This window comes from Rhinolophus sinicus, chromosome 1, assembly GCF_057876585.1.
Source record: "Rhinolophus sinicus isolate RSI-liver-muscle chromosome 1, RSI-T2T, whole genome shotgun sequence".
Taxonomy (NCBI): Eukaryota; Metazoa; Chordata; class Mammalia; order Chiroptera; family Rhinolophidae; genus Rhinolophus; species Rhinolophus sinicus.
The window spans coordinates 79,769,778-79,841,866 of NC_142501.1; the positions used below are offsets into that span (position 1 = coordinate 79,769,778).

At 33.6% G+C, this 72,089-nt stretch overlaps 1 protein-coding gene across 1 annotated transcript; it reads right to left on the minus strand.

Moving 5' to 3' along the window:
* Positions 1-6,537: 6,537 nt before the first annotated feature.
* On the minus strand, positions 6,538-52,059 carry SLC6A15 (solute carrier family 6 member 15). The gene is made up of 13 exons (XM_074325337.2): positions 51,759-52,059; positions 51,098-51,206; positions 34,905-35,369; positions 31,265-31,422; positions 30,769-30,895; positions 29,353-29,534; positions 22,276-22,386; positions 18,780-19,021; positions 18,485-18,677; positions 17,188-17,380; positions 13,668-13,827; positions 8,973-9,135; positions 6,538-7,946 (listed from the first exon to the last, which is right to left on the minus strand). The coding sequence occupies exons 3-13, from the start codon at positions 35,191-35,193 to the stop codon at positions 7,575-7,577; spliced, it is 2,190 nt and encodes a 729-aa protein (XP_074181438.1). The 5' UTR covers positions 35,194-35,369; positions 51,098-51,206; positions 51,759-52,059; the 3' UTR covers positions 6,538-7,574.
* Positions 52,060-72,089: the final 20,030 nt, after the last annotated feature.

The following is a 72,089-nucleotide window of genomic DNA, read 5'->3' on the forward strand; positions in this document are numbered from 1 at the left end:
CCAACTTAAGAACTGAAAAAAGTGATGCTGCTTCAGTTGAATAAAGAGGGGGGTGGAGTAGAGTAGAAGCCCTTTCACTGCCTCCCCCACAGGGCTCCAGGGATTACAGGTGAAACTGTCAAATGGTAGCTGCCTTTCACAGTGGAGCTAAAACCTAAATCTTTTATTAGTCATTTGCACCTTGACTAATGGATATGAATTAAGGAGAAATGGGCGGAAAAGAGCAGAATACTTGTCACGTGTGGCGTCCTGCGGAGTCTCAGCTCCCGCTCCCCACACAAGAACACAGGATATGGTGAGGCCAAAAAGGAACACCCACGGAGCCATAGGTAGGGGAGTCACACCACTATAGTCTCACTGGAGGCTGGATTCACATGACATGAGACCTGCTATCCGCTTTTCTGCCAACCGAACGACTCGACTCTCCTCGACTTGACTCCCCGGCAGTTATACTAGTGGCCAACGGCTCACTGGTTACAGCTGATGGCCAACTAGCCACAGCTGACAGCCATCTAATCACAATTAATGGCCATTTACTACCCGAGCCAGCAACTTTTCACGTGAGGCTGAGAGCCTGGAAACTGCACTCCTGGCTCTGTCCCCACAACACTGTTGCCTGAAAGTTGTCAAGGAGAGAGGAAAGAGTGAGGTAAGCCTAGTTAACTTTAAGATTAATACTACTCAGTTAAAACTTGTAAAGACTCAGCTTAAATGCTGTTAATAAGAATTAGGGAAGCAATAGCTGAATTCTCCATACTTAGTGGCCTGGGATTCGATATTAGAGTTCTTAACTGAAATGATTATGTTTCAAAAGTTTGGATTGTAATTTTCAGTAACTGAGTCTCTAGATTTTCAAATCCATATTAACTGAAACATACTGTGCTTCTTAAAACATGACTAACAAGTGAGAGCTATTTTTCTAGACTTTTCTAGCTTCTGCTCAGTAATAACACTCACGACTTGTTTCCTTGTGCTTTTTTTTTTTATTAGTTTCAGGTGTACAAAACAATGTAATAGTTGGACATTTACACCGCTCCCAATGTGACAACACTCCCCAATCTAGCACCCCTCTGACATCACGTACAGCCGCCACAGTTCCACTGACCCCATTCGCTGCTCTGCACTCCACATCCCGTGACTATATACATTTATATATAGGAAACCACAGTTGACACCCATCACTGTTCAGCCTCAGGTGCACACCACAGCAGCCAGGCACTTACACCGTCCATGAAGTGGTCTCCCCAATAAGACAAGTGTCCATCAGATACCCTACAAAATCTTTACAACATTACTGATTGTACTCCCCAAACTTCATATCACCGTGGCAATTTGTGGTTACTGATTGGGCCTTTTAATCCCCTCACCCTCTTTCCCATCTCTCCCCCGCTCCCATCTAACAACCCTCAGCTTTTTCTCTATATCTCTGAGACTGTTTCTGATTAGCCTGTTCATTTATTCTATTCTTTAGATTCCACATATAAGTAAGATCATATGGTATTTGTCTTTCTCCGTCTAACTTATTTCTCTTAGCATAATGTTCTCTAGGTCCATCCATATCATTATAAATGGTAAGATTTCATTCTTCTTTATGGCTGAGCAATACTCCATTGTCTAAATGTACCACAGTTTAAGATGGGGCTGCTGTTAGGGCTGGCTACATTCTAAGGTGACAGGTCCTAGTATTTCCTTTGTGTGAAACCAACTGGACAAATCTGAAACCTGGACAGCATAAGGCTCCTAGCTAATCAATAAGATAGCTAATCAATAAGAAGAGACAGTGTTGCCATTGCTGGCTGATCAGTGAAAGATATCACAGCATGGGAGAGGAGAGCAGTCAGTTCCTCTATCTAGTGCACAAAAGTAAGCTCTTTTACTGGAAACACCTCCCTATTTTCTCCAAATAGATTAGAACTAGTTTGTCTTTTGTTAATGATATTATACAGGCAATACTTATTTTCCTATTAAAAGACAAACACTCATTCATATATAAATTTATTTCCCCTCTGGTTACCTGAACATTGATGTAAAGATGACTATTTAAAGTTCCATTAGGACTATTGTCAAATAATCATCATTATGTTTATTCAGAAACAGCATCATTTCATGCCCAAAATATTTCCTCCCTATTAAAAAAAAAAAGTTCTTTAGGGCCTTGACATTACTTGATTGTAAAAAAAGAAATGCTTATGCTTTAATCATATACAACAATTGAATTTCTGTGAAACAAATTACTTGTGAAATTTCAGATAGTTTTTCATTTAGTCATGGCAAAATCAAGGAAAAATCTGTGAACTAGTGTTTGTCATCACTATATGCATTATAAAGTGTACTTTTGTGGTGAAAACACCCAAAAAAAGTGATATTTTTATCCACCATCCCTATTGTAGAGGTGTTTTGCTCACTCTGCCTTAAAATAGAAATGAGTTCTAGCAGTCTTATTTGAACAAGTTGGCAATTTGAAAAATTAAAATCTTTGAAAAATTCAAGTTTAGGATATGGACTACTGTATTTTTCTAAAAGAACACAAAAAGGTAAATTAACCACAAAGTGCTGGCAAAAAGTTTGTTGTTTCTACTATTGTAATTCATCTGTGAAATTCAGTAGGAAGGTAGCTTAACTACTTGTTTGAATTGGGATTTGTTTGAATATAAATATTTCATGAAGAGATGGGAAATAAATAGAAATGAAAAAGTTTTGGATGAGAAAATGCTCTGTATGCTTCATGGATATGAGTTATGATAATAAGTTGAAAAGTAAAAATAGGCAATAAATTCCATATTATGAGAATAAAGTATATATTACGTCAATAATTAGATTTATTCTGCTTGATCAAAATCCTAGAATCAGTTTGTTAGTAACTTTATTTGGCTAAAGAAATGGGGAGTAGATGTTCCTCTTCTGAAGGGCTCGTTGGTTTGCAGTTGTCTATGTCCACATTGCTTACTTTATGCAGAAACTCAGAAAAAAATCATTGAGATTATTAAATATCGTACAGAATTATTTGCAAAAAGGCTGAATTGAAATAATTCTACCCAAAAGTGTATTAAGAAAATATGCAATGCATAAACTTCTCTTTGATTTATTTCACTAAGAGATTGGGCCATCCAGATATCCTCTTGCTCAGAAAAGCTATCTTCATTGTGCAATTCTATCAGTTACTGATTTAACAGACTTCAAATCTCTCATTCTGATCCTTTTAATACTCAAAATAAAGCAAGCCTTAAATTGAAGAGGAAAAAACTCATATTCCTAACAAAAGAAAGTGTGTTCTAGAATGAGTACACTCCAGGCATCTGCACCTACGAACTTGATGGACCTTGTTAATAGTGTGGGTAAATGCTGGTAATGAGCAGATAAAATGAATGCCACGTTGCTACCATGCTTGCACATTTTAAGGTTGACTCAATCTTTTCACATTGGGGTAACACTGAGGAGTTCTGCTTTTTATAAAGTCTTTTAAAGAACAGTGAAATTACATATTTTGGCAAATCTTTTAATGGCTTTTCCTGGGAAAATTATATTCTCAGAAATATATCAATCTCTTCCAAAGAACCTTTATCTTCCTCACTATCCAAGTGAATACCTGAAAAGGCAATCAGTGGAAAAAGAATGGCAGCTGGGATATCACCATTAATCTACAGGGCATGGTTCCTTTTATTTACAGGGCACAACATATGGTATTGCATAGGCACCACATGGCACATTTCTTAACGTTCATATACATCAGGTGTTTTGTTTTTGTTGTTGTTTGTGGTGGTAGTATGGATATGTGTGTTTTGATGGTGGTACTAGGAATCACTGTGGTGTGTTAAAACAATAGTCAAATCTGAAAGACATCGAATTTAGGACAAGATAATGTCCCAGTCCGTTTTCTCTTTTTACTTCCACATGATAGGCATTCACAAGGTAATGTTTTAGATGGGAATGCATGTCAGGATAACTAGAAGATCAGCCAATTTTGGAGTCAGTCATTTGAGGCAAAATAACATATGGAACATTTTACTTCAGTCCTAAGTTATGAAGGTAAAAATATGCTACGCTCCATAATGGATAGCTTATGGAAAGTGTTATCTTTAATATTTCCAATAGTTTTCTAGAGTTTTATGGTTTTTCCATTTTTGTCACAACTTTATGGCTCAAAAATTTACAATGAAAATTTATGGAAAAATCCATGCGATTGCTATTGCTTTTATTCATACCCAATCAATATAAATACGAATCTCTTTGGGGAGTGTTCAGGAAACAGAGTAACCAGAAACAAATCAAAAGGAGAAAAATATTTTACTTTTAAAGAATTTTCTTATTACAAATTTCAGCTTCTAGCCACCAAATTATTTTCACCCCAGTCATCACTGTTATAGTACCTTCATTTTCATTCTCTTTGATTGATACAATTAGGATTCATATTTTACTTGTACTTTTTTAATCTTCTTTACACTCATAGTATCTAACTCAAAATGCACATTAGAATATGTTTTTTAAAATATATTCATGTCCTGTATCCAATCCCAACAGGATTCGGATTCAATATGCTGAAAATATGTCTTTAAAAGGGCACAAGTGACTTGAAAGCATAATTATAGTGAAGAAGCACTACTTCCTGATCTTAAACTTTCGGGGATCACAAACCCATTTGAAGATTTGACGAAAAAAGTAACTTCTGCCTAAAAATAAAATAAAATAAAATAAAATGCACATACACACAGACACATGCTGATGCAAATATACTTTCATGAAATTGCATCCTAAGAATTCGTTGCACCAATATATTAGACTCCCTCATTATGACTCAAACACCAAATAGTGAGTTTATTTTCTCTCCCTTCCTTTAATTTCACTCTGAATACTCTATCAGCCCTCCTGTCACACTCCCCAGCCTGCCTTCCATTTGAAGATACACAATACTTGGCTATGTTATGTCTAGGTGAAAGTTTAGACCAAGTCTTCAAACAGAAGAAGTTTAAAGTAATACAAAAACAAGTAGCCTCAAATTTTAGAGTGCAGAGAAGGATACTTCATACTATCACTCATTGATTAAATAGTACACTATCTGGGAAAGGACAGGGAAGGGCTCTCCCTGAGGAAGGGGAGAAAGTAGGGAAAAGATGAATAGTTTATACTCTACTTACATTGGTGCATTGTCTTACTAGTAAAAATAGGGTAGATTCTTGGTGAATAGCTGCTGAAAGAAAGGATGAGCACATGAATAAATGAATAGCCAAAGAACTGACTAAAAGAAAGCAGCAGGAAGGAGAGACCTTGTTTATTTCGCTTTAACCTCTATGACCTCGTTTTGTCATATGCCAAGTGAGAGCATTAGAAGTAGTTTAGATTCTCTTCCTTTTCAAAAGTAGAATCCCTACCTTCTTCACATGACTTTGTGAATAGAAAGGTGGGGACCTATTCCCTAGTCGAAGGCAGGTATCCAAATTGTAGATCAAGAGTTTTCATGGAAAGAGAAGGAGCAAAGAAAAATGGTACTGTTGGAGAATGTAAGCTACTGCCTTTTGCAGGTAAAATATTTAATACAAACTTTTAATATTGGGGTAGCTTATGAAAAAATATTTCTTCAACACAAAAATAAACAAAATTTGTATCACTTCAACTTCTGAAATAGTGAAGCAAATCTATGCCCCTTTATATGGAACACTGTCCAAAATAAATTATACATTGAAATAAGTAAAATTCAGAAGAAAGAATACTGAATGATGTCATTTATGTAATGCGTATACATAGAGCATCTTTCGAAGGATACAGAGAAACTGATAATGGTGGTCGCCTTCAAGGACGGGAAATGGGTGGCTAGGAGAAATTTTGAAGGGGAAACTTATTTTTCACTGAATTGTTAATTTTTTTGAGTTTTGTATAATGTACATATATTTCCAATCTATAAAATATTTTAAAAATATAAAAAATTATAAACTGTTTTAAAGAGATGCAAAATATATTGGTGAATATGCAAAAACAAAACAAAAGAAACAAAGTTTCAGTCACCAGTGGAATTATATTTCAAAAACTATGATGCAGTCTGTTAATAAGTCTATAGCAGACCAAAAATACTTGGCCAAAATAAATCAATGGATATGGTGTGTGCCATACCTCCCCTATTTTGCTACTTTAGCCATCATTGTTTTTTAAACTGTACATTTAAAAACTGTAACTGATATAGTGGTTATAAATAAAGGCTTTTAAAGAGATGGTACTCAGTGGAGTTCTGCTTCATCCAATTTTATATCTACAACAGCTTCACAATAATCATCGTAATTTTTTTTATACTTCAGAGACAATACTGACCCAGCAAGCTGTCAACTGTACATGTGGTTTCCTAGAAGTATTTTTTTCAAGAATTGTGAGGCTATATTAAAACACCATTTACCATAATACTCGATGTTGTCTTTGTCTCTAAGGTGGTGGTAACTCTGTTAATCAATCTATTAATCCCACTTGGAATGTGATGATTAATTACTAAGAAATGCCTAACTGCTGACTGAAATGCAAGAAAATCCAGTTAAGGTGATACAAGAAAACTCAATATGGAAAACAAATATCATTTTTTACTTTATTCATAGCTTAAAATGTAATGCCATACAATTTTAACAATCACTTAAAAAAGGATTTAGATTTGCATAAAACAAAAGCAAAAGAGAAAGATATGAAATAAAATGCCACCTTGCTTCAAGTTTTCAAATCAGTATTTGGAGTACTAATATACACCTATATACATTGCAAGTATATTATATAAATATACTATGAGTAATCTTGAATCCACAATAAATATCAAGGAGGTTTTTAGGCACACGGCATAGAAAAATGCAGAATCTGCATAATTCTTGAGAGTGCTGAGTGACTCACTCTTAGATCATTTTCACACATATATTTTACACAAAATATACAGCCATCACACACATGATCCCCAGTCACCTCGGAGTCTAACCTTTCATCCCAATATAAGTGCCTTCTTATTCTTTGATACTACTTCTCTATACAGCCATTACATAAGAAAATATTTTGCAGTTTTCTTCAACTAGTTGCCTAAGAAGGTATCAATGCTACCAAAATAAGTACAGTCTATATACACAATATAATCATGGAAATGTGTTGAGAGGCACCAACTTACAGAACTGTTAATTGTAATACTGGGAGTTACCCTGAAGGCAAACTTACTCATTTTAAAGTATACCATTTTTGAATTGCCAATAGTATTACATCCAGAAATTTTTAGAAACTGAGGTAACATCTGTTTGTTTGTGTGTGGTTTTTTTGTTGTTGTTGTTGTTGTTTTAGAGATAGAAATACTTGAAAAAACACCAAGACTATTTTTAAAAATTCTGACGACCATGAACCTCAGTCACTGTAAGCTTGTCTGCAACTCTTTCTGTGCAAATGTAAACTGAAGAACCCAAAGGAACACTCTAGCTGAATTTACATACACTGTTAGGGTTAAAGATCACAGCCATGGATAACCTGAGATCGCCCTCTGATAAAGGAAGCCTAATGCTTCTCTTCATTGAGCCAATGTTCATTGACAAAGATGAACCGAATAAAACCCACTGATTCCCCACCCCCGCCAGCTACAAATCAGATTCTGGCATATCTGGCATATCTGCCATCAAATACCCTATTCCATATCGTCCATTGGGAGCAGTATCCAGAGTTGGTGATCCACTCTGTTTCCGATAAATATTTTTACCAAAATTTGGAGAGGACATCTCGCTTGGTATCTTTCCATGAATGAGGCTTGCATCATCTCCCTCTAAGTTTACAGGCTCCTTCAGGACCCTTCCTCTCTTATAGGTCACAGAGGCTAAATTACCAGAGCTATCATCTAAAAGGTTGCAGCGACGAATGAGGAAGACAACCGGGACGGGGAGTATGGCTAGGACAACCAGAGAGACACAGACAACCATTCCCCAGGTTGGATAGCTCAGAAATTCTTCAGATGCCTGTTAAAGCCAAAAAAAAGTATTTATTAATATTCAGGGTTGTAATCAAAGAATCTGGGCTAGTCTTATGACTTGCTTTGTCCAGTAGACTGCTGTGGAAATGACATTCAGCAACTTTCAAGGCTAGGTTTTAAAGGCCGTGCAGTTTTGGCTTCTGTTACATAGAATGCTGCCCTGAATCCATATTGCTCGAAAGAAGCCAAGAATGAAAAATCAGAGAGTGACACTGACTCTCCAAGTTTAATCAGCTTCCATAGGACCCAAGAAAAAATAAATCATTACATTTTGGGGTAGTTCATTATTAAGCAATGGATACCTGTTACATAAGTCCTAAAATCTAAATTGTGAAGCGCATCTGGGCCAAAGGGGTTGGGTAAGGGATAACAGGCTTGTTCATGCCCCAGTCATAAATTTAGTTGTTATTATATAGAATTATTGACCATGGAATAAAGATCAGAGTTATCTCTGAAAAGTAAGCACTCTAATTTTATAACAGCTAATATATGTTTTATGATTGCATTATTATGTGGGTAATACAGCTTGAGAACAGAATTAAAATAGTGGTTGCTAATATAAAACAGCAATAACAAAATTTTACTTCAACAGTTACTTAAATTATGTCTACATGGCTAACACATATTTTCATTGTTATATAGTATCTGGGATACAATTTAATATATTCATACCATATATGAAAAATATTTCCGATGGTTTGAACAACATGTTTTCTAGTTAAAGGCCGGGTGATTATTGGTTCATCTATAGTGACATAAATAAAGCTACTAATGAGAACCAAGTTACTGTTTCTTGTGTATTAAAAAAGAAAATCTACAAAAAAAAATCTACAGTATACAAAAAAATCATACATGTTTGTGACCAAACAAAACATAAATCTCTAGATCCTTGCATAAAAGCAATACGATGCATTAAACAGCAAAATATGCTGTGAAGAAAGCAAAAGACAAAAACTTCTAAAATGGCATTTTACATATATTTTTTTCTACAAATTCTTATTTTGTAGTTTACCTTATCTTCAATCCATGCATTATAGCCAGGAGGACTTAATCCCATATTCACAACACTAGCTATTAGCAGTGATAATAGCATTAGAGGAGAAATATATTTCCACATATAGTAGTAATATCTGTTGGGAGCAAAACCCAGCATATCCCTTAGGTCTTCCATAAACCTAAATAAAAAGAAAGCAAGTTTTCCTCAAGCTTAATGTAATACCTTAAAAATGTGCATTCTATCAATGGTATGACGGGTTTAGACATGATACCCCATGCACCTTTTATACTGAATCAAACAGTCCTATTAGAAGATGACTTAAAAATTAAGAGCACATATACGGTAAAATGGAACCAGTTAATTACATGCTGTAATTTTTATTTAGTGAAAGCCCTCTTAAGCCAATCACTGAAAAGTTTCCTTCTACTGATGACTTTCTTGTCTATGAACACAGTATTTGCAATACATTAAAAATTCCTTGTCTTCTTGTCTTTATTTAGCAATAATTAATTAATATCATCCAATATACAATCCATGTTTATATTACCTATAGTCTCATTTCTTTTTATACTCTGGTCATTTGAATTGAAAGGTCAATACATTGCAACTACTTGATGTGTCTCTCAAGCCCATTCTTTCATTTTATTAAATGTATTAGGGTGACATTAGTTAATAAAATTAGATGGGTTTCAAGTGTACATTTCTGTAATACATCATCTATATGTTGCATTGTGTGCTCATCACCCAGAGTCAGTTCTCCTTCCATCCCTTTCACCCTCTTCTACCACCCCACCCCTTACCCTCCGGTAACCGCTAAACTGTTGTCTGTGTTTATGACTTTTTGCTTGTTTGTTTATCTTGTTCATTTGTTGCTTTCAGATTTATATCCCACATATGAGTGAAGTCGTATCTCTAGGTTCCTTCTACAAATCTCTTTTGTTTCTTCCAATTTTCTGCTGAATCAGCTGGGTCCTCTGTACTGCAGTTTGCCAGTCTGGCTTTTGCTGATTGCATCCCCACAGTGTTGCTTCACAAGTACATCTGATCCTCCTACTTCCTGTAAATTAGTACTTCGACCTAGTATTGATCAGACTTTCTTTTAAGTGAGCTTACTGAGGTATTATTTACATGAAATAAAATTCACCCTCTTTAGGTGGACGATGTTAACACTGTCAAAGCACATGGTTATTACACACTAGTTTATATCCCTTAATATTTATCTAGAGATAAATATTTACTGCCTACACACCAGTGCTGTACCGATATTTCTGTAGATTTTGGGGTGGTCTAAAGCTAGTTCTCGAGAAGATTCTTCAAACAGGGAACACAATAACTATATTCCCTAATTTCCTGCATGCTTGTAATTGTTTGTCTCTGGTCACTATATTTACATATCATTTTATCTGGATTTGAAATCTGTGGCTTACATTTTTTTCCGTGAGAATCATTAAGTATGTCTACATAATATTGTTCCAAAATGTTTGACTATCACATTTTTCTCTTACAAATAATTTTGCTTATTTTCTATTGTTTTTGCCTAGATTCCCCCTTTTTTTTTTCTTTGTTTGAAGTAATATCCTAGACTATGTCCTGCTGTTGGCCATGATGTCTATTTTTCCAAGCATATTGTTCCCCCTCTCAACACTCAAATTGTCATGTATTTCAGGTGAGTTTCCTGAATTATAGTTTTTAGTATTTTTTCTGGCCACTGTGCTGAGATCCTCATTGTACATATGGTGAATCACCTCTGCCTATCTCCTGTTTCTACCCCCTTTTTTTTTTATATCCTCCATTATTTCTCCTTGGTTCTAAAAGTATTCCTCCTTTCTAGCTTCTAATACTTGTGGAAATAGCCATTGTGTTTATTGTTTTTGTGATCTTTTTAATTTGATATTCATTTCTGAGCTGTTTTTCTTTTATTCAAAATTATTTCCTAAGTTATACCACCTCTGTTTTCAAATCTTCCTTTCCCTAATTATCATATTTAATGATTTTTAAGTAGCCGATACATGCTTTTCTTTTGTGGCTTCTATCGTTTATTTTTAAATCAATTTCAACTCATTTTGAAATATTGTTAGTTTTCCATTTATTTTGCTTGAGTGCTTTTGTTGTTTGCAGGCATATTGTTCTGCTCCTTTTCTCTCTCTCTTTAATAATTGTTCTTAAGATTTCACCACAATTAAATAACATACATTTTCCTGTATTTTTAGGAGACAGGGAGGGCATTTCCTGTTTCTGCAAAGTAATCGAAAATTCACCTCATAATTTCTCAGTTGTACCTCTTTTGCAGTCCTCCTTATATTTATCTGGACTTTCTTCTTCCATTGGCCCTACTGTCTCTCTCCTGCTCAATTCAGGTTTTGCTCCCATCACTTTCTCTTCAGTGCAGAGCTTTCCCTTTAAGAGAACTGTGTTTCTTATTTTCAAGAGTTTTTGGAGACCAGATTGTTCCAGCACTGATGATCTTGCTGCATTTTGATCCATCTGCATTCCTTCAAGTGAGGGCAAGGACCCTATAAAATTTCTCCCGTTTTAGGTCACTATCTTCAGATTAGCCTACCGTACTTTGCAGGGAGAATCTGGGGATGATTTGGGAACTGTCAGAAGTCCAGCTGCATATCCTCTGCCATCTCCCACACAGATGTCGTACCACACATGTCTTGTGGCTGTCAGTGGTTTGTCCCTTACCTCTCATATTTGAGGGTCCATGAGAATGTCTTCTTGCCATGCCCATGGGTATTTGTTTTTGCTCTGCTAGTCATTCTTTCTTTTTTTAAAAGGAGATTTTGGGAGATGCAAGAACCACACTGCCATTACTTACAGCTTCACAGGAAACGTCTCATTCTCTTTCATTCATATTTCTCCCTAATCCCTAAATTGCTGTGCTTCAATAGATAGTATTTTTCTGCATTTGAATTTGCTGTCTCAAAAGTTTAGGTTTGGTTGCCTTCTTTCTCACAACTCTGTCTCTGGAAACACAGGCACAAGTGACAGAGAACGGAGAGAAGAATCGAGCTCATGAAACTGTTGAAAGTATAAACAGGAAGAATCTAAGGTTGCTACAGAAATCTAAAAGAGGGGAATGTATTGAAATGAGAACATTTTAGACATGGGAATTCTAAACCTGCTCCTAAGCCAAAATATGAGCTTTGGAGACCAAAGGACCTGGTTTCAAATCACGGCTCTGTCACCTTTAATGTATATCTTAGTCCCTCTGAGATTCGTTTTGGGCATTTTCAAAAAAGACAATAGCTATCTTGGAAGGTTATTGTTAGGCTCCTAGACAACTGTGCAGAGCACACCACCTCACATGCAAGTAGGAATTTAATAGATGTATCTATGATTAGCATTATTCCTCCTTTTGGTTTAAGTATTATTATTTAGCAACACTACTAAAAGAGATATTCTTTACTATGCTTATTGTAAATGACCAAATGTTTAAATGGAAATCTAAATTATGACCTTATTGATCCACAGACTAGTCTAATAACAATATCAAATTCCAACACGGTGCAGGTTAGAAGTTGGAGGCAGATTACTAAAGTGTAGAGATAACTGGTTTTGAAATTATGGTCTAAATTAAACTCCTAGCTCTACAACTAACATACTGAGTCCTATATAAGTAGGGCCAATTTTCCATCTGTGATATGGGTGCTATTAGTTACCACAGAGCATTTTTATAAAGATTAAGGATTAATGCATGTCAGACAGCTATTACTACTATTGCTATCTAGTACATGATTACAAAATATAAGTTTTCCTACCCTTCATTGTCTGGACCTTTTGACAATGATAAAAACTTTCCTTAAGCTTTGCCACCAAGTTCAGTCAATACCAACAACGTTCTTTGTATCGTTTAAAAGGACTCTGGTTTTCATTCAACACACCTATTCCTACTTTAAACAGAACTCGAATAAGCTTGATGATCTTATTGCCTTAGTCCATATATGTTAATCACAGATAACAACTTTAAAAAAATATTGGACAAGGCCTCCAGAGACTTTTTCTTCTGTGATTACTCTAGTGTTTCATTTCACACCAAGTATATATACTTTTCACATTAAGTAGGTATATAATTCAGAGGTTTAGGCATCTAGTAAATTCAAGTAATAACTCCATATAAATTTGAAGTTTATATAAAGTAAATGCTATGTACATTTCAGAACAGGATGTATCATTTACCAAAATTGACCTGCCATATAAGGCCTGCTCTATGTAGCATAATAAAATAAAATCCCTCTCATAAAACAGGTTAGCAAGGTAATTAGGAGCATAGGTTTTAGAGTTAAGCAGAAAAGGCTATGAATCCCAGTCTGCCTCTGTCCAGGTGAGATGAGCAAGTCAATTGGTGTCTCACTAAGCCTGCGGTTTCTCATCTGTGAAATGCAGACAATAAAAACGCAAAACAAAAAGGTTCTTAAAACATAGCCAATACTCACTAGATCTTGGAAGTTACTATTTGATAACCAGAATTAAATCAAAACTCCAGAATATTAGCCGATATTATCAAATACACAATTCTATCCAGTTACCTAATAGAGGAATATACTTTATTAAAATTGTTGAATACAGAAGAACTTGTAAAAGATTTGAATTACTGGCATTTTTCCCTCTAGTCATTTCCCTCCTCTTCTAAATGAAATAGATATTGACAATTAGTGTTTCCAAAATAGAGATGAAAAATGAATGCATAAAAGTAAATATACTTACTTATCTATGCCATAGACAAAGGACACAGCAATATTCTCCAAAACGACTACAATTAGCAGAGGCAGTGTAGCAGAATAATCATCAAACATTGTAACAAAGTAATTTCCAGAGCGTTGCACAAATATCAGGCCAATACAAAATGCCAGAAGACAACAGATAACTGGACAAAAGGAATAAATGAAAAATTAAGCCTTTCTTCAGAATCAAGTCTTTTAAACATCATTATGAATTATTATACTGAAACAATAATTTTGTTTTCACTTTTATGACTGTCAATGAAATAAATAGGCAAGACCTTTCCTAATACTGTGGAATATCACATATTGGGAGGTAGTTACCTGAGTTAGCCCCGATTTAATATAAATTCATTGTAAGACAGTAACTCAACTCATTTCCCTGAGTCTATGGAAAATTACTTAGAAAGCACAAATAATAAATGAGGCAAAACTGAGAAGATTTTAAAAGTATAACTTTCCATGCCCTTTTGCCTTTATTAATAGCAAAGTGACGTTTTCAGGGGCCAAATTGTTCAGAGGTAATTTCTACTTTCAATAATGTTTTATAATTTTGGAAGCTATATTGAATTTTTGAATTAATAATGAGGCTAATACAGCACATAATGAGTGTGATGACATATTTTTATATTTGATTGAAATATGGTTGATTTTAAAGCATAACTGGAAAAAAAAATCCGATCAGGCGTAACCAAAGCACCAACACAAATCTATACCTTAATATTCCCGGAACAGATTACTTGGGAATACAATTATACAGGGTTGGGTAATCTGATTATCCAAGTAACTAAGAAGAACCATTTAAAAGGAGTTTCTGCAGTAGGATCTAAGAAAGATGCAGAAACTTCTGACCATTAATATAAAAACTTACATTGCTGAAATCCACATAATATTTCCATAGTTTTGTTAGACCCTTCATTCTCTCATGCATGTTAGTAGAGAAGCCCTCCAAAACAATATGACTGTGTTCTATTTTTCAACCACCTTTTAGCAAAGGTGAGTAAAAGTGAAAGAAGTAGAGCAGTTCAGGAGGAGAGAAAAACAGACATCCCTGTGTTCAAAGATGGGGTTTCCCTAACAATCTCAATAAGTAGGGGTTAAATTAAGCCATCACTGCCATCTCCTAAGCACTATGCCAGTGGTATGAGTTACATAAACAAATATTTTATATAAACCTAATTTAGAAAAGGAAAAGCAACATGTACTGTACTTGGAGTCTATACATATTGAAATATTTCAATGCTTGTCACAGTATATTGTCTCAGGATGGAAGTAGCAGAGCTTAAATATGAGTCATAGCCTATGTCTCCCAATTACACTATAGTATAAGGTAAATATGAAGAAAGTGCATTCTAGGTGGTACAGACAATAAGAGTTTCAGTGGAGATGTGAGAGGAAAAGATAATGTACTATCAGAGAAGACAAAAACACATCTGAAAAAGGTAACGGGGGGACATTTCATCAGGGTAAAATATAACTTAAAGTACAAGCATGATCCCAAAAATAGGCAATGGGAGAGGAGAGTACATTCCCCTTTGCTCTGACCAAACAGGTCTCTGGTGGGAGTCAGCTAATACTACCTTGTGTGTTTTTCCCTCCACACTGTTTTTTTTTTCCCCTTTAATTTGGCAAGTCCTGATACCTCAGGAGGGTTTGGTTATGGGGCAAATATGAGGAAAGAAGCAAAGATGACTGTTATTTAGACTGTACATTAGCAGGATATTGACAGCCTTAAATGAAATAGAAACTTCAAAGTAGAGACTGCCTTTTGGGAGAAGATAAAGAAGTTTCTCATTTATGTTTGGCTGAATTCAGGTTATTTACTATAAATATTTTTAAAAACTGCTGAAATTGTTTTACAAACACACACACATGCACACACTTAGCGAGCAGTGATAAAAGTATATATTTGAGAGTTATTTACACATAAATTATTACTAAATCTTTCAGAACTAAAAACAGAGGCTTGGGGAGCTTGTGCACCACTGCCCAGCACTCAAGATCACCTACATTTTTTGTTCCAATTTATTTTTGCCGGACTTAGAAACACTTCCTGCACTCTGGTCTGACTGGCTTCCTTATGGTTCCCTCTATCTCTGTTTATATATGCGTACTAAAGCTATCCTCGGGCCTCTGAGGCCAAGAAGACTCTTCCCCTTTCAAATTCAACTTCTATTTCATTTACAGTTCCATTATATATTTAGATGACCTTTTTTCTTCTTTTTTATTCTTTTAAGATGCAAAGTCTCCATTATGCTATCTATCAGTATATTACATGGTACAAGTCTTATCTATCCAGCTTGATTTTAATTATAAGTACTATTATTTTTGGAGAAGAGGTTCTCTCATATCTCTGTATTTCTGCTATAATTTCCATCCTTTATAACAAGAGGTATGACAATTAAGTTCTAGAACTTTTTGCAATGATGTTGCTAACCTATTTTTGATATCAGAGGGATTATTCATTATGAATTTGTACCAACTGGACAGTTAACCAAGTTTCCTATTTGGAAGTGCTGAAAAGGCTATGTGAAAAAGTTAGACCACCTGAACATTTCACCAACAATTCATGGCTCTTGCATCATGACAATGCACCAGCTCACACAACACTGTCTGTGAGGAAGTTTTTAGCTAGTAAACAAATAACTGTATTGGAACACCCTCCCTAGTCACCTGATCTGGCCCCCAATGACTTCTTTCTTTACCCAAAGATAAAGGAAAACATTTGGGTGACATTCAGGACATCAGGGGTAATACAACAACAGCTTTGATGGCCATTCCAGAAAAAGAGTTTCAAAATAGCTTTGAAGGGTGGACTAGGCACTGGCATTGGTGCATAGCTTCCCAAGGAGAGTACTTCAAAGGTGACTCTAGTGATATTCAGCAATGAGGTATGTAGCACTTTTTCTAGGATGAGTTCGCTAACTTAATTGTCTGATCTCGTAGTATATCCCTCAAGTACAAGATTCATACAGTAAAAAACTGGCATTATAAGAAATGCTCGCAGATGGGACTTATTAACAACCATTGATATTGATTAAATGTTTTATTGTCTTTCCACCTAGAGACATTAACTACTAGTAAAGCACAATAACTATTTTATATGAGAAGTAAATTTAGGTTTATCAATTTCAGCTATGGCCTCTTTGGAAAAGGAGTAATGGATCTGAACTACCTCGTTATAATTGTGTGATTTGTATACAAAATTATACATGAACATTCTATGACTTTATTCTAGTGCCAGTAATTCATGATAATAATATTACCTATTAATAAAGAGCAACATAATAAATAATGATTAATAAATACTATGAGCTATATTAAATCTATCATTTGCACATTATATAAATGTATAAGTAATATGACAAATAATAGCAATGCATATTAATAAATAGACATTAATAAAACCCAAAATATAACACTTTCCTATTTGCATTTCTGATCCTTCACCAAGAGTCAAGTAGCCTCGATCAATTCAACAAAACATCAAATATGTAAAAACTCACCAGCAAGAATTTCTTTCCTCACTTTGAAAGTGTCCACAATAGGTGTGATAATCCCTTCAATGGTTCCAAACATGCTGCCCAGCCCTAGATTTACCAGCATGAGAAAGAACATCACCGACCAGAAGGGAGATGCAGGGAAATGTGTCATTGCTTCTGTAAAGGCAATGAAAGCTAAACCAGTTCCCTGAACGGCCTGTAAAATATATAAAATAACAACATTAATACAGAACAATATTAAGTGATTGTGATATATATATGATATATACATATATTTATATATATGAGATATCTCATATATAAAAATATATATATCATATTTATATTTATATGTAAAATATATAAATATATGAGATAAATATAATATATTTAATATATTTAATACATATAATATAAATATAATATATATAAATATACGAGATAAAAATATATATGTATCATATATATGACATATGTATATATATATATATCAAAGGAGAGGGAAAATTCTGAGTTAATGCCTGGGAGTAACTGGAAATAAATATGCTATCATGTTGTCTCTTAAGAAATTGTGCCTTTAAACAAGTTTCAAATTGATGGTATTATCTCATAAAGGCAACAGATAGACCAGAATTAAAAAAAAAAAAAAAAATCTAAGGGCAAGTTAGTAATTAAATCTTTCCTCACAGAATTCAAGGTTTTTATAGTAATGATGGTTTCATCCATAATTTTCTGCACATGATGCTTTATGTTTAGTCTCAGTAATAGTTAGCTATCTGAAAGTGATTAATGGCCAATTTTTCTATTATATTTTCCCTTTTGGCAACACAGTAAGAAGGTGACAACCACTTACAGAATACGTATTAATGTTTATCTATTTTGTGTAATTAAAGTATATGACAGTAACTAAGAAAAAGAACTTAACCGTGACTTGTGGAATATAATTGTTGAAGTAGCCAAATATCATTCATGTGTCAAAACAATCATAATATAAAAATGATAGTCATTCAAATTTTGTATTAAATATACCAGGAAAGGTATAGGACTAAGTTCATTTTCTATGATGGAAATCAATTTACATTCATAGTTTAAATTACTGTGTCTTAATCAATGAAATTGTTTTTTTTTTTTTTTAAGCAAAGCAAACCTTTATGATTTAAGAAATTACGTTTTCTGAAATAATGTGAATTTTGAACCAGCACAACCTTCCACCAACATTTTAAAGGTCATTTTCCTTAAAAATAAAACAAAAAAATCTTCCAGAGAATGCATATTTTAACTAAATGATAATTATTTTATTGCTTAAACATAGCCTACTAACTTTGTTTAGCTCATCTCCAATTTGACAGGAATTGAGATGAAGAGCAGGAAACTCTTCTTCTTTCACTTTTTGAATGATGTCATAAACTAAATGATAATCCTCTGTAGTAATAGCTGAAAAGTTGATGTGATGGGGGATAATATCCTGACTAATGTTGCCCATTTTCAAAAATGTTATGATCATTTTCGAATTTCTGAAAAATAGAACAATATATTAATGAAGACTTACGGGTTTGGGGGGTATATTTTTTTATATAGTTATACCATCAAAAGCCAAAGGAAATTAATATCCATACTCTGCAACGCATTTCTCATTTATGACATTTGCTTTGAAGCCCAGAACTGCAAACACCACCAATGTTGCCAGGACAGAGGTAAAAAAATTGATGAAGGACACCAAGACAGCATCAAAGTGGCAGTTGTTGTCTCTCTTGTTGTAGCTTGAAAAGGCAATGACGCCACCAAATCCCAGACCTAAGGCAAAGAACACCTGAGTAGCAGCTTCTCTCCAGACCTTGGGCTCCAGCATGATTTCCAGCTGTTTAAAAGGAAACATGATAGAAGTCAGCAGCAAAATAATATGTCAGACTAATCTACATGGAATTACTTGTATTGTTTAAATATATCATAATACTTATGCACCCAAAGTTTATTGAAATTGGGGAGATAATCTGTTAAGTAGAAATAATGTTTTCATTTAAAAATGAAACAAAGAATATGAATAAGAATACTGTAGACTACAGACTATCAAGCCTTTAGATGGACATTTTATTTACATGGAGATTTTCTACTTATATGGGAATGTTTCACTATCTTTAAGACAAATCATCAAAGGACAATTTAAAAGAGAAATGAACTATCTTCAGTTATTTCCTATGTGTGTCTTTGTTTTCTTTCCCAAGCAAAATATATCTATTATCAATAAAAGTTAAATAATTACTTAACTAATACCCTAAGTTTTGTATTTTTTGGTGGAAGTCTAATAGTCAAAGCAGATAGTAATTACAAGCCTGAAAGAGTTGAACTATTTGTGCATTGCATATTCACATATATATTATCCATTCATTCAAAAAAGGCTTTCCTGAAAGCCTTCCTTTGAAAATTGGAGAAAATGCAACTATATCATCTCCAAGACCTTTTCAGATCCAAATTTCTAAAGTTCTGAATCTGTGCTGAACATGTATTTCAAGTAATACTGCTTTACTTCTTAGAAAATGATCGAACCTTTTAAATGGAACAGTTCATATTAGCCATATCCAACATAGACCACAAGAAACAGGTAAGTTTGATTTCAGTAACAGTAGTGTTTAAATTGGTATTTTACTTTTTTTTTTTTTTTTTTTTTTTTTTTTTTTTTACCACCATTGTGTTGAAATAGCCTTTACTGGGAGCAATGTCAAACATATAGGTAAGAACATGAGTTCCACAGACAGTTTCAGATCCTGATTCTGGCACATAATAATCTAAAAATAGTGCAACCTAAATTAAGTGGCCAGTTCTCTCTGAGTTTCAGCTTCCTCAACTGAAAGATGGGAGTAACAAGATGTACTATTTATTTATCTCATTGTCTACCACTCTCTAAGGGCTCAAAAACGGCTGATATATACGGGCTAGAATGGCAGGCACACTGATAAGCCCTTTATACATAGATTATCTCATTTAGTCTTCACAATGATCCATTGCTACTATTATCTAAATCTTAGAAAGGTTAAGTAACCTGCCTGAGGTTACACTGTTCTGGGGTGGAGATGAAATATGAACACAAGTAGATTACAAAATTCATGTGCTCTGAAATATTAGGATCTAATGTTCAATTAATATTAGTTATTATTATTGAAATGTCTACAATATTTTCATGAAACATAATAATTATATTTATAATTTTTGTACAATTAACTAAGACGCATATCGTCTGTTCACCATTGCTACCTTACTATTCTATGGTTAAAATGCTGATCTACTCAACTACAATCAACTGTCTATCTCTACTTTACCCACTAGATGGCAGAAAGCACCTACTTACTAAAGACATTATTCAGATTGCTGTACTTTCAACTCAGGAACTAAATCTCCATTCAGTTTTTGGAATATTTCATGTGTTTAGGCACTTTTTTGCTTATATAAAAAAGGTAAATTAAAAGTAATTAGCAACTTCTTATTGTTATTATATTAATTATCACTTCTTACGTGACCTAATACAGAATCTGATCAACAGTCAATGAAAAGTGAACTGAAAAATTAACCATATTTTAAAAGAGATACCTAGGCCTCATTTAAAATGTTAATAATGTTGCAGTTTTAAATATGGGGGTCATGTAAAAGCATCATATCAAAGAGTTTAAATTCTAAAACATCTATTTAAATCAAATATTTAGAATTATGTCTCAAGCAATTGCCAACTTAGAAAAGGTAATATGCCAGAAATCCACAACAAAGCTAGTTGTTTTAAACTGAGAAAACTATATTTTTTCAATATTACAAATATAAATAATTTTGGTCATTAAGTGTGGCTATTTGAAGCTGATCTAAATGATGATACAGCTGAAATTTATGAATCTTAACTAGTTATTCACTGAGGAGCTCCAGCAACACTAAATGTTAAACAGGACTTTTGAACTACTCCAGAAAACCAATGTCAATGTTTTTGCCTCTAGAGAATGAACACCAAGTAGGAACCAGATGCCCAAAGAACTCAGTCTCTTTTACACAGTATCAAGGCAGCTGCCCAGAGTGACAAAGAATTCTTGGGACACTAATGTCTTCTGCACAATCATTCTTCAGGTAACTTCCAATTTCTGAACTAATTTTCAAATTGCATCTTTATAGCACAGTGTCTGCCTACGATAGTGGTAGCAGACTGATAGTGAGATGTAACTTCATTTCAGTGAATAACCAAACACATATACCCCTTAAAACTTGTGTTGTTTTTTTTTTTCCCCTGTCAAATCAGTATAACAAGTCCACAAGGTTGATTAATCAGGTTCAATGTACCCGGTGTTGAGTTTAGCTCTAAATTGAATGACAGAGTTTAAGTGCTGAGCCCTTTATGAAGCCTAACGAGAATTTCCTGAAATGTATATGTATTTATTAAAGTTACGGAACTTTCCAAACTCACCATGCAAATATTCTAGGAGGTACAAAATCTCAAAACAAAACAAAACAAGAAAACATTGATTTTTCTCTGAGGTGGGATTTAGAGTACAATAGGGTTTTTAACCCGGGTCCATGGATTTTAAGTGATCTGTCAACCTCCTGAGACGCTAAGCAAATTAATATGTTCATTTTTTTTTTTTTTTTCCTGGTAACAAAATCCTATTATCGTTTTTTTGGTTCTTTGTTTTTTCTCAAAAGTGTCTATGACACAAAAGGTTTAGAACCACTGGAATAGAGGAGGAACAAGAATAAAGACTAAAAAGTTCTAAATTTAACTGCAAAAATTATAAACTAATTTAATATAAAAGAGGGATTTTTAAAGTTTAAATAGTGATGGCCTTACTCTAGAACTATTAGGTTGGTGCAAAAGTCATTGCGGTTTTTGCAATTGTTTTAACCTCTTAAACTGCAATGACTTTTGCACCAACCTAATAAAATGGGACATTTAAAATTGGGGATAGATAGATGGATATAATTATAGATATATAAAATCTCTTTATCTAGGACAGGTAACATAAAAGCTATAATTTAAAAGTATAGTGTACACATATTAGAAAAATCATCCCTTGAACTGTGGGAACATTTTAACAAAACAATGCTTATGTGATCATAAGCCTTAAATAGAAATACAGTACATACCTTAGGGGTAAACATGTGACGGATGCCATCAATTGAACCACTTAAAAAGAGTGCTCTGATTAGGAAGCATATAAGTACCACATAGGGGAACAGAGAACTAAAATACATGATCTGCAAAGAAAGAAGAACACAAATAGGTGAGATGCACCAGCTACTATATTCTTTTGTACAGGTAAGGCTATGTCTTCTGTCCCATACTTGGCATTTACTGTTTTTATAACATGATTAACAACACTATTAATAACTTGTATAGTCATCTTATTAGAATGGCTTATAATTCTTGATTTGATATGATTTAGTTAAGATCTTGAGATATACCCAAAAATACAAACAATCTTCCGTATTTAATTTCCTTTAATATAATCCATGGGTATGATGTAAATTGAATCGTGTTGATTCCTTTTAGTTCATAAAAAAAGCAAAATTTAAGACAGTGAAGGGGCACTAACTCCTTAACACATTCCTAATTTTACAGTTTTAGGTAGGAAAAAACAAAACAAAACATATTTTCTTCCAGTAACCTAAGTTCTGTTACGATCCTATAAATCTTCTGGAGTAGGGAGTGGTCCCTATTATGTCTTTTACAGAACTTCAACAAGTAACCACGTAAAGGTTTAACTTTCTGCTTCAGTAGTTTCACCACTGAGGTTGAGCAAATACTTACTATAGAAAAAGAATTGTCCAGACAGACATTTACTGCTTCCTTGCCATCTATGTGGAAGCCTAATAGATCTCTAAAACTTTTCATGTCTTCTGAAACTTCTGAATTTGCCCTAAAGCTGTCTCCACCCATCTTGGTAAATGGCCCCACCATCCATCCAGTGGCTAAAGTCAAATGTCCAGAAGTAGTCCTGCACTACTTATAGTATTCTCCTAACTGGTTTCCAGGGTACCCAAAGATAACTTGGGTTAGCTCATTCCCTGATTAGAACACTCTAGGGATCATGAACTTAGTTGAAATAAAATGCCAGTTGCTCTCTTTGACCTGCAAAGCCTTACTCCAGAGCCCCACCTGTCCTCACCACCACTCTTCCCTCAGCTGAGCTCTAGCCCTGCAAGCCCTGCTGGCTGTTGGTAGACCAAACTCTCTAGCTTCAAGGCCAGAGAAGAGCAATGCTCTCAGTCTGCACTTGTCTCCCTCATTTGCACATGACTCTCTTCTCTTTATGTACATCTCATCTTTACCTTCTCCAGCAAATCTTCCCACACCAACAAAAATAAGGCTATGATTTTTTTCACCCAGTATTTCCCATCTGGCCCCCACTAATGCCTCACAAACCCTCCATAATATCTTGTTTTGTTTTTTTTTGATACCACTTAGTACTGTCAAAATTGTTTTTTATGTGTTTCCTTATTAGTCTCCAGACTCCCCTATTGGAATATAGTAAGTTCTGTGAGGGCAGGGGCCTCCTCTCTCCTGTTCATTACCATATCCCAATCACGTAACACAGTTGCTGGCATACTGTAGGCATATGATATGTATCTGTAGAGGGAAGGAAGGTGTGAAGAATGAAGTAAAAACTGCCATAGCAGAGGATGGGTTACGGCAGGTAAGATATATTGAATCCAATAATAACTATAGACGAACAATGTATAAGTCAACATTAAAACTTGCACTTCTACAGTTCTATTCACTTTATCATCATAAACACATGTGGAAGACCCTAAGAAAAAAACATCATGAATAAAATATCAATTACTTAAAACCAATATTTTAATTAATTATATTTTAATTAGTTATAGCAAAGCATGAATTTTCAATCATTTCAAATTGTTTTAATTCCTTGAGTACTTCCATTCACTTACCTTTCTTTTATCAAAATGCCTTCACATGGAGTACTTTTTTTTAATTCTTCTTATCTACTTTCAGCATTCTTTAAATTTGTTAGTCTACTATGTATCTACTTAAGTAGCCCTTATCTAACTTGAATTAAAGATATTCCTTTTATTATTCTTCACAAATCTTGAGGCAAGATTCACTATTCAGAAGCAAGGATTCACTTTGGCAAAATAGCTATTTAAAAAAAAATAACTTAAATTTGCTGTCTTATAAGTGACTTATATAATTTCCATTGATTCCACTTATTTTAAAACTGAAAATGAAGGCTATACACTAAAATAGTCTGAATAGGTTGATTATGATTTTTCCAATAAGTATGACTTACACTCAGCACGCTTTTAATATAACTTCAAACTAGAGGCTAAGGGAAGAAATGACTTGTCCTGTACTTTTGTTTGTCCAGGCTAATCACACTTTTACTATGTTCTTCTTCCCTAGGTCCCATAACCAACTGGTCAACCAATTCTATTGATTCTACCACAGAAATCTCACATCTGTCCCTTTTTTTCCATCCTCAGTGATGTCACTTTTCACTATTATAATAGTTTCCTGGCCATCTTGCCTCTAGATTCTCCCTGTCAGCTCTCCCCTTCATCCCTCAAATCCATCATCCACACTACTACCAGAATGATCTTTCTAATTTAAAGATCTGATGGTGTCGATCTTTAAATCCTCTAAAAATCCTGCTAAAAATGCTCAAATATTCCACACTGTTTGTTAGGTAACAGCCAGTCATTTTACCAATGTCCACATATCCTTTAATATCTGTAGTAAACTTACATTTCAAGTTTCATTTCCCAAGCGCTCCAGCAGTTGTATATAAAAGTCACAGAGGGGTGCTAAGCGATCTTTGGGCTTTGTACATGCTGTTTTCCATGCATCCAGTGTTCTTTCTCTGAACTTTCTGGTGAACTCCTCCACAAACACAAAGTCTAGCCTAAAATTTACGTCCTCTATGAAAACTTCCCCAAATACATGGTAATTTCAGTGGCTACTTCTATGCTATAACACACTTTTCATATGCCTCTATAACTGCACTTATTTTGCTCTAATTATCTCACCCATTAAAATATGAGGTCCATGAGCACAAAACTGTGGCTTATTCATTTTTGCATGTCTATCAGTTTCTAACCTAAAGGAGATACTAAAAAATATTGTACATTGACAGAATTTAGAGAAAGTTAAGTTTTCCTTTCCGCATACATTCACCCCAAAATAAGTTCATCTTTATTCTGCAGTCTTTTAAAAATTATATGCTAATCATATCATCAGACTCATTTCAATTTCCATTTATTAATTTAACAAGTATTTGAGTTCTTAAAGACACCGATCTGGATTCAATGATAAGGCTATAGCATAGCTTCCTAAAAAGGAAAAATACAATTTTATATTCAATGTAACATGGGGAAAAATAACACTCAAAATGTTAAACACTTAAGTAGTATTAAGTAGGTCACATCATAATTTTATTCTGTGAGCAGGTAAAACAAACAAAAAATAATAATCATTAAATTCTGAGATTTATGATATCTTATGTCAGCTCTTTATAGAGGTGTCCGTATTATTTTTAAACACAAATTCTTTACATTTAATCCCAGGAGTCTAGTCTTACACCATAGTAGCATGTTGTTATTAAAAATAGGTTAAATTCTACCTGACTATACCTAAAACGTTATACTTTCTCCTTATCGCACTTTATTTTATCCATTGCTACCTGAAATTATTTTACAATATTGTTTATTGTCTGTCCCTGCCACTAGAATGGACATTCCGTGAGGACAGGCATTTTGTCTGCCTTATTCATCAGTGTATATCCAGAACAAGATCAATTCCTGGCACGTGGTAGGTGCTCAATATACGTGTATTAAATGATTGATGAATGACTACATTGTTCAGGAAGTACACAGTTTTAGTAATTGGGAAATGAAACAATGACATATGTTTCTTTGGCTGATTTTGAGACCCTCTGGGCCTTGATAACCGAAATGCCTTTCACAGCAAGTACATTCAGTGAGAGGGATTAGTTTATCAATCAAAATGTTGTATGAAAATACTTTCATTCTATTCAACTATCGAAGAACATAAAAGTATAAAATCATTTAGTTGGGTTGTTTTCCTTACATATTAAAATGCTTATCATAAACATACTTTCAGAAAAAATCATTCCCTTTGAGGACATCATAGCCTAATTCTAGCTCTGCCATTTATCAGTTTTATAATTCTGGTCAATTATTTATTTTCCCTAAGCTTAACTTTGCAGTAAAATGACGATAAAACTATGCAAATCATCTGGCTGATAAAAAGATTAAACAAGCTAACACTTACAAAGTACTTAACCCAGTAGTAGCAAGGATAGCAAAGTAGTACTAATAGGAAAATAATTAGAATTAGAAGAAAACTTAGAGTTTTTCATTTCTATCCTTCATGCTGGGGTAGGCATCCCCTTAATAGAGACTGTAACAAAAGGACATGCAACCTCTGTCTGACAACCTCCAACAATGCTGAGCTCTCTCACTGTTACCAGCCTTGATTCCTGAAAGGTCTTCCTTTTTTAAAAGATTTACCACCACCCAACCACTATCCATACTCCCCAATATTTGACCATCATTCTGTTCTCTGTAGCCCCACAGCACTAGCCTTATTCTTTTTATTCAACTATTTGAAGATTATGATCACAGTGCTGAAATTTCTCTTCTTCACAATAAAGGAGGAAATAGAGATTTCAGTAAAATTCAGTATTACAGGCATGGTTCAACTGAGGTGTGCCTACCTGGCTCAGAGGAGAATGATACTATCATACTCCTTTTTTAATTCATAAAGCTTCCGATTAGCATTGTAAGGTGTGTGTGTGTGTGTGTGTGTGTGTGTGTGTGTGTGTGTGTAAGGTGTGTGTGTGTGGCCAAGTATATCACAAGTTGACTAATATTCTTTTAGCTTCTAAATCCTCTAAACATTTTTTTCATATACTACTGTTAAACCATATTATCCTTAAATCACATTTCTCTATATTGTACTTGTGTGATAATTTATTTGGGGGCATTATTGTTTGGCAGGCAAACACATTTTTTACATTTATTCCTAATATCCTAAATTATTACATTTATTCCTAATAATTTTTCCTTATATTTAACTCATTGTTTCAGATTGAGGAATTATGACAATTTATACTTTCATATCTTTGATCATATTACTTACAACTTTCTTCCTATCTGTGTCTACTGCATTATTTTGTCAAATCCTGCCCAAAAGCCATTAAAGCCTTCTCATTGAATAAATTATATGTAGTATATAGCTTGTATTATTTTTTTCTAGATAGTTATATTACATGAAATAAGAAAAACAACCAACCCCAAAATTCTGTGGTAAGAAAAGGACGAGTATTTCTTTAAATGATAAGACACACAGACTGAGAAGAAACAAAATATGGCAGTAAGACTCAAACACAAGGATTTCTGGACTTCTCTGGCTGACCACATTTGGTTCTCTTTATATCAAATGATGTTATGTTAGGAAGCATGTAAAGGTGTTTAGATGTAACTTAAGAATCTATTACTTTGTTTATAACCTGACTGTAATGTGTCTCTGACATAGTAGAAGACACCCAACTGAACCAATTCATTGAACTTATTTAATCACACAAAACATTGTCATTCAGAAAGATTGAAAGATATTCAGATGCGTTATCTACCATATTCATTTCTTCAAAGGAAAAATGGTGTAGAAGTTCCAGCAAAAACGTAAATGTAAAATTAGCTGTGATTTACAAGTTAAAAAATCATCCAACATTTTAAACAAAATATGAAATAACAGGAAGCAGAGGTGAATTAAACTTCTGATTTAAAAAAGTTAACTATTTGGGGAGAAAAAATATGACAGTGGGAAACATTATAGTGTTGCAGTGAAATAACATGGGCTTTAGATTTAGACAGAGCTGGGTTTGACTCCAGGTATGGGCAACCACTAGCCATAACACTTTGGGCAAGTAACCCAACTTCTCAAAACTGTTTTGTATCTGTAAAACAGGCCTAAAAGTAGTCATTACTTCTTAGAGTTTTCTTTAGAATTAAATGGGATAAAGTATATAAAGTATGTATCACAGTGCCTGGAGAAAAATAAATATGTATTAAGTTGGTGCAAAAGTAATTGCCGTTTAAAAGGTTAAAAATAATTGCAGAAACCGAATAATAAACTTTGCACCAACCTAATAATAAATATTGGCTTCTGTTATTGTTCTTGCTCTGATCCTTGTCAGAATCTCCTTTACCATCATTATTACTATATGACTACTACTCCTACTTCTACTAGTATATGATGGCAAATGGTAATATATTGTCCTGGAAAGATATATAATCAGATCTATGCTTTGGAAAGAAAAACATTATAGAGATAGAGTGTTAAAGAGCAGAGCAAAGAACCAATAATAAATGCTGGCTATGGTCCAGCCCAAAGAGATAGAAAACATTAAAACAATGATAGTGATGATGAAAAATACAATATGAAAGCAAAAGACTGACTAGCAATTACTTTCCTAATGTATTCTTAATATATAAATATATATATATATGTATGTATATATCAAGGTTTCTAGAATTTACTTAATGTTTTTTTCAATCACAGCCTTTTAAATTTTCCATTTACCCTGGCAGACATGTTCTTTAGTCTTTTTATGTTACTATGAGTACCCTGTTGAGATTATAACTACCTAATGATGTTCAGATCTTTAAGAAACACTTCACACTAGAGACTATATTAAAGAGTTTTATGCAATTATTCCTTAGAACACCTATAATAGAGAAAAATAAATGATATAAGACAAATAAAAGGAACAAATTCTTCATTCTACCACTTTACCCAATTTCCATGATTGGAACTAATTGTTAATGGAACTAAAACATTAGAGTCAACTGAATAAATAGCAAAAAAAAAAAAAAAAAGAGAAAAAAAAGGATTTTTTTTAGGTATCGATAAAAAATTTCAAAGATCTTGATGAAATAAGAAAAAACTATAAATAGCTTTAGACTTCACTATAAAACATATATCTTTATTTATGTCCTTTCCTTAATTTAAACACATTTAAACAAAAAACAAAAAAACACACCCCTTCTCACCAATCTTTAACTACCCAGAATGAAGTGCTACTGGCAATTTGCCCACAGAGATTTATAGCAGAGTTTGAGGGGGTCACAGTACCCAGGAATGGTGATTAGCAGAATCAAGAGAGGCTCTAACATACTAACTTTTCCAGAAGACTGAATGCCTTTGATCATAGCCAAGCAAACCATGACCCAGGCAGCCAGCAAGCAGATGGTCATCTTCCAGTTTAAGCCCCCACTTTCGGAAATGGAACTGGAAATATTCAGTGCTTCTCTGTACCAGTAATAGGTGGTGGCAGAACTTTTTTCACATTCTGGCTCTACAACTGTAGAAAGGAAAGTGACACAATCATTTCAGACTATAAAGAGTAATGAGATAATTTTTTATTCCAGTAAGTCTGTAAATCAATTCTTAACATTTCCTAGAAAAGTATTACAATTTTGTAGAAGCATTGAAATTCACAATAAAAACTCAACTACAAAAATGTGAAATATCAACAGATATGTATCCTATTTGATATTTCTTATTACACATTTCTAAATAGGAATATGTGAGCTTTAGATCAAAATAGTTAAAACATATCAAATGTATGTCCCTTTCATTCCCAGAATTATCTTCTTGAGACAGAGCAACTGGCCATATGCGACTTTTAGAATGGAGCTAGTCCAAAATGACATGTGCTGTAAATATAAAATACAAAGGGGATTTTGGAGATTTAGTATGAGAAAAATAATGCAAATTATTACATTAATAACTTTTACATTAATTGTATGTTGAAATGTTAATATTTTGAATATATTGGTTAAATAAAATATTTCACCTGTTTCCTTTTACTTTTTTAAACTGTGGCTACTAGAAAATTTTAGACTACATATGTGAGTTTCATTCTGTATTTACCAGACATCACTGCTATAGGGAATTGTTCTTTATTTCTATTCTAGGATATAACAATAAATGATTGGAAAACTATGAAACAACAGACCAAAGACATAAAAACAATTAAATTACTTCAATCCAAATTCTTCTTTTTGTCTTGTTTTATTTTAATGAAAATGGAAGGCATCAAGAAAGGTATACAAAATAAAAGACTGTCAAAATTAACAATTGAAGGCTTATAATATTTCACCCTAATGTCATGCACACAATAAAATAAATTGGGAAGGGGAATGTAGTCAATAATATTGTGACAAGTTTGCAAGGTGACAGATGATTACTAGAATTAGTAAGGTGATCACATTGTAAGGCATAAAAATCAAAATATTATACACCTGAAACTAATATAATTAATATAATATTAATGTAATATTATATTAAGATAATTAATATAATATTGTATATCAACTATACTTAAATTAAAAAAATAATGTGTGAAGAGCTAATAAAATTAGTGGGTGCCAACGATCTATGCTTCTGAATATGCCAATCCTAAAAGTGAAAAAAGATTGTAATAATAATTTTGAAATATTTTTCCACATTATTTTACAAAAATCTTGAAAGCTCATGCCTTTACTAATTTAGGATTTTTAAATATAAAAACACTACATTTGTCCATGTCTTACAATTGTGTGAAGCATTTTTCACCAACGGACACTGATCCCAAGGTAGAGGTTGTTGAAAAGACTGAGAAAAATAAAACAAACTCCAGCCAATGATGACATTGTAGTAGAGAGCCACAAAAAAGCACACCTGCAAAATGAAAATATGATTACATTACACTTCGCATGCCCTTCCACTGAAACAATGAGATGATATGTTTAAGACCCCATTCAACATTTTAAAAATCCTCATTTTATTTTCATTGAAACACATGATATATTCTAAAAAGATGTTTCTCACAGATCTTAAGAACATGCATTAACAAGATTGAACTATATTAATATTTACAGCTTGTTTTGTATATCAGTGCAAGCAAGATCCATGTTTTGTTTTGTTTTGTTTTAAACATGATTAAAGAGCAGAATAGAATTACACTCTCAAAAGTTCTATTTAAATGCAAACCATATAATTATAAACTATGTACAAATTATATAGTATATACCATACCAAGAAACTTACTATACAACTTGCAAATCCAATCCCACCCAGTTTAGGGCTTATGTAATTCCATACACCAATGCTTCCTCGCCGAATTCTTTGGCCCACAGAAAGTTCCAGGAAAAAAATGGGAATACCTATTACCAGGAGCAGTATTAAGTATGGCAAAAGATAGGCACCTACAGAGACAAGACAAATAAAATAGATTACATTTTCTACAGTCACAGTAAAGAATGCACTAATTCTGATTATCTCAAAGATGATATTTGAAGTTCTATATAGTACAGTTACATAGGACTTTGAACAAAATGCAATTTTATTACTTTAAAACTTCTAGTATTTAAAACCTGAATTTGACTGCTACAAATTTTGATTTAAAAAATATGATAAAATAAGGATATCAATGAGAAGTTTTAATTTAATTGAATTGAAAGGATAAACAACTTCATTTTTCATAAAAATAACTGATTCCTTGAAAATATTTTTTCAAGCAGCTTTCATAAACTCCTGGAAATCTTATTCACACATGTTTATGAAGTCATTTATTAAATTTTATTCATCTAAATCATGTATTCCAAATCTGATAAATTAGAAAAAATGAAATTTTATGGTATTAAAACTGACTTTTTTCCTTAAATAACAACAGGACAGAAGAAATGGCTGCCTAGACTTAAAAAGAAAAAGAAGAAAAATAACCTCTACTACAGACAAATGTTATTTTTCCCCCATATGTTCTTCATATAAAAAGTACACTTCAGAAAAGAATTAATATTTTGTTTTGCAAAATTCTGTAAAGGGGTAGTGTAATTGACTGAGAAACTAATATATTTAATATCTATTGGAAAATACATGTGCTATTATCCTTGTAGCAAAGTTTTAATGCTTAAAAGAAATATTATTTTACAGTTAAATCTCAAATGAAGACATACGAATAGTGATTTAAAAATGTATTGAATAGTTTTACAGTGTTAATATTAAACTCTATTAATTGATAAAGTTAAATATGAAAGCTGTACTCATTTTTACATGAGAATGTATATACAAATTACTCATTAAATAACCTCTAATATGGACTTCCTACATTCAAATTTCTTATCTGGAATTTTGTCTTAACCAGATACTGTCAAGTGGGTCATGCAATTGATGCTATTAATTCCCTTTTTAAGTGAGGCTATTTATTATATTTTTCCCATTTAAAAATAAAAAAAGTGTTTAGTGGTATTGAATAGACTTTGGAAACTATTCAAATTGTTCTGGTAGTTATTCTGCTGAAGAGGGGTAAATATTAATGATTTTTTTCCAAGTTATTTATCTTTGAAATAATGTTATTTATCTCTGGGTGAGAAAGGAAGCGAGGGAGAGAGAAAGAGATTAATTGAATTAACTGAGACTGGACTCATTGGGAATCTTTCCTCAGTTATGTGTGCATGACATACTATTAGATACTGAGCCTTTTCTTCTAACTCAATTACTCTAACCTTTGCCTCCATATTAAAAATAATCAAAGCTAAAATATAACTAAGCATTTACAATTTGCCAGGCACATTTCTAAGCTTGTTAAGCTGTAGTTATTTATTCCATACAATAATCCAATGGGGGTAAATACCATTAGTACCCTCATTTCACAGGTGTGGGAAGTAAGGCAGAAGAAGTAAGCTAACTTGTGCAAGGATCATGGCTCGTGTGGGAAAGTGCCAGGCTTCATAGCCAAACTGACTTCACAACATAAGCTAGTGATTTCTATATTAAACCACTTATTAAGCTTAACCATGTGCTTTAAGTATAATATCTTCAGACAAATCAACTTACGTTGGGTCTATTACTTTTTAGTTCTATTATTCATAAAGCGCCTCAACTGATGAATAAGTAATATTTAGGCAGCCTGAGGTTGCTGGACTAAACTGCCAGAAGATACTAACTGAATATCCAGCAGGCTCGATGCTATACTTAATGCTGAGTACAACCTTTTGTGCTCTAATAACCATCTTGGAATGATAAAATCCATTGGTATTTTATAATATCCCACTCTAGTACTTGTGATTAGAAGAGAGGAAACAATACTAGGAAGGGCACTTTGACTCCTTTTACATATGAAAATTAGAAAGAGGAGCATCTTTACTAATAAATAATTACTAAATATGAAATCCTTTAGTGCTCTCCATCAAGACAAAAATCGTATTAAATGGAAGGCAACCTGACTTTTCAGCAAAGACTGCCTTTTTCCCTAACAGTATGTCCAGTAAGGCTCATAAGATGACAGGTCTGAAAATCAGAATTCGTCCTTTGTCAGTCGTGGCAAATATGATAATTTGTGAGAAACAAAACGCAGAGTATTACATAGATGCATATTGCTGATTTGATAAATAATTCATATGTGATGTTACCGACTAGCTAAGAGCTTACAATGTCAGTAGAGTTATATATATAGTACATCACTGACATGAATTGATTCTTACCTCTCAGGAAGATTTATCAAACAGGTTACTTTTCCCAAACCTGTTATTTATTTTGCCTGGTTGAATTAATTAAGCAAGATCTCAAACATATTTTATCACTGTAATACCTTAGCTTATTTTTTAGAGGCTATAAGAAGAAATTTAATATATGTATGGTTACATTATTTAATTTCATTTGTAAGGTACAACTACATCAAAATAAAACCTTGTTTTTGTCCAGTCAACAAAACTATCACAAACTAGAATCAAATACCAATATATTCTTTTTATCCTTTGTGTACTGAAATGAGGTGTATATTTAGTTTTTTATTACATTCATTTTAACAGCTTCCATGTATATAAATAATAAAGTTTCAACACAAATGTTAGTTAGCTTAACATTCAATTTGACTGCAGAATACTATAGAGCTTATGTTTTACATGATAATCAATAAATTTTTGTTTTTCTTTCCCTTGATTTTTAAGACAATGTCTACTAAATAACCCTAGGTAATCATAGCATAAATACAAAAAAACTAGAATATTATGTTGATACAGATATTTTTGTTTAAAACTAAGGATGTTAATTTCTTTAAAGTTTTCTTTGAAACCAAACAGTGCCCCAAAATACTACAGAATTGGAAACCAAATACATGTGATATCTAAAGATGAAGAATGTCTGGCACTATATTAATTATCCAGTTAAATCCTTTCTACTGGAATCTACAAAGTTCTGGTCAGCATTTGAAGACTATAATCATTCTAAATTATATGTAATTTTTGCTTTTTTGAAGAATGAAACAACTTAAAATTCAGAGTTACTAAGTCATAGAGAGAAAATTATCTCTGTCTTCCTTCATCAAATTTGTCTCATACCAGAAACTTTAGGTTTTTCTCCAGAAAATAACTGACAGTCACAAGGGATGCAACATATGTTAGAAAAGTCAGTAATTTAGAGATATTTAAGAGCATCCACAGAAAGAATTTGAGAATTTATTACCCTTAAAACAATTCTGAGTATTCATAGCAAGCCATCTGCTCCTATGCAAACCTACTCTGAAAACAGGTCTGAACTCACTTTCAACAAAGGCGTCTCCCTAGCTTTATAATGGAATTCATAATTTGTAAAATAATGAGACCCAGCAATAAAAGCAGCTATTTGAGATAATCAATTGCAATGTACTCAGCAATATATCACTTAAAAATGAAAAGACAAAAAAACTTACCACCCCCATTCTTCTGACATAGGTATGGGAATCGCCACACATTCCCTAAACCTACAGAAAATCCAACTTGGGCCAGGATGTATTGTAGCTTACTGCTCCAAGCTGGTCTTTCGTCTTCAACTTCAGATCCTTCTTCAGCATCTGTATCTTTCTCATCTTGGACATCAACAATTAGTTCACTTTTCTTAAAAGCATCATCGGCTGAGTCTTCATTGGAAAGAAGGTCTTTGACAGATTCAATAACCTCGTCATCTAGTTCTCTTTTTACCACCTTGCTATTCTTAGGCATTGGAAAGTATGCGTAGTACTAATTTTTAAAATTCCCTTATGGAAAATTTGTTAATTCTTTTTAAAACTATTTTAGTTGATACGAAGAAAAGATGGAGGAGGCTATCAAATAAATCCTTGCTTCAAGGTGATAATGTCATGGATCTTGAATCTGTATGTCCAATATTCTGTAAGTACCTGTAAAATTTTAAGTTGAAAAACAATAATATTTAATGAGGAAAAGTATTAAAAAATACTGAAGACCCTGTCTTATTAATTTTTATGATGGAACCTCTTTCTACAGAGTATAAACCATATGATCATTGGCCTTTCAAAGCTTAATTATTTCCACAAGAATTGTACAGTACACAAGTTTCACAAACATTTTCTTTTAGCTAATTCCTTCTTGCAAAACTCCACTTCGAGCTCCGACATACTCCAATGCATAATATAAGCTCTGTTCATTAATAATAAAAATTTGTGATTTTTTTCTTAATTCTTCCTTTTTCCCTCTCTGACTAAAGTACAACACTCATTTTATTACTTATAGAATTGCATACACAGTTGCATGACATTCCTGCAAATTTGTCTTATGGAGAATCTCCTTTCATGTATCTACCCATTCACTAATGTGATATTAATTGTGATGAGATGTTAAGGGATACAAACATTAATGACACTTATTTCATTATCCAATAGTATTCCAAGATAGAACTCTCCTTCAAAGATGAGTAATTACTAAGAATAAAAGAGTTTTACAAAGAAACATAGAGGGAGGGGTAGTAGTTGAAAGGGGAAGAAACATATGCAGCATACAAATGTAGACTATGTCTCAGGAAAGAGAGTGCTATGAAGTTTCTGAGAGATTACTTACAAAACAAAACAAAACAAAACAAACAAACAAAAAACCCTCAAACATTCAACTAATAAAAGATAAAAAAAGCTGCCCTTAAGAAAAAGGAGAAAAGTTCAAGGAAAACATATAAAAGAGTAACAGGAATTTTAAAAAAGTTAGGTGGATAAATATTGAATACAGGTAAGCAATGGGTAAATCCATTACAGGAACAAAAGGCATTATAGAAACAAATAGAACTAGAATAAATGCTATTGCAACCACATCCAGAGACATGGAGGACAGGCTGAAGAAAACTTCTCAAAAAGAATAAAAGGGACACATTTTTTAGGTAATTTAGAGAAAAGCTAAGTGGATATTTAAATTAAAGTTGATCCGACAAACTTAAAATTGGGTACTCAGGCAAGAGAATAGAATTAATAAAACACAACATACTAAAAGACAAAATAACATAGGTTTTGCTTAGACTTGTATGTTCAAATAATAATAATAATAATAATAATAATAATAATACAGAAGGGTCAAAACTGAGAAATTACTGGGATAAAGATTTCTAGGGATTTCAAGCAGAAGTAGAAAAGGGGAAACAAAAAGACTTCTCAGGATATCCAATAACCTCCATTAAAACAGAGAAAAAAAATCCTTCATCTCCAATTTTTATAGTCACTTACTTTCTATTCCAACTACAAAGGCCACAGGCAAATATTTTTATTCATAAGAGATCTGATGGACCTTACTGGGAAGGGAGAGGGAGGGGCTACATGATCACAAAATTTAGCCAACCAAGAGAGAAAACCAAATAACGATCTCAGCAACAGAGAAGCCATGTTAGAGAATCGAAGTGAACATTAATTTAAACATGAAAATAAGGTTTAAAATCTGTATGAATAATATAAATGTCTAATCACTATGTTGTACACCTGAAACTAACATATTGTATGTTAACTGTAATTGAAAAACATAAAAATTGTTAAAAAATAAAAACAAAACTTGTACAGTGTTAAAGTTTTAAAAACTAAAAAAATCTGTAGAAATTTTACCAAGGGGAAAATATATAAATTGAAATTAAAAATAATATAACTAATAAAATCAGAAATTAATATGGGAGGAGATAGAAAAAAACAAAAGCATGAGAATATCCTCTTCTTTCAAAGTAGGAAAAAATTTAGGATACTATCTAAATATGAAACTCATAGTCCAAAACAGAATAATGACCTCAACCTCTACATATTTTCATATAATCCTTCTTATTTAATTTTAATGGGATCTTGTAGGAATTAACATTTCTTGCTGTGAAGAGACATTTAATGGTGCCAAACATTTATATCTAGGTTGTAGAGACATACTGAGTTCAAATCCTAGCTCTATCACTTACGGTTAAATGACTTTGGCTAAGTTACTTACCTATGCTTCAGATTCTTCATTTATAAAATAAGGAAAATAATATGCATATCTAATAATACAGTATTTGAATAATACAGTATTTGGACTCAGTATGTTTTCTTTTATTACTAAGATTATCATCTCTCTTATGGTTGTATTATATTACAACTAGTTTGCTGCATATTACTCAATTATGGATAATGCAAATTCAGAGCCAGTGCTATATGTTTTATTAACAGTTGTTCTAACACCACTTTTTTTAATACAAGTTTTCTATTGCTATATAACAAATCACCTCAAAACTTAGGGACTTAAATAGAAAATTGATATGCTCATGATGCTGTGTGCTAGGCAATGTAAGCTAAGCTTAGATGATCAGTTGTTTTGTCAATTCAGCACTGTGGTCATTTGTCAATTCAAATGAGGGAAGAAGATATTCTAAGATGGTAAGATGGTCTCACTCACATTCAGGCAGGAGGCAGGCTTTCCATCTGTCAGAACACTTTGGATCTCCTACATGTAGTCTCTCCAATGCTAGCTCCAACTTGTTCACATTGTAAGCTTAGAGTTCCAACTCTAGCCACAAGAAGTAAGCCCAGCACGCAAGTGCTAGTAAAGCCTCTGTTTGAGTCACATTTGCTAATGTTATCACTGGCCAAAGCAATTTACACAGCTAATCCAGATTGATTCAAGAGTGGATAAACTCCTTAATGGAAGAAGCAACAAAGTCAGATTGCAAAGAGTATGAGTAGAGGGAAGATAAAATTACCAAAACCTTTGAAAATTATCTTCCACGTTTGTCCAGTTACATTTTCCCTCCCTAAGTAATCTTGAGGAGAGAAACATAAGAGTCGGCATGCCATTCAATTCCAAAGGCTTTATGCCCAGGCTGTAACTACTACCACTAGGGATCCTGGTTCCTAGTTTTCATTCTTGCCCTTTTCCATCTAATTTCCAAGCACATTGTTTCTTTGAGTTCCTGCCACCCTGTATATACAGAGGGTGAAGAAGAAAAAAAAAGAAAGAAAATGTATACACATTTTAATTAAGGAAAAAACTGTATTAAAATTGTAATACTCAATATATACCGATACAAAAAGATAAATACAAGTCATGTTTGACTTCTGAAATTACAACAGTTGCTCAAAGTGGTTACCATCAGCATAATTTTGATACTTTTTTTTCCTTTCTTAAAATGTGTATATGTATCTTTTTTTGGCCCCCTCTGTATATATATATATGAGCTGTGATCCAAAAATACAGTGAATGATTAAATTTAGATTCAGGACATCAAAGCAGTCATGACAGCACAACTAAAGACACTTTCAAAAGAGGACTTCCAGAACTGCTTCAGAAAGTGGCAAGAAGGATGCGATAAGTGTGTTCTAAGTGAGGGGGAGTATTTTGAGAAGCATTGATGGCAATGCGTCTTTCACTGTTATAATTTTTAAAATTTAAACATTCACTGTATTGTTTGGTCACACCTCGTATATCATATATATATATATATATATATATATATATAGTTGCTTCTTAGGGAGCATCAATTTCTTGCCAGTGAAGAGCTCTAAATAATACACATATTAAAAATTAAAAACAAGGCATCTTTCCATTCTTCTACTGTACGTAAGAACTTACATGCATAAAAAATGATTAGAATATAAAATTATTTAAATTTGGACTTATATTTACATTTTTCTCATTCTTCCATTTTTGTATTGCTTCAATTATCTTCATGTGTAATTTTTCAGTAAAAATCTATTTAAGGCATTTAAAACTGGGTTCAAAATCATTTTAAATCAACATAACAAATGTCTAACTCAGTAGTTCTCAAACCTAACCATTTTTTTTTCTTTTAAAGATTTTTATCCCTTGCTTTTCCACATAAATTTTGAAATCAACTTGTAAATTTCTACCCCTAGAAAAAGAGCCCGCTGGAATTTTGAGTGAGATTACATTGATTCTATAGACCCATTTGGGGAATACTGGCATCTTAAAAAATTGAGTTTTCCAATCTATGAACGTTGTATATATTTCCGTTTATTCATCTCTTCAGTTTCTCTCTAGAAAAAAAATATTTTTTACTACAAGCTTTCTGTCCTGCAACAATGCTAAATCAAGTTGTCGATTTTTTTTAAAGATCCCTTAGGACTTTTATATACATAGTATGTCTTCAGTAAATAAATGTAGTGTAGCTTTTTCTAATTATTTACCTTAAACGTATTTTTCTTGACTTATTGTACTGGCTAGGACATCCACTAAAATTTTGAACAGGAGTGTTAAGAGCAGACATCTTCATCTATGCCCCAATGTTATTAAGAAAGTACTCAATAAAGTACTCAATATTTTACTGGTAAGTATAATATCAAGTATGGATTCTTTCATAGATACTTTTTCTCAGTTTAAACAAGTTTCTTTTAATTCCTAGTTCACTGAGTTTTGTTTTTGGGGTTTTTTTGAATCATGAATGTTGAATTTAGACACATAATTAATTTTTTCCCTTTATTAAGATAAATCATATAACTTCTTAATCTGTTCATATAGAGTATCACATTGATTAGCTTGGTATCTTAAACCAATCTTTCATTATGGGATAAACCTCACTTGGTCATGAGGTATTGCCTTTTTAAATATATCACTGGAATTGATTTGCTAATATTTTGGTAAGGATTTTTCAACTACATTCAGGGGAACATAGGTATGCAATTTTTTTTTTTTTTTTTTTGTATTTTGCTTCTCTGGTTTTGGTGCACATAAAAAAGGTTTTAAAGAGGTTTTTCCTTTATTTTCTGAGCAAATATATGTAGGATTAGTTTTATTTCTTCATAAATGTTTTGCAGCACTGATAAAACCATCAGGGTCTGGAGTTTTCTTTTAGGGAATACTTTAAATTAAAAATTCAATTTATTTCATTGATACACAGCTACTTAGATTTTATTTTTCTTGTTCTGTTAGTTTGGGTAAGTTGTGCTTTTTGAGGAATTTGTCCATCTCATCTAAGTTGTCAAACTTATTGGTATACAATGATTCATAATATTTCACAGTTTTAATATCTGTAGGATTTATAGTCATATTCCATTTTTCATTCCTGACATTGGTAATAGGTGTTTGCTTTTGTCTTGATTATCCTTGCTAATATTTTCACTATAGAATTAACTTAAAATATTATGCAATTGTTTCTATGACTTTCAAAACTTTTTAGCTCCTAAACTATTGTTACAAGCTCTTTTGAAATTCTGTTATACTTAATTTTAATTAACACTTCCATTGAAAATATGCAAAGACCTAAAACAGCAGGCAGGCACTTGCATTTTAGAGATGAGAGATGACTCAAACAGACATGCCTGCACTAGATAAGTTTTGGCATTTGCCACAAGCTTTACATTCTACAATAAAGAACCAAAAGAAAAACAGTAAATTATCTCCTGACTTGGACAATTTCAAATTATACTGAAGAAAGTTTTCTTTAAATGTGTACTCATTCTGAACATTGAATCTGAAATTCATTGTGGATTTAAATGAAATATATTTTCTAATTCTAATATGTAGGCTAAAAAGGAAAGCCTATCTGAATAAAAACAAAATGCTAAACCATATTATAACAACCCCCTTCCCTCAAAGTGGCACATGATGAGGAGTTTATAGTTATGGGATAATTGCAAAAGGAAAAAGAAATATGATATAATGCTGAAATAACGATCTTGACAAACAATATAAAATATTTTCAACAATATGCAACACAACCTGAACATTTCCTTTGCAAATTATATCCCCTTTTCATAAAGTATTTCTATTAAGCAAAAAGATAATGAAAATCACACAGCCAATCTGAGTGAAACTTCTTATAAATGACCATACAAAGTCACAACTTACACTCATAAAACTGGTTTGCCCTCAAAGTGAACACATTTATCCATAGGGCTAAAATTTTATAAAACTAATAATACCAAGTGTTGATGTGGATGCAAAGAAACTAGATCAATCATGTATTGCTAATAGAAACATAAGATAGTACGGCCACTCTAAAAAATAGTTGACAGTTCTTTTCACCCTAATAATAGTTACCATAGTGAGCATCAATTTGTACTGTTAGGTATATATCCCAAAGAAATAAAAACATATTTTCAAGCAGAAACTTGTACATAAATTTCACATCAGCTTTATTTATAATAGCCCCAAACTGGAAACTACACAAGTGTGCTTCGATGAGTCAATGGTTACACAAACTGTGGTACATCCATGTAATGTAATGTCAGCAATAAAGAGGAAAAAACTTTTGATACATGCAACAACTTGGATGAATCTCAAGGAAATGATGTGGAATGGGGGCGGGGGGGGGGGGAACAATTCCAAAAGGATACATATTTCATGATCCCATTTATATAACATTTTTGAAATAACATAATGATAGAGATGAACCACAGAACAATGGTTTCTGGGAGTTAGGGTAGGGAAGGGCAGATGGGTATGCTATAAAAGAGTAATCTTTTGAAATGGTATAATTTAGTATCTTCATTGTAGTAAGGGTTACATGAATTTACACATTTGATATTATTGCAAAGAACTATGCACATGTACACACGCACAGCCAGAGAAAATGACTGCAAAATCTGAAATAGCTCCCTGGATTACACCAATATCAATAGCCTGGTTTTTATATTGTACCATATTACTTTTACACAAGACTGTAAAATAGGGAAAGCCAGGTGAAAGGTGCATAGGACCTCCCTCTGCACCTTCCTGTGAGCTTGCAATTATTTCAAAATTAATTATAATTAAAAAGTAACCTCCATAAATTGAAATATATTTTTTGTTGACTTCTATGAACTTCTATGACAGATTTTAAATCTTATTTAACTAAAAGTCTTTTAAACACTTAAAATTTTATTAACATATTGAAAATACCTCTGATTTAGGCACAGTATTCATTTCCTTAGGCTGTAGCAAATTACTAATTTAGTAACTTCGAAAAACAGAAATTTATTTTTTTAAAGCTCTGAAAGCCAGAGATCCAAAATCAGTTTCAGTGAACCAAAATTCAGCTGTTGGCAGGCCCATATTTCCTCAGGAGGCTCTAGAGGAGAGTCTGTTCCTTGCCTCTTCTAGCTTCTAAGGTCTGCCAGCATTCCTTCACTTGTAGCCACTCCAATCTCTACCGCCATGTTTATATTGTCTCCTCCTCTTCTGTGTGTATCTAATCTCCCTCAGCCTCTTTCAAATAAGAACATGTGTGATGGCATGTAGGACTCATCTGGACATTCCAGGATAATCTCTTCATCTGAAGATTATGTTTGCATAGGCTTTTTCCCCAAATAACATGAATGCATTATTTTTAAATAAAAGATATCCCTAGTCCTAGATGGTTTCACTGAATAATCCTACCTAACATTTAAAGAATTAACACCAACTCTGCAAATCTCTTTTAGACAATACATGATGATATAACATTTCACAATTAATTTGATGAAACTGGTATCACTCTGACACCAAAACCATACAAAAACAGTACCAGAAAAAAAAAAAAAAAAGACATTATAGGACATTATAGATCTATATCCTTCATGAATATAGACACACAATTCCTCAGCACGATATTAAAAAAAAAAACCACAACAAAACAAAACCAAAAAAAAAGAATTCAGACACATATAATAAGAATTATATATTTTGACCAAGTGGGGTTTATTCTAGGTATACAAGGTGAGTCAATATTCAAAAGTCAATAATGTAGTAGACCATAATAGCAAGCTAAAGGGAAAAAAAATCATATGATCAATTGATGCAGAAAATACATTTTGCAAAATTCAATATCCATTCATGATTAAAAACTGTCATAAAATAAATAAATAAAGCCCAACTAAGAGTAGAAGGAAACATTCTCAGCTTGATAAAGATTGTCTGCAAAAAATGTACAGTTCACATTACACTTACTAATGAAAGACTGAATACTTTTCCCTTAAGATCAAGAACAAGATAAGAATGTTCACTCTTTAACTTTTGTTTGCCATACTACTGGAAATTCTAGCCAGTGCAATAATGCAAGAAAAGGAAATATAAGGTATACAGATTGGAAGAAAGAAACATTTCCATATTTGCAGACATTCTGATTGTCTACATTGAAAATCCCAAGGAATTTACAAAACACAGACAGTACTTTTATGTACTGAAAAGTACAAAGTATTGATGAAAGAATTCAAGACCTAAACATACGAACAGACATACTATGTTCATGGATTGGAAGATTCAACATAATAAATATGTCAAACTCTTCTTAAATTGATATACAGGGTTAATGCAATTCCTACAAAATCCCAGCAATTATTTTTAGATATAGAAAACATTATTCTAAAATTTATACAAAGAAGCAAAAAACTAAAATAACTACAACACTTTGAAATGGAAGAATGAAGTAGGAATAATTACTCTACCTGATTTCAAGACTTATTTTATAGTTATAATAATGAAGACTGTGTGAGGTTGGCAGGATAAACACATAGATCAATGGAACAAAAAAGGTAACCCATAAATAGACCCACACAGATATGCTCATCTGGTTTTTGACAAAGGTGCAAAAGCAATTTCAACGGAGAAAGTATATCCCTTTTCACAAATAGTTCTGGAACTGAACATTCCTAGGGAAAAATATAAACTTGATCTAAACCACACAGCTTACACAAATTTAACTCAAAATGGATCATGGACTTAAATGTAAAATATAAAACTATAAAACTTTTAAAAACAAATCATTAGAGAAAATCTTTGATATTTTGAGCTAAGCAAAGAATTCTTAGACATGACACCAAAAGCAGAATCCATCAAAGCAAAAATTGGTAAACTAAACTTTGAAACTTAAAAAGCTTCTTGTCTGTGTGAGAACCTACTAAAGAGGATGAAAAAATAAGCTAAAAACTGGGAAAAAATATTTGCAGACTACACATCTGAGAAAGAACCCATATTAAGGATCTATAAAGAACTCATAAAACTTAGTAATTAAAAATAATTTAGAAAATGGGCAAAGGACATAAAGAGACATTTCAATGAATATGACGTGTGGATGGCAAATGAGCATATGAAACGAGGTTGAACATTATTAGACATTGGGGAAATGTTAATTAAAACTACAGTGAGATGCCACTACATGCTTATCAGAATGACTAAAATATAGTGACAATCAAATCTGTCAAGAATACCCAGAAGCAGGATCATTCATACGTTACTGGTGAGAACGTAAAACGATACAGCTCTGTAGAAAACTAAACACGCCACTACCATCTAACCCAGCAATTACACTCCTGGGCATTTATCCTGGAAAAATGAAAACTTATGTTCCATAAAATCTGTAAACACGTGTCCAAAGCAGTTTTACTCATGATAACCCTAAACTGGAAACCCAGATGTCATTCAATGGGTGAATGCTGAAACAAACTCTAGTAAATCCATACCGTCGAGTACCACTCAGAATTTAAAACAAACCAATTACTGATACACACAACTTGGATGAATCTACAGACAATTATGCTGAGTGGAAAAAGCCAATTCCAAAAGCTTGCATATTGCATGATTCCATTTAGGTAACATTCCTGAAATGACAAAATAATAAACATGAAGAATAGATTAGTGGTTAGCTGGGGTTAATGGGGAGTTGGGGGCAGGAGTAAAGTGCCTGTGGTTGTAAAAGGGCAACACAGGGATCCTTATAGTGATTGAACTGTTCTGTAACTTGACTCTATCAATGTCAATATTCTAACTATGATGCTGTAATATAACTTTATAAGATGTTACTTTTAAGGGAAACTGCCTCAAGGGCACACAAGAACTCTGTATTTTGTCTAACACCTTCATGCAAATCTATGACCACCTCAAAATACAATTTTTTAAAAAGTCAACTCACTAAAAAACGTATGCATGTTTATGCTGATATAACTGGCTAAAGTGAATCTACTAAATGTCATCTGCTGCTGTAATATAATTTTATTATTAAGAATGTTGAAAGAGAAAATGTTCTTGTAAATTCAGAAACTCTGAAAATCATGGAGCCAAAATACCCACTATTATATCTCAATCATTTCAAAACAATGCCTGCACACTGTTTTCCGAACAGTATTTGGTATTGTTTTCACTTTAGAATATTTTTAGTCTATATTTTAAATAAATAATATAATAATATGGTATTTAAGGGCATAGAGTGAAAAATATCTTCTCACCCTTTACACCCAGCTTATCCACCTCAACCACGCTGTAAGTTACCAAAGTTCTCCACAGATATTTTGTATATATTCAAGCTAATATATATATATATATATATATATATATATATATATATATATATATATATATATTCGAACTATATGTTTCTTCCTCACCTATCCAACCTGTTTCTTTTTACACAACTGATACTACATACATAGTTCTGCATTGTGGTTTTTCACTTAAAAAATCTTCAAAAACTTTTGCTCTCAGTACAATAGCTTGTTTCATTTTGTGTTTTGTCAATGAGTATGATGACAATCCATAGTATATCATATATTTAGGTATTTCTGATTATTTGTTTCAGTGTTCAAGTAACTAATGGCATGTGCATGTCTGTAGAATAAATTTCAAGAGGTGGAACTGCTTGATCAAAGGGTATATAATTTTATAATTTTGGTAAATACTGCCTGTGATCAAAGCTGTCTCAATTTTCAGTACCACAGCAATGTATAAGATTCCTGTTTTCCTCTGCCTTCTTCAATATAGCGAGAAATCTTTTTGATCTTTGCCAATTTGATAGGTGAAAAACTCCCAGTGTAAGCATTCTATTCCAAGATAACAATCAATTAATCTTATGTGAAAGGATATCTTAGCACATTAATCATTAATCACAATGAAATAAAGTGACCTTCAAGACTAAAAAATAGTTCTCTCCTATATCAAGTAATACTGTGTATTTACAACCACCCTGCAATGGTCATTTGCATTTGCAACAATAATAAAATAAATTAAATACCAAGAAATAAACTTAACAAAGGATGTAAAGAACCTATTCACTGAAAACTATAAGAGATTATTGAAAGAAATTGAAGAACACACAAAGACATGAAAAGATATCCCATGTTCATGGATTGGAAGAATCAGCATAGTTAAAATGGCCATATCACCCAAAGCATTATACAGATTTAATGGGACCCCCATCAAAACCCCAATGGCATTTTAAAAAAAAAATAGAACAAAATATCAGCATATTTGTATGGAACCACAAAAGACCCTGAATAGCCAAAGCAATCCTGAGAAAAAAGAACAAGGCTGAAGGTAGCCTACTCCCTAACTTCAAGTGACACCACAAAGCTACAGTAATCAAAACAGTATGGCATTGGCAGGAAAAGAGACATACAGATCAATGGAAAAGAACTGGGATTCCAGAAATAAACCCACATGTATATGAACAAATAATTTATGACAAAGAGCCAAAAACATACAATGAGGAAAAGAAAGCTTCTTCAATAAATGGTAGTGGGAAAATTGGAAAGCCACATGGAAAACAATGAAACTAGACTTCAATTTGACGCCATACACAAAAGTCAATTAAAAATTAACCAAACCTATGTAAAATACTTTAAACAATAAAATGCATTGAAGAAAACATAGATACTAAACTTATGGACCTTACTCTCAGTGAGGATTTTATAAATTTGACGCCCAGAGAAGGAAAGTAAAAGCAAAAATCAATGACTCAGACTATATCAAACTAAAAACCTTCTGTACAGCAAAAGAAACCGACAAAACAAAAAGTCAACCAACCAAATGGGAGAAAATATTTGCAAACAATATCTCTGATAAGGAGCTAATACCCAAAATCTATTAAAAAAATTTATACAACTCAACAACAACAAACAATCCAGTTAAAAAATGGGCAGAGCACCTGAACAGACACTTTTCCCAAGAAGACATACAAACAGCCAACAGATATTTGAGAAGATGCTCAATTTCACTAGCTACAATGAAAATGAAAATCCAAACTACAGTGAGATACCACCTCACAGCTGTTAGAATGACTGTTACTAATAAAAGAATAAATAACAAGTCTTGGAGAGGTTGTGGGGGGGAAAACAAACCTTCATATACTACTGGTGGGAATGTAACTTGGTATACCCACTATGGAAAACAGTAGCAGGGTTCCTCAAAAAATTAAGAATATAGCTACCATATGACCCAGCAATCCCTCTCCTGAGCATCTACCCAAACATTTTGAAAACATTTATTTGTAAAGATATATGTACCTTATGTTCATTGCAGCATTATTCATAGTAGCCAAGACATGGCAACAACATACATGTCTTTCGATGGATGATTGGATAAAGATGTGGTATATACATACAACGAAATATTACTCAGCCATAAGATGAAATAGTGCCATTTGCGACAACATGGATGGATCATGAGAGTATTACGCTAAACAAAATAAGTCAGACAGAAAATGTCAAGAACCACATGAACAACAATAACAACAACAAAACAGACAACAATATGGTGGTTTACCAGAGGGGGAAGGGAATGGGGGAGGTTGTAGGAGGTAAAGGTGGTCAAATACATGGTGATGGAAGGAGACTAAACTTTGGGTGGTGATCACAGAATACAATATATAGATGATGTTTTACAGAATTGTACCCTGGAAACTTATATAATGGTATAGAATATTATTAAGCAATGTCACCCCAATTAATTTAATTAAAATCACTGTAGCCCAGTCTACAGGGCTTGTTTTTCACCTAGAAATATTTAGACAATCATAATTGGTGAAAGTTAATATTTAAGCAGATAAATTTGTTTATTAAAAATTCTTTATTAAATTTGTCTAGAAGAGTAGGAAGGACTTGTTTTATGTTATAAGGCAAATTGGAAATAAATCTAAAGATTCCTGCCATGTAACCTTGAATGTTTTTATGCATCAGACTATGCCTATGAATTTTGATAATAATGCCATCTGCTCAGAAACTATTTTAAAATCTATTCTGCACAGGAATATATTATTATATGCAATCATGCATATGTACGTAGTAATAAGAGTTAACATACTCTCCAAAAGAAGTTAAGAAAATTTTTCAAAGCTTTTGATAATCAAGAAGGAGTCTTTGACCTCCATCATTCTAAGTCAATTATTTTTTAATTACCTGGATGATAACCTCAGAGTTAAAAAGAATGAAAATTTCTTGTGTATTCATACACAAATTTATTTTATGACAGGACAAGGATACTTTCTAACATGCACAGGCACACAGTAAAGTTCGAACTGTGGTCACTGGGTAAATCAATTATTATAAAAATAGAGTTTAGATTTGAGTAATTATCCTAATTTAATTTTAAATTTTCGATAATTGACAAGTAAGGCATCCATCTGATTATTGGTATCTCAAATAAATATAGTGCAATTCAACAAGTCTTTACTATTTGCTAGGTTTGAATGTTTGTGTCCTCCCCCCTCAAATTCATGTTGAAGTTCTCACCCCAGTGACGATGGAATTAGGAGGTAGGGCCTTTGGGAAGTAATAAGACCCCAGGGAACTAGGTAGCCCCTTTCACCATGTGAGGTCACAGTGAGAAGACACCATCCATAAACCAGGATGCGGACTCCTTACCAGACACCAGAATCTGCCAGTGCCTTGATCTTGGACTTCCCAGCCTCCAGAACTCTGAGAAATACATTTCTATTTATTTAAACCACCCAGTTCTTGGTATTTTGTTACGGAAGCCTGGGCAGAGTAGGTTAGTACCGCTTATTTATTTTATTAATTGGATCACAGAGCACTTATTTCCTATAAACATGCATAAAGACTTTTAATGGCATTAAAATACTATAGCTTGAGTTACACATATAGGAAGTATAGAGTAATTCTTGGATCAAGAATATAAATGTGCAATCAGAAAAAGAAAACGTGTCAACAGAGGTAATCTTCCTTTCAAAACTGTGAATTTCTGTCTTTCTGAAAAAAAAAAAAGAATACGTTGTTGTTGCATTTGCTGGTAAATCATCAATGAGTTCAATTTAAGATTTAGTGGGATAATATATTTTATTCCAATAAATATGCATGTATTATTGATCATGGGTATAGGAAAGGCACTCTCAAAAATAAAATACAGTCTGATGGTCCAAACCTCCGAATTTAATGAAAACACATACTCTTCAGGAAATTTCAGTCCATCAGCAAGTACATACTACAAGTCAAGCCCAGTACTAGGCGCTTAAGACAAATAGGTCTGTATCTCAGCACGTCTCGCAGAAATGGGGCCTAGGTTGGGTAAGGAGCTGGGTGGGGTTGCTTCGTCAGAGAACGGTATTTTCTAAAGCAAACACATTGCTCCAGGGAACCCAAGAAAGCAAGTAGGCCTTGACAGCTGTAGAACAGCTTTAAAATCTGGGCGATGCGGCGCCCAAATGCAGTACATAAAGCAAATCCTTTCAGTCCTCTCGGTTTCTGCGTAGTGATCCACACAAATGGTACAGAATAACACTGGGTCTACCTTTAAGACCTGGAAGAAAAACTGCCGACAGGGAGAAACGGTCGCAGTGTCATTTGCATAAGCACCCAAACACTGCCAACGTCACCACGCCCGAGTGCGGACCCCGCCTAGTCTTACTCCAGTATCTCCCTACGTGGGAAGAGGAAGGGAAGGGGAAAGGGAGAACTATAGACACTGGAGAGCGCGAGTCTGGGGCTTCGCTCTTCGCCAAAGCGGGCAAACGCCGCTTCTCTGCTTAACGGAAAAGAATTCCCGCTCCTACATCCTCTGAGACTGAGTGGGTGACACCTGTCAGGGGGCGTCTCCGGCGTTTTGATTCATTTTTACTTATAAGGCTGGTGTGCCTGTATGTTACGACTAAAAGGCTCTCCCTACGTTCCAAACCGTCCTCTGCCCAGGCCACGCAGAGAATGAAACGTAGAAGCGGTCTGGGTTTCCAGTTCCTGCCATCCTCTCGTAAAACCCTAGCACCACCACCCTCTCAAATCCCTGGATGCGCAGAAACACACGGGCTGTGCTTTCTTCGGTAGCCACGTGCCTCGGAAGAGGTCCACTTTAGGAACCTTTATCGCAGGATGCCTCTGGCAAAAGGGAATTGGGGTCACGTGACAATATACCACCTTTGGTTGTCGCCTTCAGTAGTTGAAAAAGCAACTAAGAAGCAGATGAGGAATGAGGCTCCTCTCCCCGCCCCACCGCCCACCCCGCGCAAGGATCGGCTTCCAACTCAGCTAGAACCTCCGGAGCGCCTCGCTCCGTCCCGACCCTCCCAACTTTCCTGTACAACTTGCACCAGTCGAACGCCATCCCTCAGACAACCCAGACTTGATTTGGAGATGACTAGTCTCTCGAGGATGCTGTGGGCAATTTCCACGACGAGAAGCAAAGAGGGATGGCGGCACGTTTCGCCCCATGTGCTTCCCCCTGCACGCCACCTCTTGCCTCCTCCTCCCCCACTCCCCTTCCACCGTCCGTGCAGGACGCAGAGCCTGGGGGGTCGCCCGTTGAGCCCAGCTTTGCCCTGCCCAGGCTTTGGAGCCTCCCTCCCTCCCGTCACCTCAGGACATACTCTGAGTGCTTCCTGGGATCCAGCCATCAATTCCGCTCGCGTCCTGCGTCCCCGGGCTCCAGGGTGGCTCACGGTGCACCCCACCCCACCTAAACCGTGCCCTCGGCAGTAGGAGCGAGTCATTACCGTTAGTGTGTCTGACCGGCGCCTCCTGCAGCTTCCACGTCCCGACAGGAGCAGCAATGGCTAAGAGGTCGGGTCCGGTTGGCTGTGACGGAGGCCGCAAAGGAGCTATCTAAAGAAAAAGCAGCTGCTGGCAAATGTTTGGTGCTGGGGGTGGGTTAGGGGGTCGCTGCCCTGCGCGCTGGCACCGAGAGACTCGCGAGCCCCTGTGTGTCCGCCAGGGAAGAAGCACGAGATGCAGCGAGCGGGTGCGTGAGCGCGGGTGTGTGTGAGTGTGAGTGAGGGTGTGACGGAGGCGCCCACGTGCCCGGCCCGCCCGTGTTGCGGCCGCCGACAGGCTGAGGGGAGAGGGGGAGGCTGAGGGCGGCGCCGGGAGGGAGCCAGGTCTCGGGGCTGGGCGCTGCACCTCCCTGCCCCACCGCCGCTTGACGCAGAGGCCGCTGCGGCTACCCGGCCGCAGACTCCTAGTGCTCAGGATGGGCCGGCCGGAGCGGGATGGGCCGGGGAAGCCCGCTCCATAGTCAAACAAAACACATCCTCCTGCCATCGGTCCTCCCAACACACTCAACCGAAACAGTAGGCACCAGTTGCCAGCCCCCACCCCACTCCCCGCATCCCCAGCCTTTGTCTCAGCGAGGATAACAACAGAAATGGTCCTACCTACCTCGAGCCCTCTGAATATTCTCTGAGAGTTGGTAATCGGACTAGAAGTGGGTGACTCAAAGAAGCCTCTTCCCTAGCTTTGTCTCCAAACGGGCCATGTACATCTCTTGCAAAAGGAAAGTACTCTGGGCATTTATTTGCTTCTCCGTCAAACGGTGGCCAGATAGCGCTCCGCTCAGTGATTTTTGGCCAGGTTATAAAAGGCTGTTTTGGGGAGCTGGTCCTCACCCTCTGTTGGTACCTTGGCTTCCAACTATTTTCCAAGGTGAAGGCTTACCTACCTCCTGTAGCAATCAAGATATAATCATAGTTAAGCCACGTGGAGAATTCCTAAAATATACGTCACTGAGCACAAAGCTTAGCCTTCTTTAGAAAATGGCTGAATCTTCCCCTAAACATGGCATATGCTACAGGATTAAAATTTATATCCTCGAAACTTGCAAAATTTTAAATAAATGCTAAACGAGCTATAGAGGAAAGGTTCAGAGACTTCATGAAAGACATTTTTTGACTTCCAGATGATTAATAATACCATTTAAAAATACCTTCGTATATTGTTAGGCCTTCCAACAATCCCTCATGTTTTAACAGTTTGTAGCCAACTAAGATTGAATTAAACAATAAGGCCATTGCAGACAGGTTTTTCATGCAGTGAAAAATCTCCTGGAAAGAAGTCACAAGACCAAATTTCAGGTCAGCACTTTGCTACTAATCCTTAGCTTTCAAAGCAGCCAAGAGAGCTTTTTCTCAGTTTCTTCCAATACCAACTTTAAAATATTATTTTTAAATTAAATTAGATTTGATCCCCTGGATGTCGGCCCCTCCTCCCCTGCCATGGGTAAACAGTCTGACAGATGCCCCATAGGAAAACAACATAAACAGTTACAATAACCTTCTTAAGGAACATCTTGCATAATTTGATTTTTACTTCACATGTTGGTGACAGGCAAATATTTGTATTGATATATATATATATATATATATCCAGAAAAGTACACACATTTTAAGAAAGGAAAATTGTATTAAAATTGTAATACTCAATATATACGGATAACAAAAGATGAATACAAGTAACGTTTGACTTCTATAATTACAAGAGGTGCTCAAAGTGGTTACCATCAGCGTCCAGACACTTCTGATTACAGCAAACTACTGCTTGAGCAACGTTGACCAAAGTGTCTACTTGTATACATTTTTTTTGCACCCCCTGTGTATATGAGGTCGGACAATTAAGTTCTCGAGTTCATCCTAGAAAAAGTGCTACATGCCTCATTGCTGAATATCACTATGGTCACCTTAAAGTACTTCCCTTGGGAAGCTATGCCCCTACGCCAGTGCCTAGACCACCTTACAAAGCAATTTTGGAACTCTTTTTCTGGAATGGGCATCAGAGCTGTCATCGGATTACCCTTGATGTCCTGAATGTCATCAAAATATCTTCCTTTCAATATTTCCTGTATCTTTGGGTAAAGAAAGAAGTGATTGGGGACCAGATCAGGTGAGCAGGGAGCGTGTTTAAATGCAGTATTTGTTTATTGGTTAAAATCTCCCTCACGGACAGTGCCCTGTGAGCTGGTGCATTGTTGTGATGCAAGAGCCATGAATTGTTGGCAAAAAGTTCAGATCGCATAACTTTTTCGCACAGCCTTTTTAACACTTTCAAATAGTAAACTTGGTTAACTGTTTGTCCAGTTGGTACAAATTCATATTGAATAATCCCTCTGATAAAAAAAAGGTTAGCAACATCATTGCAACAAGTTCACGAACTTAATTGTCAGACCTCATATACCATGTTTCCCTGAAAAAAAGACCTACCCCAAAAATGAGCTCCAGTTAAGATCATCAGGCAGATGGACACATTTAGTACATTATGATGATGTTCCAGAAGAAGATGACATGACTGTATTTGAATAAATGTAGATTTTTGTACATGAAAAAATAAGGCATCCCCTGAAAATATGCTCTAATGCATCTTTTGGAGCAAAAATTAATATGAGAGCTGGTCTTATTTTTGGGGAAACACGGTATGATTTTAGATAGATAGATAGATAGATAGATAGATAGATAGATAGATAGATATAGATATAGGTATATATACATATATAGATATATATGTATATATATGTCATTATATATGTATAATTTCCACGATCTCTCTCTCTTTCTCTCTCCATATATATATGTATGTGTATATATATATATATATATATATATATATATATATATATATATACATATAATATATAAATTGAGATATAGTGCAAATATTACCAATCACAACTGTGAAGAATTTAAGAAAATAAGTAAGTAGAGCTATGTCCTCAGTAATTGGGATTCAGCTTTTCTGTGGGAAACAAAGTTATCTGCATGCTTGCAGGAATGATTTACCTTAGTGGCAGGAAGGCCTCCTTGCCTGTATGTATTCGCTCCTCACTCTTTTTCACTGATGTTTGACATCTATCACAAATACATGCACAAAGCTACAAGTCACACATTGTTTGTGGAGTGATACTCGCAAAAATGACTAATGCCAATTTATGTCTTGATGGCAAATAGGAGAAATAAGAGAAGGCATCTATTGAGTTTCCCACTAAGTACCTGGGGCTTTAAAATGGCTTATTTAATCTTCTCAATTAACTAATGAGGTGATTTTGCCTAATTGAGAGATTATACAGAGATGATACTCAGAAAAAAAAAGTAGAAAATCCCACAGCTAGTTCAACGTAAGAATGGAGATTTAAATCTAGATCTGGCTGGCTTCAGAGTTCATTTTTTACATTTTTATTTTTTATGGTGTCCTGTAAGCCTGTAATGAATATGTAGATTTTAACAGGAGGAAAACTGAGAATTAACACAAGGGCTTGTCACCTTTGAAAATAAGCAGTGGAGTGGGGGTGGAAGGATCCCAAAAGGAGAGTCTGGGAAACCCAATCACGGAGATAAAAAGTATGCACTTTTAAATTTAATGATAAAGACCGTTTAAAGATTGAACATTCAATTGCTATCTTGCAGCTAATAATTACTGAGTTCTGTCTCTGTCACAGAGTGGAAGATGACCACATGATATTGGTATGGGAGGAGAGGCTGCCCACAGAAGTGGACAAGCAGAACTTGGAAGAAGATTTCAAACTACACGTAAAGGAAGTCTGGTCTTTTTGGCCATGTTGTATTTAATAATATTAGCAAATATTGATTCCATGTTAAGTATGTGCTTTTGCAATGCATATAATAATTTACATGGCTTATTTTTCTTAATTCTTACTCCAACCCTGTAGGTACAGTTATTAGCCACATGTTGTAGAAGAAAAATCTGAGACTTTCGTTCTCCAAGTTCACACAGTCAGAAGGCATCTGTTAGATACTATAAATACCTGCCTCTACCTAAATCACTTTCTGAATTTTACACCTACTTTTAACCACCAAATTCCTCAATTTACCGTGTTATGCAAAATCTTCCAAAGATACAGCATCAGAGTTCAGAAAAAAATTCAAAGATTTACAAAAAAAAATTTTTAAGTGACAGTATTAAAGGAAAGTATTGAAATCAATTCATATCATGAAAATATATTAATTCCTTTTGTTATATTGTTATATATGCAGTATATTGTGGAAATTCTTTTTTTATTCTAATACAAAATTTTGTTATATTATAGTCTTTACCAAATGTTATTTGGTTTATAGTTTCAAAATTTTTATGAAACACAAGTCTGCACAATCCCAAAATACTTAGTGAATATTCTATTCAACCTACATATTCATAACTGATGAGGTGCCCAGAGGTAGAAGCTAGGCAAATAACTAGATCATCTGATCTCTTTATGGATAGAGGATGGGTTAGCTAAAGTGACAAATGTCAAAGCAATCAAATCAATTAGTATGGTTTACAAACTCACAACAATGTTGTTTACACAACTTCAACAATCACTTGCGGAAAACATGACAGCTGAAAGGTTCTTTTTCCTTTACCTTTATAAAAGTAAATGCTGACAGTTTTTTCTGACATCTTTGGTAACTGTTATCTATCTTCTTTACAGTCTCCACTTTCTAAATGTTGATCCCTTTAAGGTGCTATCCTTGGTCCTTATGTCTCTTTACCCTCCATACTCTCCTTGGGGTGAATTCATTCACTTTCATGTTTGATCCAACTAATGGTAATATTAAAATATTTCATTTTATGTAATTAAAAGCTGTAATTGGCACTGACCAAAGGAAACTGATTATAGAGAGGACCAGGGTCCCAAGATGAAGGTAAGGGTGACTGAAATAACAGAAAGAAGGCACTTGGGGGATTCAGGGCACAGGTGTTTTTACAGCACTACGAAAATATTTCAATATTGTTTTCAACTGGTAAAGCTCGACAATGTGTGATAACTGAAAACCATTCACATTGAAGTGTTTTGTTTATTTGGCAAATACTATTTATCATATTAAATAAACTCCTTCCATTACTTATTTATTGCACTTTTAAAGTATTCAACAAATATATTTTGGGCACTTACAAAAAATAGGCATACTTATGTGTGCCTGAGATAAACAGTAATCAAAACAGATAAAGAGCCACGCTCTCATAGAATTTATCATCTATTGGGGTGGGGTGAGAGAAGGCAAACAATCACAATAAACATAATGAATAATTAAATAATGCAACAGGTTAGAAAGTGATAAGTGCTATAGAGTAAAAAGAGAAACAAAAGTAGGCTAAGGGGGTTAAGGGAAAGGAGGGTGGACTTCAATTTTAAGTAGAGTGGACACGATAGGTGTCATCAAAATTTTATTGGAGCAATGACTTGAAGGACTTGCGGATGTTGGGAGGTGGATGTGTTCCAGGCAGAAGGGTCAATCAATGAAAAAACCCTAAAAGCAATTCACCTGGCATGTTGAGGAACAGAGAGAAAACCAGATATAGCAAATGCTTTTCTTACTCTATAAAGGTGAGCTTATGATTTTTGAACTTTAATTTACATTCATAGATTTTTCTGTTGTTCAACTAACTATGTTTGCATTTCTGGATATGATATACTACTATTTTTCATATAAATTGATGGATCTAACTTTTTCACCTTTTATTTAGAGTTTTTCACCTATTTACATAAATAAAATTGATCTGTGATTTGTTTATCTTTCCTTTACAAAGTTTGTTTATTATGGTTATTCTATTTTTATAAAATAAGATCCATCATTTACACTCCTATTCTAGCCTCTCAAGTATTCTTTCAGAAGATAAAATTATTTACCACTTGACTGAGCAATGAAGGAGATTAGAAAGGGGATGGTAAATAGAGATACTTTATTATTTTATTTTTTCTATTCAGTTAAGAATTTTTCATTGGGGAAATTTTGGTAATTCATTTATTTTAAATTGTTCATTTCATCTATTTTTTAAGTATATTTCAATAAATTTGTTGGTACTGTTTTTTATTTTAAATCCTAGATTACACTTGTAGATAATACGCACTTGTCCATAATGTTGCTTACTTCAACCCTTTTTTCTCTTTTATAATTAGTTTTGCTAACAATTTTCCTATTAGTCTTTTCAAAGAATCAAAATTTGTTATTGTTCGTGATGTAATTTTGTTTTTTAATAGGTTTTCTTATGTTATATATTTCTATAAGTACGGCTTTAGTTGTAAGTTTTGTTTCCATGTCTTCAATTAATTACATGCAACTTTTAAATCATTTCAATTCTTCACTTTAGTGAAGAATTAAATAATCACTTTAGTTTATAAGCATATTTTTGAATTTTACTTTTACTGCTGATCATTTTTTTAAATTAAAGTTTATTAAATTTTTTTTTTAATTAAAATTTATTAAATTATTTAAATTAAAGACAATTGTTAGTAAAGCTATATAGATTTCAGGTGTACAATTCTGTAATACATCATCTATATCTTACATTGTGTGTTCACCACCCAGACTCAGTTCTCCTTCCATCATCATATATTTGATCCCATTTACCCTCTTCTAGAACCCTCCTCAACCCATACCCTCTGGGAACCACTAAACTATTATCTATGTCTGTGAGTTTTTGTTTCTTCATTTGTTTGTCTTGTTCTCTTGTTGTTTTCAGTATTATATACCAAATATCAGTGAAATCATGTTTCTTTACTTTATATGTCTGACTTATTTTATGAATTTGACTCCAAAGGCAAGGAAAGTAAAAGCGAAAATAAATGAATGTGACTATATCTAACTGAAATGCTTCTGCACAGCAAAAGAAACCATCGACAAAATAAAGAGGCAACCAGCCAAATGGGAGATTTTTGCAAACAACACCTCCAATAAGAGGCTAATATCCAAAATATACAAGGAACTCATACAACTCAACAACAACAACAACAACAAAAAACAATCCAATTAAAAAATGGGCTGAGGATCCGAAGAGACATTTTTCCAAAGAGGTCATACAAATGGCCAATAGACATAATGAAAAAATGCTCAGCATAACTAATCATCAGAGAAATGCAAATAAACACCACAATGAGATATGACCTCACCCCAGTTAGAATGGCTATCATCAACAAGACAAACAGTAACAAGTGTTGGAGAGGCTGTGGAGAAAAAGGAACCCTCATACACTGTTGGTGGGAATGCAGATTGGTGCAGCCACTATGGAAGACAGTGTGGAGGTTCCTCAAAAAATTATGAATAGAATTACCATATGACCCAGCAATCCCTCTCCTAGGTATCTACCCCAAAAAATCTGAAAACATTTATCCATGAAGACATATGTGCTCCAATATGCATTGCAGTTTTATTTACAGTGGCCAAGACATGGAAATAACCAAAGTGTTTTTCAATAGATGAATGGATGAAGAAGATGTGGTCTACATACACAATAGAATACTATTCTGCCATAAGAAAAGATGAGATAGTACCATTTGCAACAATGTGGGTGAATCTTGAGATTATAATACTGCTTACCATTTGTGTTGATATTTTAGTCAGATAACTTGATCTTTACAATATCAATTCATTTGGAATTATTGAGATGTCTTTTGTGGCCTAGTACTGGTTCAATATATATTTTTAAATCATTTCTGTTTGACTCAAAAGAGTTTGTATGTTTCACTTGTTGGGCTAAGTTTATTAATTATGAATTTTAAATATTTAAATATGCAGTCTAGACTTTTGAGTCCCATATGATTGAATGATCCTATTCCAACTAGATTAAAAACAATAAATAAAATGTATGTTTTGTGTTTTTGTTTTTGTCTTACTTCTATACTTCCCATGAACTTTTATTTGGCTATGCTGTGTCATGTTCTTGTACCTGAATAAACTAATGTGTCTCAGGAAATTAGATTCCTAGTTCCATAATGATCACATGGAGTAGAAGAGACTTCTCCCAGTGAAAGAAGGCATTATTAAGAAAAGGAGCAAGAGAGAAAAAACCTTTTAATTAGTTAAAAATATGAGCTAACAAGAACCCCTACAATGCAAGGTATGAAAATACCTTATACAGGCTGTATAGTTGCATTGCATTCTGGGAATTGGGTGTTGAAAGTGATCATCAAGAGGACATAACTGCCAGTTCAGAAGGAGTCTGGGCCATCCCCCAGAGTTCCTACCCTGTGAGCGATTGGCAAATTGAGTATACTTGTACTCTCCATCTGAATGAGGGTCTGGTTTGTGTGGGCACTGAGTCTGGTCTAACAAGAGCTTTCTCCTGTTGCTGTACAAATCAGGCTGCCACTGAGGTATTTTTTGATTACTGGGTTATCAGTCTACAGGGATAATCATTAAGAGGTTTCCTGTGTCTGCACACATGATCTTTTAAGGTTCTGTGAGTTACTACTATTCCCATTCCATGTTTGGGGCCCAACAATCTGTTAAGGCAGAGAATCTTGTATCTAGGGTTCTCCCAATCTTATAATAATAATTATTATTTAAATGATTGTCTGTTTCCTCTTTAGCAGCACATGCTAATACCAAGCCAAAGCTAGTATGGGTATACTGTATGGGTAGTTTGATAAATTATCAAATAAAACCTATGTGCTATCTTTCACATCCCCCCTTTTGCTGCCACATTTCCTTCCATTCTCAAATCCAGTATTTATTCACTGGAAAGTACATACAAAATCATGACATCTGGAGATTTAAAACCTTTGGGAAATAATTATTGATGCCCCCAATTACCCCCTAACCGGAAGGGTAAATAAGTAAAGTTGCGTTAGAACAATCTTCTAGTGAGACTGTCCAAAAGATGATCTCTGTTGTATGAGGAACCCAAATAAAAACAAAGGCAAAGTTACGCACTGTAAGTGAATGAGAGAAGAAGGAGGGGAAGCTGTTGTAGTGAGAAAGGGGCTTTATCATTCATGGGCAATTAGGTAAGGGGCAGAAACAGTAGAAATCTAGATTAAATATCTACATGTAAAGTTCAAATTCTGTAAATCTGTAGCCCTATTGCTTGAGCATACTTTCAACTCATACTTCTTACACTCAGTGTCACCATTGTTCCTTAGCCTCTTTGCTAATATTAGAGAGACTATTAGAATATCTTTTATTAGCTTCTAGAGTTTCACTAAACCCTTTAAATATATCCAAATTTTAGAATCAATTCCAGACTACCTTCCTTAAGATTCTGTTCCTAGAGAACCACTCTTGTATGAACATTTTAATTAGCCTTGGTTTGGGCAGCAGAGTAGAACCATTATAAATGTTAAAGGAATGAGATATTTAACATAGGAAATAAAAGTTTAAAAATGTGCAATGTATTGGGTAAGGGAGTAAAGGTCTAGAAAACTACAGCCAGAGAATTAGAGAAATATTCACTAATAACTTCAGCCTCAAGCAGTGTAGCAGCTGGAGATTCCCCAGCTCCCAGGGAATTCCAAGAAACCACTGCATCTAGCTGTGTGAATTTGAGAGTTGTGGCTTCCACTTCACTACTCTCTTGCAGCACATGTGTATTCCTCTATTGGCAAACCCTAAGAGTCTACAAATAAAAAACGGATTCTTGGAAATATCATGCCCACCTAAAAGGGAAGTAATAGTGGTATTAAATTGACAACAGCCAATCCAGCACATAGCATCTCTATTCATAATTAGTTTTTTAAATGAGTTTCTTTTTTGAGTGTGATAGTTTTGCTAGGTATTGTTATTATGGCTTTGCTGATTCTACCAAATAGATTGGGAAGATTTTATGTTTTCTCAAATTGTTAGACAGTGTATGTATCTCCTTGGTATTATCTTTTCTTTGAAATATTGAAATGAATTAGCTCGTGAACAAACCATCGGGGCCTAGTAATTTTTTCAGAGGCAATTCTTTCACATTTTTTCCAAGAACCTCCAAAAAAATCTGCCTGTGTAGGTTTTCTTCTTCCTTTTATTAATTTTAGAGTTCTTTCAGAGAATATATATTCTCCAAATATATTCTTTATTTCAACCAAATTTAAATCCACAATTGTGCATAATGTTATTTTATACTTTAAAAATCTGATTTCTAGCTGTACATATGTTAGTTATCCTAGCTGTACAACTGACCACCCAAGGATCTCAGCTGCTTACAGCAAGCATTAATTTTGCACTCATATTATATTTCAACAACTGCAGTTTGCTCAGTTTTTACTTCTCTACAACGTCACATAAATGAAATCATACAATAGTACTATTTTATTAAGTTTTTTTTTCACTCAGAATGATCATTTTTAAATGCATTCATATTATAATGTAGCTCATTCCTTTTTATCACTGAGTAGCATTCTTTTGTATGAATATAAATACACAATGATTATCCATACTCCTATTGGTGGATACCTGGGATATTTCCAGTGTGGGCTATTATAAGTACATTTGCTATAAACGTTTTTTCATACTTCTTTTCATTGACATATATTTTTATTTATTTTGGGCAAATTTCTAGGAGTAGAGTTCCTATAGCATATGGTAGGTATATGCTTAGTTTTATAGAATACTGACTAACATTTTCGAAAGAGACCTGACTTCTAAATCTGTGCTCTTACTATTATGCTGTAGAGCTTCAACTTGGGCCTTGCAGGAAAAATGGAATTTTTACAAATAGAAAATTTAGGGAAATATATTTCAGATTAAGATGTTTCAGTTTAAGAAAACACAATTACCAAAAGCATGTCTTGGGAGAGTGAATTTTACTAATTAGAAGGAAATGAGGTACGTGTTTGATATAGTAAGAAATTACAAAGGTAAAATTAAGTAATTTACTGGAGATCTACTTGATCACAGTGCAAAAGATTTATGGCTTAATGTTATAAAAAATTGGGCAACCATAGGATTTTTGGAGGAGTAATCATTCATTCATTTATTCTCTCCAGTAAAATTTTCTGAATTCTAAGCATATCAAGCACCACAGTGGTCTTTGTGATATTTTAAGAGGTGCTAAAGTCTGAACTATCACAATATCAGGAAAGGAAAGAACATCTCTGAGAAACACCTAAAAGGACAAGTCTAAGGATTTTATAGTTAATTAGACTTAATTTTCTGAAAGACGCTAAAAGGTTACTATTATTTAGCCAAAGCTTGAAAAATCAGGCAATTGATATTGCCCTTAACCACTACAGATAATTTAAAAGACAATCAAGTTAGGGCTAGGAAGATGGAACCAGAATGTGCTTTGGAAGACATACCTTGTAGGAAACAGAGTAATTCTGTTATAATACCAAGTACCTTATAATGAAAGGTCTGAAATGTAACAGAGTTTAAGTGTCCCAGGTTTTTACATGGAAAAAGCTTGTTTAAACTACTCTGTAATAAACACAGGGCAATTTTAATTCTAAGTTGATATATCATAGTGTAATTACCTTTGTAAGTTATTTCAAATAATCTCTTAGAATATTTTCATTTATTGTAGGAAATATAACCAGGAAGATCATATTTCCTTTGAAAAATAGCAATATTCAGGGATTTAGAATTTGATTTCAGGGCTTTTAAATTTAATAATGCATAAATATTGGTGGTTTTTTGGATATAAGACAAACTAATTTTCAGAACTTAAAGACAGAGGGAGATATAATAGCATGTTTTTTCAAGAAAAAGCAGTGTGTAATCATATTTAATAATGTAAGTTACTTTAATGTTATGCCTATAAAGAATTTTGGAAGATGTGTAAAGCAAGAGAATTATAGTGAGTCAGAAGAGAATCTATAATCTAATAAATGCTCTACCAGCAATTTTTCTCTTCTATTATTTCCACACGCCCTTTGAGTCTAATTGTCATATTGTAATTTGTTAGTTATTTGCACATGCTTCTCTTGTGAGTAATACTTGAGCATTATATTTTATGCCCAGCTAAGTAGATTCTTAAATTATATTCTGCTTTTTTCATTATGTAGATTCTCTATATGATAACACTGGGGACCACCATTTGATGATCCTTCTCTACCTATCTGCACAGCTCTGTCAATTTCTGATTATGAAAAGGAAGAAAAAAAATTCACAATTCAAAATAATAGCATGACAGGAGTAAATGGGGGAGACTGAGGAGATGCAACTGGAAGAGAATGTTAATCCAAGAATAAAATGAGGAGCACTGAATAAGTCAGGTATTGCCACAATAATGTTGCAAAAACAAATAATTCCCAAACTCAGTGGCTTACAACTAATTACAACTGATTATCCTCACCACATATCTATGAGATGGTCAGGAATTAACTTATCTAGATTGTCCTGGCTCTATTGGTTCACTTCATTAGAGGCTATTCCACATTTCTCTCATCCACCTTAGATCATTAACTTTCAAGGTATGTTTTTCTCGTGGTAAGAGGCAGGAGTGCAAAATGGCCAATAGAAACTTCATTCCTCTTAAAGCCAGAATTAAAACTCATCCACTATCACAACTGCCTACATTCCATCAGCTAAAGCGAATCACTTGACCAAGCCCCATATAATGGGACAGGGAAGTATGTTTCTCACAGAAGGTTGGAAAGGGGCTATATATTATGAACAATAAACAATCCAATCATCTAAGCAATCTACAATATTTCTGTAGCTAGACTTCTCTCTAGAATTTCACAACTACCAGTATGTATTTCTCTACCTAGCTGTCAACCAGGTAGCTCAACTTCTCAATCCTTGACAATTCTAGTCTTACCGAATGGCATGTTTTAAAGATCTTCATTTGTAGACACAGACTTACCCAGTCCCTGAGTCATCAATAATGAAGAAGGCAATTTATTAGTTATTACATTTCTATTCAGTCTTGTTGTAGGAAGTAGATATCCTTGTGCCTGGAATAAGACCTGTAGGTTTGCTGAACATTGATCTCCTTTTCTCTAAAAATTGTTTGCAAGGTGTGAGCAGCTTCTAAACTAGGATTCTGTATCAATTTTTCTAAGTGCAAAAAAGGAGGTAGAGATAGTTTATTTTTAAAAATGCATTGTATAGTGTGGATATTTTAACAATGTTAATTCCAAATTCCAGTCCATGAACATGGAATATCTTTTCATTTATTTATGCCTTCTTCATTTTTTTCATCAGTGTTTTGAAGTTTGCAGATCTTTTGCCTCTTTGGTTAAATTTATTCCTAAATTTTTATTTTTTTTGATGCTATTGTAAATGGGATTGTTTTCTTTATTTCTTTTTTAAACAGTTCATTATTAGAGTATATAAGTGTAACTGATTTTTGTATATTGATTTTGTATCCTGCAACTTTAAAGAATTTATTTACTTATTCAAGTAGTTTTTTTTGGTCAGACCTTTTAGGGTTCTCGCTATATAAAATTATGCCATCTAAAAACAGAGACAATTTAAAATTTTCCTTTTCAATTTGGATGTCTTTTATTTATTTTTCTTGCTTAATTGCTCTGACCTAAACTTCCAGTACTATATTGAATAGGAATGGTAAGAGAGGGCCTGTTTGTCTTGTTTCTGATCTTAAAGGAAAAGCTTTCAGCTTTTTACCATTGCTAATGATATGAGCTGTTGGTTTGCCATATATAACCTTTATTATATGGAAGTATATTCCTCATATACCTAATTTGTCGAGAGTTTTTATCACGAACAGTGTTGGATTTTGTCAAATGCTTTTTCAGAATCTATTGAGATAATCACACGATTTTTATCCTTCATCCTTTTAATACAGTGCGTCACCTTTATTGATTTGCACATGTTGAAACATCCTTGCATCCCAGCCATAAATCACACTTGATTATGGGGTATGATCCTTTTATTGTGATGATGGATTCCATTTGCTAGTACTTTGAGGATTTTTTAGTATCAGTGTTCATCAGGGATATTGGCCTTGTAAAGCTGAAAAAAACAACCAAGCACATTTCTATGCACTAATACAACATAAATAAAATGAAAAGTAATTAAGAATAAAGAATGCTTTGTTAGTGCAATGACAAGAGAAGAAACAATTCTCATTCTCATTTATTTAATCAATAAATATGATGGAGAACCTAGCTTGTGCTCAGCACTTTTCTAAATTCAAGATTTCAGAGGGCTGAGAAAGTGGAGCATTTGCATAAGAAGTGGACCTTGAATATGGGAACAAAAGGAAAAACAAATGATAATATCAATAATAAAATAATGATTTGTTTTGCTTTTCAAACCTAACACACTCTGCTCTGTTCAAGCTATATATTATTCCATATGCAACTTTACAAAGTCAAAGAGCAGGTTTAAAAAACTAATACCTATCTAAAATATCAAATTCATGTTTATCTTTGAAACCTCATCTTTGAATATTAAAGACACATCTAGTTATTTAAATTGAAGGAATAAATGTTCCTATATACTTTAACTTAGAATATTCGTGTTTCACAATATGTTCAATGCATATATGAAATGTCAATGATATAGACTCATAGATAAATCTTCCTTTATATTTGAGTTTTTAAAGTTAAAAGTTATCTGATTGTTTTAGAAACAACAGAATTAAAAAGTACAACTGATTACATATTATAGAAAGATGTATACTGCTCAGATAAAATATAAATATAACAATAAACTTTATTCCATGTTTAGTGGTATAGGTTGAGTACAATTTTTCTCTTCATTATTGAGGACACTAGTATATTTCAGGGCATACAATTGGGAAAGTAGATGCATATATATATTTGCATATATATATAGTTAGATAGATAGATAGATAGATAGATAGATAGATAGATAGAGTCATTAAACAATAAATATTACCCTTTACTCTCAAAAGAATAGTCATTCCATGGAATATAATAATAAAGTAACTTGCATTCTGTAAATAACTGAATATATTTAATAATTGCTTAGTTTGTGGTTTGAAAAGTGTTAGCACAGGCAGTTAAAAGGAATGAGTAACTGCAGCATCAAAAGTAGCATTCTTATTTTGTTATGCTTTGTCTTTCTAAATAAATGATTGATATAAATATAATGAATTTAAAATAGTGCAAAAATATGTCAACCTCACTATATTTAGTAAAAATGTATATTTTATAATAACATTAGTTAAAAAGAAAAATAAAATTTAGCTTTCAATATATCACACTTTTAAAATTTATAGTTCTAGTAGAAGACTTTTTTCTGCTACATAGAATTATTTCTTAAAATACTGGCTTAGTATAATGAGAAGTGAGCTAAATAAATAAATTGGATGAAGCATTTTACCATTTAAAAATAATTTACTCGAAATTTTAACAAATTTTAAATTTTTAGTTAAAAATTGATTAGGAAGATCAGTAATTTACATAAAAACTGGCTCATTATCATACCAGCTGCTGAAAATTTTGTGAAACAAGTTTCATGTTGGCAAGCAGAACTACAGGCTGTCTTAGATGTAAAAATATCTGCAGGCATGAAAGATGTTCTATGCAGTTAGAGAAGTACAGACCAAAATATCTGAGAATTTATCTTGTGGATGATCTTTATTCTCAAAGGTTACCTGCCTAAATTGACCTATTCCTGGATAAAAGTATTCTTATAGGTAAGGGTACAGGATCATATAAGCTTAATGAATGGCTAGCACCAGATGTAGATGTGCGTTAAACACTTTTCATAATAAACAGGACTCAATGGGTATTTCAAATTATATTCTGAAGTTTCCATATCCTTTATTTCTGAGAGAGTTAAGAATTTTCAAACATCTCCATGTTGTTCCACTTGAATTATTTTCCACTAGATAGTAAAATAGTCAAAGATTAAAATATCTTTATCGACAAAACTTTTCAGATTTTGATTTTGCTGTCAAATTTGACAGGCCAACAAAAGAACAAAAAAACCAAAACCAAACAAACAAAATACCCAAGAGGATGCTACTGAAATATTATAGTAATTTATATAATGCTATGATCTATTCTATGGAGGATATTAAAGGTAATTTTTTAGAATAAAACAACATAAATTTATCCAATGAACTCAGAGTTTGAATGAGTAGATGCCTCAAAAATATTTTTAAATTGAACTACTTACGTTACATGAAGTTCCCCAAACACTTATCACTAATCATTTTGTGCCATGCCCTAAATATCGTCAATCTATCATTTATAATTATTAGTGTTGTGCTTATTTTTTTAACTAGAAAAACTCTGGTTTCAATCACATTAAAATTTAAATATTAATGCAAAGGTATATTTAAGTCTGGGTTGTATAGGCAAAGTGTGGTTATCCCAATAATGCAAACAAGATTTTTTTTTTTGCTTCTCTATTGATTAAACATGTTATGTCAAAGTACTTTCTACATTATTCCTTACTTCTTCCAATTTTTTGGATTAGTTACCTTCACTAATATTATGATCTTTAGATCAAAATAACAAAAAACAAAAATTAGGCTAACATAATTAAACAAATTTTCACTTTGTAAATTCAAATCATAATCTGTGTCAAATATTTTTTTATTTAGGTCAATGTGTCATTTCCAAGCTCCATATTAAAATGTATAATTACCTCTGTAGAAGGTGAAAACAGGATTTCTATTTTTCAATTTGCTGTCAGAGTTGGGAGCTGCATTATTTGGCTTATCTTACTATGTAGCTGAAATTAGAGAGGTTATTGGATATTTCTGTTCATTTTGTACTAAATTAACATAAACTTTAAAAACTGTATATACCAAAGTTAATTATTGCAATAATTTTCATGTCTCTAGGTTAATTTTTCCCAGGAATATGTTATTGATTTAAATTCACATCTCTTTCATGGGAAAAATTTAGACTTAAACTAATATTTTAATTCTACTCTTTTTTTCTTCTTCACATTTCTCTTTCACTGGTAGTGTCTCCTTGATTGCATATTTGCATCAAAAATACAATTAATATTAAATTATCTCACTATAATAATATGACTTATGAAAGAAGTAAGTGAATTAACCTGTGTAATCACACTATTTTATTAAAGTATTTATGAGTGTCTATTGTCCTAAAACATATCCTTAAATCTAATGTATATATTTCTTCAATCATAGGAGACTTAATAAACAGGATAACTAAACAATATTGAAAATTTTCATAAAGCTTTCCCAAGTCTTCATTTAATTTAAGAATCCTAATCCAAGAATGTTTGCTGAATATTTTCTATAGTTAAGGCAGAATGAAACAAAATTTGCACCCTATCCTCAAGCAACTCACCATCTACATGCGAGATAATACAAATATACTTGAAAAGAACAACTAATGCAACGTTTTGAGGGAGTCTTTTGCATTATATGACCATTTAAAGACTGTCATCCTAGCTGAGTTTTTATAAAAAAAAAAAAATTGAACAAATCAAATCAAATTGAAACATTGCTAAACCTTCAAAATATATCCAGAAAGTGACTACTTCTATTTCCTCTTCTTTCATGTCCCTGATCGGAACTACAGTCTATATTAATTACTCCAATACCTTCCTAACTAGGTGACCTAATTCTGACCTTGTCCCTCTACACTTTCTTTCTTTCATTTATTTTAAATTAAAGTTTTTTGGGGTGGCAATTGTTAGTAAAGTTACATAGACGTCAGTATAAAATTCTGTTATACATTATCTATATCTCACATTGTGTGTTCACCATCCAGAGTCAGTTCTCTTTCCATCACCATATATTAAACCCCGTTTACCTTCTTTTAGAGCCCCCTTCCCCCCTTACCCTCTGGTAACCCCTAAACTATTGTCTATGTCTGAGTTTTTCTTCCTTCAATTGTTTGCCTTGTTCTTTTGTTGTTTTCAGTTTTATATACCACATATCAGTGAAATCATATGGTTCTCTGCTTTTTCTGTCTGACTTATTTCGCTTAGCATTATAATCTCAAGATCCATTCATGTTGTCACAAATGGTCCTATTTCATGTTTTCTTACCGCCGAATAGTATTCCAGTGTGTATATATACCACAATTTATTTATCCATTCATATATCAAAGGACATTTTGGTTGTTTCTATGTCTTGGCCACCGTAAATAAAGCTGCAATGAACATTGGAACACACATGTCTTTATGTATGAAAGTTTTCAGATTTTTTGGGTAGATACCCAGGAGAGGGATTGCTGGGTCATATGGTAATTCTATTCATAATTTTTTGAGGAACCTCCACACTGCCTTCTATAGTGGCTGCACCAGTCTGCATTCCCGTCAACAGTGTATAACGGTTCCTTTTTCTCCACAGCCTCTCCAACAGTTGTTACTATTTTTCTTGTTGATGATAGCCATTCTAACTGGGGTGGGATGATATCTCATTGTGGTTTTTATTTGCATTTCTCTGATGATTAGTGATGTTGTGCATTTTTTCATATTTCTATTGGCCATTTGTAGGTACTCTTTGGAGAAATGTCTCTTCAGGTCGTCTGCCCATTTTTCAAATGGGTTGTTTCTTTTTTTGTTGTTGAGTTCTATGAGCTCCTTGTATATTTTGAATATTAGCCCCTTATTGGAGGTGCTGTTTGTGAAAAATCTTCTCCCATTCAGTTGGTTGCCCCTTTATTTTGTCGAAGGTTTCTTTTGTTGTGCAGAAGGTTTTCAGTTTGATATAGTCCCATTCATTTATTTTAGCTTTTACTTCACTTGCCTTTGGAGTCAAATTCATAAAATGTTCTTTGAACCCAAGGCCCATAAGTTTAGTACCTATGTTTTCTTCCATGTAGTTTATTGTTTCAGGTCTTATGCTTAGGTCTTTGATCCATTTTGCATTAATTTTGGTACATGGTGACAGATAGCAGTCCAGTTTCATTCTTTTGCACATGGCTTTCCAATTCTGCCAGCACCATTTATTGAAGAGGTTGCCTTATCTCCATTGTATGCTTTTTTGCTTCTTTGTCAAAAATTATCTGTCCATATTTATTTGTGTTTATTTTTGGGTTCTCAATTCTATTCCATTGGTCTGTGTGTCTATTTTTCTGCCAATGCCATGCTGTTTTGATTATTGTTGTCCTGTAGTACAAGCTAAAGTCAAGGAGTGTGATACCTCCAGTATTGTTCTTTTCTCTTAGGATTACTTTGGCTATTCAGGGTCTTTTGTGGTTCCATACAGATCTGATAATTTTTTGTTCTATTTCTTTAAAAAATGCCATTGGGATTTTGAGGGAGATTGCATTAAATCTGAGTATTGCTTTGGGTAATACGGCCATTTTAACTATGTTTATTCTTCCAATCCATGAGCATGGAATGTCTTTCCATTTCTTTGTGTCTTCTTCAATTTATTTTAAACTTGTCTTGTAGTTTTCAGCATATAGGTCTTTCACATCCTTGGTTAAGTTTATTCCTAGGTATTTATTCTTTTTGTTGCAATTGTAAAATGAATTGTTTTTTTTTTAATTTCTTTTTCTGAGATTTCATTGTTAGTGTATAGGAATGCAATGGACTTTTGTACGTTGATTTTGTAGCCGGCAACTTTACTGTATTCTTTGATTCTTTATAATAGCTTTTTCGTTTTCTATATATAGCATCATGTCATCAGCAAAGACTGACAATTTAACTTCTTCATTCCCAATTTGGATGCCTTTTATTTCTTTCTCTTGCCTGATTGCCCTGGCGAGGACTTCCAACACTATGTTGAAAAGCCGAGGTGATAGGGTACAGCCCTGTCATGTTCCTGAACGTAGAGCAAAGAGCTTCAGTTTTTCACCATTAATTATGAGATTAGTTGAGAGTTTATCATATATGGCCTTTATTATGCTAAGGTATTTTCCTTCTATACCTATTTTATTAAGTGTTCTAAACTTAAATGAGTGTTATATCTTGTCAAACGCTTTTTCTGCATCAATTGATATAAACATATGATTTTTGTCATTTATTATTCTAATAGCAGCCAAAATCATACTTTGAAAATTGAGGTCATATCCTGTCACTCCCATGTTTAAAACAACTAGAATTGCTCCCTATTTCATTCAGGGTAAAGTCAAATTCCATAAAATGGCTTACAAGGTCTTCTAAGATCTGCTCTTCATCTCTTAACACACTGTACAAACTTACATGCAATTATTTCTTGTTCATCTCCTTTGTTCACTGGCTCCTGCTATGTTGGCTTCCTTTCTATTCTCAAACCCCTCAGGCATGCCCTGCCCTTAATAGGGACTTTGCAATGGCTGCTCCTCCTCCTGGAGCACTCTCTCCTTAAATACCTGCAACTGAAATGTCCACATCTCCAACTCTGCTCAAGTATCCTTGACTGGACTCTTTTAAATTGCATCTTACTCCTCAGCCCAAGAACTTTCAAGTCTCCTTACCCTGCTCTAATTATTGTTATTCCATAGCAGTTATTGCATACTAACAAACTGTAATTATTTAGTTATTTGCCATGTTTTTTTTTCCTTAAAGCCCATAAAGCTAAGAATCTTTGTATTGCCTAATGATGTATTTCAAGCATGTAGAACAATGAAGGACTCATGGTGAGCACTTAACAAAAATGTGTGTAGTATATAAAGAAATTATTATATAAACAAGTCGGAAATGCTAGTATTTTTTTTCCTAAAAAGTTTGATTTCTCTTAAAATGGAAGCTATGTATTTTTGTTTATTTTTTATTATTTCACTTCCAATCAGGAGCTTTTGCTAGAAAGACAAAAATACCCTCACCAATGCATGTAGAAAAACCAAAAAATAATAACAGAAAAATTATCAACGAGCTTCTCTTCATTATTATTGACCAAATGTAGAAGTTTAAAGTTAAAGTCTAATTATTTTGCTATTTGCTATTCAAAAGGAAATATCTTTGGGGATGCTACATTAGGTAAATGATTAGTCAGATCTTCCAGCAGGCAGATCAAAGTCTGGGCTTTGGACTACTTTCTGACAGGGAACATCTTATGTAAGTTTTATAGAAAGAAGAGACTGAATAGCTTCTCCCTTTTAATGAAAACAGACCTCTACATACCTGTATTGTTCTCATTCCCCTTTCACTTTTTCCCCTGACATATATATATGCCCAAGGGTATAAATTGAACTATGTGAAATTCAACTCTGTGTTGACTAAAGCTCTA

Coding starts and splice junctions, on each gene's coding strand:
- SLC6A15 (XM_074325337.2), bottom strand. CDS start 35,193: ATGCCTAAGAATAGCAAGGTGGTAAAAAGAGAACTAGATGACGAGGTT. Junction 22,387..29,352: donor GCATTCAGTCTTCTGGAAAA/GTTAGTATGTTA, acceptor CTTTCTTTGCAG/ATCATGTATTTTAGTTCTCT. Junction 17,381..18,484: donor TTGGAGATGAGCTAAACAAA/GTTAGTAGGCTA, acceptor TATATTTTACAG/GCCGTTCAGGGAACTGGTTT.